The 53,498-nt window shown below is 39.3% G+C and overlaps 2 protein-coding genes across 2 annotated transcripts in view; both read right to left on the bottom strand.

Moving 5' to 3' along the window:
• Positions 1–6,315: 6,315 nt before the first annotated feature.
• On the bottom strand, positions 6,316–35,173 carry PWWP2B (PWWP domain containing 2B). Its single transcript, XM_072424239.1, is given in 3 exon segments — positions 6,316–7,189; positions 25,570–27,250; positions 34,966–35,173. Coding segments are annotated over 2 exon segments (1,812 nt in total). The 5' UTR covers positions 35,109–35,173; the 3' UTR covers positions 6,316–7,189; positions 25,570–25,581.
• Positions 35,174–44,820: 9,647 nt separating this feature from the next.
• LRRC27 (leucine rich repeat containing 27) overlaps positions 44,821–53,498 on the bottom strand; it is a 26,229-nt gene continuing 17,551 nt past the window's right edge. Inside the window, exons 7-9 of the mRNA XM_072424850.1 lie at positions 51,050–51,201; positions 49,697–49,823; positions 44,821–44,892 (exon numbers count right to left, since the gene is read on the bottom strand). Of these exons, the coding sequence (XP_072280951.1) occupies positions 44,821–44,892; positions 49,697–49,823; positions 51,050–51,201 (351 nt within the window). The remainder of the gene's footprint in view (positions 44,893–49,696; positions 49,824–51,049; positions 51,202–53,498) is intronic.

Here is a 53,498-nt window from a genome sequence, read left to right as displayed (position 1 = left end):
AAATGAAATTTTATAAAATAATTGAAAATGTGCTGAAGAGACATACTATTTCTTCTGTCGGTGTACAAATCTCTTTAAAATGCAGCTCAGTGTACCTTTCCGACATCTGCTGGGTGCCAAGATAAATCAACATGAATTAGCTCTCACACATGTGGCGGCTACTTCATCCTCACATGGCAGATCAAAATGATTTAAGTTCCCAAGGGAGCTTATAAGCATTGTATCTTTGGAGGCAAGGTGAATATAGGAATACATCCAGAAGCAGTGGCTTGGTTCCCGTGTTGCAATTTCCTGCTTTCCATGTGACAATCAAATGCTTATAAATCCTAACATTGGTAGGAATAACAAGAATAAGGACTTCCATGGGACTTGTGCATTCACAAATTTGAAGTTTAATTCACAATATTTGTTGCAAACTGAAACACGGCAGATTTGCTCATCCTTAGCTGGAACTCATTGTGCAACCCACTTAATTCCCCTTCTCAATTTAGGTCTGAAACACAACAGACACTAAAGACTGGCATCTTGCTGAGAATGTTACTGATAAGTAGCCCACTTAAAGCAGAACTAAAGCCTGTGTTACTCACCTGTCCCTATTCACAGGGCACTGCCATCTTATTCTTTCATCACTGTCTCCTTGCAATCTTTGGCCATCTTAATTGGCTGGGCCAGGATGACCTTGCGCAGGAGATCATGCATTTTCGAAACATTGCCATTCTATTTCTGCATTAATTATCTGCCTGAATATGTATTCTTTAAATAGGTCCCTACAGCATCTAGCAGTTGCACACTTCTTGAATGATGCAGTGATTTTTAAAGAAAAAAAATATTTTACAACATCATTTATGTTTATCCTATCAAAGTTAGAGAACTGCCAAATGTTCCTGAAAGGCCAAAATTGAAAACATAAACTTTACCTACGCCATAATATGGGTTAGTTTAAACTGGCATTGAAGTTGCATTGCACTGCTTTTTCACACCCCAGAACTATGGCCAAGACGCTACATAGTGTCCCATTTGTGGCTGCCCATAGGGAATGAATAGAGGTGGCAGTGATGGGTTCAGTACTGCCTGCTGCCACTCTCTGTAAAAATGTTCTAATACTGGTTTATTAAGGTGTCAGCACCAACACCTGCACAGGAACCGTTGTTTCTACACCAGTCTGAACAAGCCCTAAAGCAACAGAATAAAATATATACACCTATCTGTGTTTATTCTCCAGTGTAATTTGTGGCAGTAAATATTCAACATCAGACATGAAGAAATGAATATGTATGTCTGTTAACATTTCCTGTTCCTGTCTCAAATATTCTAAACAGGATTTGTCCAGGAAAGCAATAATCATGCATACATTCCTTTCCATCACAGATCAAAGAATATTTTCACTGTCTTAAAGTGTACCATCAAAATCCTATAAACAATAATTTATTACTGTACAAATGCATCCTTTGATATTTTTTATTGATTCGTAAAAGTGAACGTAGACTAGGCATGTTAAACTCAAATTTAATAAGGGGATTTAATATAAGGTTTTAATCTTCCAGGTGGCATCATGTCTACCATGTTGAGGCCCCACCTGCTTATTTCTCGAATTTTTGGCATTTCTAAACCTAACATTACAATATTGAATCCCAGAGAAAGGAACCAAAAAGCATTTTTAGAAGTAGCTGCAATGTGATGGATTGGGGAACAATGTTGGGAGACTGTACTTGTCAGATTTTCACCCGAGACAAGCACAACCGATCGTTTTGGGCGAGTATTATCTGACGTAGAGGGGAATGAGGGGCAATGAAGTGCTATTTCACCATGACTGGCTTGAACGGAACAAGCATGTAAAATACTAGTCCATGACAAGCCCAGGTATGAATAAATTGAAAGCAATTTGGACATTTTCCCCTGACCCTAATTTTTATTGGAATTGGGCAGATGGGATCAGTTTTATTGATTGCACTTCACCACAAAACACACTTTTATAAATCAGACCCTATGTTGTATAACTTATGTTTTTAATTACAGTTTTAGTGTAGCATTGGCTCTGTTTCAAGGACCAAGGGCATGTGTGCATTGATTTATCTCCAAGCAAATATATAATACATCTTTTAGTTCATAAATGCACCACTATACAGTTATATAGCACACTAGGGGGTGGATGGATCACAGAATGATGAGCAGCAAAAATCTATTGGCAGGTACAGCAGTTGCTATATTTGTGCTTCAAATGTGTGTGGAACTGCTCAATTAGAGTTGACCTTTCAGTCTATAGGAACTGAACCCATGTAGTATTGTTTGTTTTCTTGGTTTGCAATTTATTTTTGCCTCATTTAAAATAGAAAAGGAGAGGTGACACAAGTTTTCACACTGCATTTTTTAAATTGTAGGGAAATTTGTACCATGTTTATCCAGAGTGAGAATATTTTTATGAGATCAGTTTGTTTTAGGATGGATGGTTTAGTTCATGATAATTAGGTGTTCATAGGGGGATATTTGTGTAAAAGCCTTATTAGTTCTATTTTCTTAAAGAAGCTCATTCACATCTGTGCCTGTGTGCTTTCCCGAATTGGAGAACCAGCGTTGAATCAATTGAATCAAGGTTTTAGGCAGCCCTTAGGGCTACAATGTAAATGCACAATCTGACCTCCTTCAGGCAACAGGATCAGCCATTCATGAACAGGAATGTTCTACTAAGCACATTGTACATGTGAATGAATGGACAGAGAAGGGTGGAGGAAGAACTGGTTGGGAGAACAGTAATCACTGGGGCAGAATGAAAAACCTTCCATAACATTCCCCTCAAGAGCAGCCAGTATCTGGGTCTCTACATACACAATGGATATGTAATCAAGCCAAAAAACAGTGGAATCAAATGTACAGAATCTTGGCTGACTCTTCTAAGCTTGTATTGCATGGGAAGCTCAAAGACAAAACAGTGGAAGGGAACCAGAGAAAGCAAAATATAAGAAATTTCATTTCATTTGGAAACATATTTGATCATTGGGTCTCTTGCACTTTTTCCAAAAAGCTATTTATAAAACAAGATTACTTACCTGTCAGTGACTTCAAACTTGCTCTTTTGTAGAGCAACAGCTGAGGCTTGATTCCAAAATTACTGGGTGTGTCAGTTACCCTAATCCCTGCTGTGTGCTATGGTTCCATCTGTTAGTTCCTGCAGAACATTGTATTGATATAGCAGTTGGCAGAAGAAACCAGGCATCCAGAACTCAGAGTTGCCAGAGCCAGACACTGATCATATTGGTGCATTGCTTTGATGCATGCATTGAATGTGCATTATCATGATATTTAAGTGTGTGGTGTTAAGATGTCTTATTATTTTGAATGGCCTGCAATGAACAAAATGTTTCTAAAGCAATGCACAGGTTGCTCATATCTGTGCAATGTGGGGCATTACAAACATAGATGCAGTGTGGTGTGTTGTGTTGCTATTCATAATGAACAGTACTACTACACTGCAGTACATGCATTGCTATGCACAGAGAAAAATGTACACTTTATAGTGCGACACTGCAACGCACCAGGGTGAATTGGCTTGAGCTTAGTGAATTACAAATCCGGTACCCTGTAGCCAGTGCCCAAATACCCTCACCAATTCTAAATTCTAAATGTTAAGTACCACTGTTCTACGGTCTAATATGCCACATATACTCTAAGCAAGTTAACAACCAACAGAAACCATTACCATCCTTTAACATTGTTATCTCCACCACCTTAAGTGTGTTCAGTGTTTTTCAATCACTGGATCACCTGGGTGCACCCATAATAGTCTTCTCTAGTTCTGGAAAGCTTTGATAAATCAGACCCAATGACTGCAAGGTGACCAGGTTCAATATCTATAAAACATCCAAATCATCACCCCTCCACCACTGTGCTTGCCAGTTTGGATGAGGTATTAGAGCTGATATGCTGCAGTTTAGTCATGGCTATTCAATGGACTTTGTTCCAGAAATCATGTGGTTTGTTCAGAAGCAGCTTAAGCCGCGCTGCCGTGTTTTTATTTTAGGGATAAAAGGTCTAGAAACAAGCCATACTTGTTCAATCTTTTTCTAATTGTTCTGTCATGAACTTTAACATGCTAACGGAGGTTTGTGGTGACTGCGATGTGGCTCTTGGGTTTTTCACAATTTCTCTGAGCATTGTACTGCCTGACTGTAAATTTACTGGGACGTCCACTCCTGGCAGGATTGACAAACAGCCTTATGGCACGTCCACTTCTAGCAGGATTGACAACAGCATCAAAGATATTCTGCTTGTGAATGATGCTTCCTACTGTAGTATGATGAACTTCAAATTGTTTCCAAACAGCTTTATAATCCTTGCCAAATTGATGGACACCAACAATTGTTGCCGATATCTTACCATTGGTACTGTGTTAACACACCTGACTCCTCCAGGCATGCAAATAACTAAAATTTTTATTTTATAGGTGATAACACTTACTCATGGTCAGTTAAAGTGTATTTGATTAGCAAAATACCTAGCTGCCACTTACCTCCTTAATTCACATGAAATGGTATAGATGTACTTTATTTTTCACACACTACCTCTACATATTGACCAAATCCTTGTTAAATAATAGCACGTGAAATTTGTCACATGGTGTTCATGGGAGGTTGCATTTACCTAAATTTAGGACCTGCTAAGGACCACATGATTTATTAGGTCCAGTTATGTAAAACCTTGGAATTGAAGGAGGGTGTACTTGTGCAATTGTGAATCTTTGTGGTTTTTTAGGATTGTAATAAAAATTTACCATCTGTAAAGATTTTAACAGAGTTAAATACGTGTTGTGGTTTACTTCTACACGTTTTCACATCTGTAGTCAAACTGCAGCACATTCTTTAATACAGTACTGGAGAATACTGATAAACACAAATACAAAGCTAAGTAATTCTTTAAAGTGGATTCTCATCCCAGGGTTAGTCGGTCTGGTTTACTGCTATGTACAGACTTAGCAGTCTTCTTCCTGTCTTCCTTGTGGTCACTGGAACTAAAAAGTGAAGGGAAGCCTCCCCAACAAGGTCACAAACAGCTGGAAATACTGGACAAACGTTCCAACTATTATTAACAATAGATTTCCAATATATTTACTGCTACCTACAGCCAGATACTGGACATTGTAGTAATCCTGTAGCCCTCATATATTTGGAATATATATATATATATATATATATGTATAAATAAAACGACTCATGCAATTGCAATCCCTTTTTGTGACTAATCTCCTGAAGTCCCTTCCTTCTGGTGCTCCATCAGACACTCATTTTATACAATGCAGGGACAAATGTCCTGTATGCCAAGGGGTTGCCCAACCTGGAGCATAAGAAACGTAGACCAACCATTGGGGGAGAAAAAGTAAAGGGTAAATAAAAATGCTTTCGAATCATGGCCCTAGACAAAAAGTGAGCATTTAACCTTCAAAGTGACAGGAGCCCTAATGTAAAGGATTTCTGCTATTTTATCAGGATTCAGCTTTCAAAGGACCCCAAAACGAGGTGGTACTTGAGCATATTGGCTACCTTTGATCGGATTCCAAGGATCATAGGAGAGTCTATAACGGGGTGCCCTACGCATATTTTGCTACATCACACCCAGGTATAAACAGACACTCCTTTCTCATGTTCTAAATAAAGCTAAGCTATTGATCCTTAGATTGTGGAAATCAGGTGCACTCACTGTACAGGATCGGTTGAGGACGTATAATTGTATTGTGGAGAATGGAGGAACCAAATCATTCACTCCAGGATGGTATACTCCTATACACCATACTCTTGCACTCATTAGGAGCACTCACTGAAAGCTGACAGGGGAGTCCCCCTCTACGCCTCTGCAGCAAATGTGTTCTCTGAATAATGGAATGAATGTTCCTTCTGATACCTCCTGTTCTCGATTCCTATTTGTTTGCAGGATTTTTTTTTGGTGATTTCTTGTCCCAGTATTTATGTTTTTTCTTTGTTCACTGTAGCATGCCATTTGCTTGTATTCACATGGTTATTTGGCCCTATCGATATTGTTTTTTTTATGGCCTGCTGAATGTATTTCCAGTTGTTTCAGTTATGCATCCTATTTTTTTGGAACACAAACATATTGGCTACATTGTTCATGACCACTTAGATATTAGCAATATGACCAACTGTAGTGGCTTAGGGACTTGCTATGCAAGATACATGCAAAGATGTGCCCTCAGTCTTGTGAATGTCAAATGCTCATATTGCCTAGCAGTGTTTCTCAACCAGAGTTCCTCCAGAAATCAGCAAACTGTTCCTCTCAGTTCAGTTTAAGTGACAGCAATAAATCTTTGGCTAGGGTGAAATTCTTTTTTTAATGTGGTTTTGCATTAGTAAAAAGTATTGTATATATTTGTATTGTATATAGCAAAAAAGCAGAGGTTCCCTGAAGACTTGAAAGTTATTTCAAGGTTTCCCCATATAAAAAAAAAAAGATTGAGAAACTCTGGCCTAGTGTATCCATTTCATTATTTTTGAATGTAGATACATGGAAACAAAGGCATCACAACTTTTAAAAATAAAATTGTTTTTTTTACTAAGTATGGGATAAAATCAACCAAAGCCTGAAAAAGTTAATGTACACTAGTGAGTACATAAATTTCACATTAGGAATTAAAAACAAACAAAAAAAACCCTAAAACCATTGGTAAATAAATACTAATTAAAACTATTGTTTCCTTTGGTAGAGATTTCTGAAAAAGAACCTTTTGTGCATAAAAGAACAGTATTGGTAAACTGATCTTTTGAAAACTGTAGAATTATACCTGGAAGTCATTTATTGTGAGTTTTCTATATTTTTAGCCTTTGATTAAATACTCCTGTTTTATTATGTTGTTTTCATAGCTTTAGTCTATTACCTGTAAACTAAGCAGCAGCAAGATTTTTAATGTAGTTTAAAAAAAATAAAATTAATAAATTAAGTTTGCATTTCTTTGCCATTCTTCTGTCATTACTACGCAGAGCAGATTTATTTGTGGTTCAAGGTCCTTGAGAATTCCACGTCAGCTCTGTAGCAGACTCCATGTTGAGGTCCAGGTGACTGCCATCCTTCACACATGATAACTCATCTCACTGTCAGAAGTGCAGCCGCTGCAACTATCCATGGGAGTTTGTCAGGATGTTTATAGACGTAGAGAAACTCTAGAACAGCTGTGTTCCAATTCTCTTATCTGAAACAGAAGAAAAAAAAATTATTTGCGACTGAAAGTGACATGGAAAAACAAATCAATATCAAACTTCACATTGCATCAAGTAAAAAATATTTATTTGTAGTTTTGGATAGAGTGGAGGAGGACTAAATCTGTCTTTTTATCCATGGATCCTTTAATTAGTTTACCCCCCAGCACTGGGAAAACCTCAAACACGAAGAGAAATACAAATTTGCAAGGTTTTAGCCTTCCTTTTCTGTACTAAAGAAAATAATTTTCAATGCTATGTAATTTGGAGGTGGTGGGTGAGATATATTTAAAGTGTACCTAACTCAACATTTTTACTTTACATAGAAGGGTAGACAACCCTTCTAAGTAAAGTAAAAATGTTTTGTTAAGTGCAGCACCGCTCCCCTTTAAGCCGCGGCGATCAAGACTTAATGGGAGCGCAGAGGATCTCCGGACACCTCATGCATACCGGGAGGCTCTGGCTGCTCCTTCTGCGCATGCCCGAGTTGGGGCATTTTTCCAACAAGGGGAAAGAGATGCTGATCTCATACGTGTGTAGTAGGAGCAGCTCCCTTTTTTTCTCCCTCTTCCCAGTGGCTAAGTCCCCCAATCTCACACTTGTGCAGTGCAAGATTGGGTGACATAGAAAGAAGAACGAAGAGAAGACAAAAGATGGTGACGCCCTGACGCTTGCCCTGCACCAGGACAAAGAGGAATTCCAGGACGACGCGGGACCAGATCCCGGAAAGGACCACCACCTTTGATAGATCTGCGGCATTAGCAAATTCCGCTTTAAAAAGAGTACTGTAAGGCTAAATTCACACTGGTGGTGAGGTTGTGGTGCATTTACCACTTACTCAAGCCAGGGAACAGCTGCATGTTGTTTCTCCCGGTGGCAGCCTCATAGAAAATAAATAGGGGCAGGCAGATGGCTAGGTGCCAGCTGCAGGGAGCCGCGTAGGATTGTCTACTCCTGAAGCAAGTCTAAATCTGCCCTGAATAATGAAATTGCATGAGCTATGGGTAAGTAATTGCATTAACTACACAGAAAAAAAACAAAATATGCAGACTACAGTTAAAATGCAGCACACGTTTCTCACCCAATCCAGATATTAAAAAGTCCAATTATTAAACATGTAATGTTTAGTTTAGCTTTTCCTGTGCAGACTTTTGCAAGAACAATATGTCCAGTAGGGAAATGTTTGTTACCATGGGATGCTGTATACACTTCTCTACGTTTGACTAAGAAATGTTTAAATAGACATAATGTCCTGTGGTGTTTACAGTTCTTGTATAGCAAGAAAAATCTGGCCATTTCTCACTCAATAGCATATGTTGTATTTTGTAAACTCTGTACACTAGAAGTAAACAACCCAAATGATTCATACACACACACATACATAGAATTGTTAAAAAAATACAAAAACTTTAAGCATTAAAGCCACATAATAAATTCTTTACTTTATTCAGCAACAGACAAAAGAGTAAGGATTTCATGTAAACTATATTGATGGGGATTACAATACTTTGCTTTCCTCCATCACCCATCTGACAGTGACATTTCTGCAGTGTTATCGCTCCTTTTATTATGTGATGCAACTATTCAAAATGAGTCTACAGTCCCTTTATTTTATAGCTGAAGGAAATAGATAAGGCCATCAGAATCTGTGTACACAAACTGTTTTCATGTCCAAAGTAGGCTGGTAATGGATTTAATACATGAGGAATTATTGACTTTATCAACAATGAACTATGAATGCTTATAAATACCTGTTTTGCAGGGAATATTAAAGCTTCATCAGTCTGCAAGTTTTCCTACTGTATGTTGTTCAAACACCACCACCCCATCATGACACATCACACAGACATGCAACTTTCTCACAAGACAATGCTTAGCCAGGAAAAAGATATGACTATTATGTGAAAATAATATAATGCATGAAGTTGTAGTGGTCATCTGCTAAAATCAAGTACATGGAACTACCTTTAGGGCTATGCAAATCTTGACATAAGGCCTATTCTTGTATATCAGCAAAATGCCTATATTTTAGTGTTTCCTCAAACACTAACCAAGATCTACCCAAGCGCCTGCAAGGTCTGAGATCTTTATTTATATCTGCTTGAGCAGATTGGTTTCTGATCATCCCATGGAGTATACATGAGGTTGGTAAATGAATTCATCAATGCCCAAAAAAATACTCACTGAAAATTGTTATTACATTATTAAAGAAGAAATAACCACATGCGTCATTTAATAACTAAAGCTCCTGGGGTAGATTTCTTTTCATTATATTGCTTTTAATGAGATTTGTGACACCAAGATTTACAGTTGCACAGTTGTGTTTGTTCTATGACCATGCAATGCCGAAATTTCCAAAGCAGAGATAATGATTTCTCTTCTCTCATTATCTCTGAAGACTTAAATGAATGTGAGGATTAATTGCCAATATATAATAATTAATGATTATACAATAATATAATTAATGACTTTTTTTCAAGGCTACAGCTGCAAAATGAGCATCTTAAACTGCAGTAATAATCAAATGTATTATAATCTTGGAGGGCCTAAAAAGGTACCTACAGACATACATCATTGTTGGATGCATGCGCACAATCCAGCCACAGTCAGACATCAACTTCACACAACTCATCAGGTTTAACCTTTAGAGTAGTGTTTCTTGACCTTTTTAACAGGGTGGAACCCCTTGAAACAACTTTCAGGTCTTAGGAACCCCTACTATAGGTAATATATCCACAGCTCACACATTAGAGTGGTGGTCAGTGGGAAGAATGTTTCTTACATTGCTGGCCTTTGGGAAGAATGTCACCCTTACAGATAGCCAAATGGACCATTTGTGTCACTTAAACTGACCCGAGAGGCACAAATTGCTCATTGCTTAAGAAACCCCTAGCAACCTGTGGAGGAACCCCAGTTGAGAAACATGCCTTTAGATTGAGGATGTATCACCAGCACTGGCTTATCCAGCAACCAGAACAAGGTTTTCCAACTGGTTGGATTTCCCTTCCCCTTGAAAGGCTAAGTACACACGTTGTCGTTGAAAAGGATCTTGAACGATGCATGAACAAGCGCAAGTGCTCTATGGAGAGGGTAGGGGGAGAACGATGGAGAACGACCACTGCACTCTCTCCCCTTCACTTTCATTATGAGTGTTCTTCCGTTGATCCGCCAACACGGTCATTGGAATGACAGATTACGAACACTGTACACGCCAGATTCTCATCAGATATCAGCCCTGAGGTGATTATCAGACAAAAACTATCTGGCGTGTGTACATAGCCAAATCTCAGATGGCCATGGTTGCTAGCGTCCATGCCGTGGGAGCTTGAAAACGTCATATCGCTGGAGGAGAGCCAAGTATAGCGGACGTTACTTCCACTTACACATAAGCTTGTATGGTGACAGAAGTCAGAAGCAACACTGTTTTGCCACAGTTTAACACAGAAACTTTGGAAGGTTCTAGTAATCCAACACCACAAATTCAGTACCATCTATTTAAGAAACCCCTATATGATCTACAAAGCAACAAAATACTCAGCAATTAGTGCAACTCAGATTGTGATTCAGCAAATTAACAGAGAGGGAGAAAAAAAAAAGTTCATGCATCATTCCTAAGCAACAGCACAAATGATTGATGACAGAGCTATGAAACCACTGGGGACGAAGCGAGGATGCAATCAATATTAAGAAGGAACATAATTAGACATACCAATCAGTAACGCAGAGGCTCTCCCCCATCTTAAAGCAAATGAATGTTCAGTCTAATGGGCCTTAGAGTTAACCATGTATTGAACAGAAACTCTGCTACAATAGAGATAGAAGAAAAATATAATAACAACCACGTCGATGAACAAAAAGTCAGACTTTATGTCTAAAGGAAAATGGACACGGATATTAGAAGCGCTGTTTGTGTGCTTAGTCTAGAATTTTTGGAAAGCATTTTGAGTGGAGCTCTGTGACATAATTCCGGCATTTTCAGGGCATTACTGGCTTTTCAGACAGCCATGTGCTATTTAAGGTAGAGAACACACACGCAGGCTCTATAAAATATATATACACACACATATATATATATATATATATATATATATATATACATACACATACATACACACACACACACACACTGTATGCAAAAAAATGTTTATTTGACCAAATGGGTCAATTCATCACCATTTCCTTTACAAGTGTTGGAGATGGCAGTGTTTTAGGTGCAATTTTTGGGGGGGCTATAGGAAGCATTTAGGGGTGGTTCGCTGCCTCCATTGACTTGAATTGTGCAAGTGTTTTTAAATATTTGCATGTGCTTTCAATACAATAATGCAGCCACTTGCAAATACCTGCAGAGGCTTGAGCAGTCACACAGCTCCTAATGTAGTGCAAGGATAGAGAATGATTTAAACCGCATACACATGGGCAATAATAGTTGTTGGAAAGGATCTTTCACGATCGTTTGTAACGACTAATATTGCACAATGCATGAACGAGTGCTATACATACAGCACCGTTCTGCTCTATGCAGAGGGGAGGGGAAGAGCGACAGAGTTGCACTCTGCTACGCGCTCTTTCCCTTCCCTTGCATTAGGATCATTAGTCGTCCATCGTCCATGGAATGCCAAGACGGTTGTTTAGACCATGGACAACTGGCACTGTACACACGCCAGATTCTTGCCCGATATCAGCCCTGAGCCGATTATTGGGCAAGAACCGTTGGACGTGTGTACCTAGCTTTAGTCTGGCATCTATTGTTTTTCCTACTTTGTGTGTCACATGGTTACACTTGATCCAAATGTGATATATTGCAGTAAGAATAGGGATCTGTAGTTTAGGTCCTATACATAAAAGTTATCAAAATCGGTTCCTTGTTCCACCAAATGACTCCGTGAAGACTTGGAAGTGCAAAATTTGAAGGGAGACCAAACCAGCAATACTTACCTGCCACCGTTCTCTTGCAGGACACTACCATTTTCTTTCTTTTTTCTTGTAGATATTCTTTGACTATTTCAACTGGCTAGGCTGGGATGACATTAACTTCCACGCATCCCCTGCACACACAAGCTGGGATTACTGGGTTTCTTTGGCAACCAAAGCCAATGCCGTGCATGCACAGCTCAGCTTTGTCACCAGAAACCTGGCATGATCAGGCAGGTAAGACAAGAATATTGTGGAAGAAATCAAACATGTGGAACTTTGGTTCCACTTTAAAGCTTCTAAAATAGGATAGTTTTATACTACAGAACATAAACAGCATATACCCTACATAAATAGCATCAACTGGTTCCTTGTTTCTCCAAATGACTCCCTAAGGATTGGGAACTGCAGAATTTAAATATATAAGCTTTATTATTATATATAATTATGTCCGGGGGACAGGGCACATCTAAAACCCAGCCCTGAAATCCTGGGGCCGTTTTTGTCCTTCGAGTCTGAATATATCTATATACACATACTCTGAACATTTACACCCACACATTACCGATTTGCATAATGCACTTATGTCCATTATAATAGAATGCACAGTTCATGCATTTCTGTTTTAACCACATATTAAAAGCAAACCAGAAAGAAAAACTGCTTGTGTCAAATACTTATATACCAGCATGCTGCTTCTAAAGAATCGGCTCGTTAGCTCTGACATATCCAGAATGTGATTACATCTAAAACACAAACCATTACCCATTCACAATGAACCTTGGCTTTCAAAACAGAAATAATGAATGTGGAAACAAGACCGGGTTATCTGTAGTAAGATATTGTGCTTGGATCGGTGATATAAAGCCGCAAAACTGCATCCAAAGAATAAAGTGTTTATGCGTTTTAGGATGGGAAGTGTTCCTGTACCCAATTCAACTTTCTTTTAGCTTTATCCTAATATTAGCAGGTGGAGAACATTCGCTGCCTTGTAAAGAGACTTTATAGTTGCTGCTATTTCTAAAAAAGGGTCATACAGTAAAGCTTTGTTATGATCCCAAGTAACGAACCTTAATAACTCTGCAAGATGATATGGCTGAAAAAGACAACAGAAAGCAATGTACTTCATAAACTCTGCAGGAAATTGCATTTAAGGCTCTAAAGTAATCTGAAACTTTCCAATCTGTTCAGCATGATGAGCATACTAAAGGGCAATATCTATATCTGTGATGAGGTGAGGCTATCCAGTCCTAATAAAGGAGTTACAACCTTTTCTGAAAATACAAACTTTGCATCAAACATCCCTACTACAAGGGTTTTCATCCTTTGATCTGAGTGCAAATTTTTCTTCTGCTCATCATATAGATAAGCCTTAAAGGAGAAAAAAAAATCAGCTCCAGTAATTTCCCCAGAATTATTTTTTAACTGGGTGGGAAGAAGCTATAGGCGGGTGGCAGCACCTGTATTGTGACCCAACTTTTTAGTAACCACCCAAAAACAGCCGGCCAACTAAAAGGGTCTGGGGAGAACATGGGGCTCCCATGATGTATTAGGGTGGGAGCACTAAACAGACAAAAAGGAGCATAGCTATCTAAAAAAAACTTTCCAGACTGCATTTGCAAAAAACCCACAGTATGCTAGTGTGTGACTCCTCAATATCAATGGAACGCCAATGATTAAAAAGGTGTGGGAAGAACTAAAAGGCTGCAAAGGCAAAGCCCAGCTGATTCTTGATGTCTTTTAGTCAGGAAAACAGGTAGGCTCTGACTTGCTGCAGCATTTAATGCAAACAGAGAACTTGCAGTGTGCAGTGAAATCAGAGCAACCAATTTCAGTATTGCAGAGAAATGTACATAACTGTGCAAGGCTGAAGATGAGGGTGCAGAATATTGCTCATTTTTTATGTATTATTTACAACTATATATTATCACAAAACAACATACAATGATCAGGTAAAACATTAAAACCACCTTCCTGATATTGTGTAGCTATCTTGTGCAGCTATCCTGTGCAGCTAAAAGTTCTGACTCATCACAGAAGACCTTCTGCTTGCATTATTTCCCTGGTAAACAATGAACACACACACACACCATCTGCAAAAAGACACACATGATGTTAGACCAGGGCATCTTCTGCATCTTCACTATGAAGGTCTTATGCTCAAATGCCAAATGCAGGCCATTGTGGTGGACAGGGGTCAGCAATGGCACTTGGATTTGTCTGTAGCCCGTATTATTGCTGTGACACACATTACATTTTCAGCAATTTGCTCTCTAATAGCTCTTCTGTGGGATTGGACCTATTGTAGAAATAACGAGTATTATTCTTGATTGATTTATTATAGTCAGACCATATCATATAAAGGATTTCAATGATCAGTTCTTACCAATGAAACACAGGATAACCCACTGAGTAAAAAAAGGAAAAGAATAAGGAGACATTAGCAGTAATGGAGAATGTAGATTATTTGGATAGATGGCACGTAGGGCTATGTACAAACATCAAAAGAATCTCTTTCGATATAAATAGTTGGGCATGTTGCGAGCAAGAATCTGACGTGTACATTGGTCACCTGACGTCCATCAAGACAGATCCATGAACGAGTGATGGGGAACTGTTGCTATACAAGTCAAAGAGGAGACCGCAGCTCTTTCTTCCCCCTCCAAAGAACAGAATGGCACGGTCATGGATATTGTACATGTGTATGCAGCCTTAGGGAGAAAATAGAGGAAACACGTCGACATGGCGAGACCCGTCAACTCCATACCCGATTTGCAATGGTATCATGCAGAATCCTGCTGTCTCTTATTCAAACTCTCTTTACCCCAAAGAAAAAAACAAAAATGTGAGAAAGCAGAATTTTCACCCAAACAATTAAAAGTCACCTACAGCTAAAGATCAGGTAAAGTAAAGATATGAAAACGATCGATAAACCTATTAGAGGTTTGGCCTGGGATCCAACATTCAAGGAACCAGATTCCTTCAATGTAATGTATTCATTTTTGCTGTCAAACATTCCAAAAAGTTTGATCTATTTAATGCATGTATATGGTTGAGTTTAGATGTTGTTAGGATTTGTTTCCCCATGTAACGGATTTTACCTAGCAGTAGTTCTTGATTGTTCCCTTTGAAACAATCCTAGGGGCATCTAAAATCTAGCATATAATACCAGAGGTCAGCACTTCAAGTAACAACAAACCACTGTAGAAATATCCATATAATGAATTCATCTGACTGTCACAATCACATGAATAAACTTGATGGAGTAAAGGAAGTATGAGTACTATGAGTTATTTTTTTGCCCAAGGGACATGGAGGAAAACCATGATACACAGCTTGTCGAGTAATCTTTCTTATAGATCAGTACAATAGAAAAAGGATATCCTGATAATTTGACTCATCATATGCCAACTCCTAAAGAATCATTATTTACAAAGCATACACATTAAGACAGCAGAAAAACGCCTTTAAATAAAAGTAAAACAAAAAAAACTTTCACACCTTCAGCAAACACACAAATGAAAGTTTCATTAGCAAGCTTTGTATTATTGATTTTTCAGACACTATTTCAAGCTCATTTATAAGACATAAAATGTAACAGGATCTGATTGATCCTTGATAACAATGGTTCCAAACCCATTTTTTTCAGTAACTGTCAAATAGCTCAAAGTGTTTGTATAATATTAGTATTACATTGTATAGCCCATGATAAAAGTATTAGTGTAATATTAGCAAAATACATAATTATGTAACTGAATCTCTTACATTTTATCATATGGCAACCCGGCAGCAAGAAGAAGTTTATCTGGGACCTGGAGACCAGAGGCTTTGTAGTGCTTTAGATGTGATGAAGCCTCCTATTTCTAGGTCTACATTTACCTAGCCCGACCTCAGTCTCAGCTCCCGTCTTTTTATTATATATATATATATATATATATATATATATATATATATATATATAAAAAAAAATATTTAGATTTCTCTTTGCTGCATGAAGAAGCTGCAGACGGAACAACCTGAAAGAATTGGCCATTTTGGGAAACCCATTTGGGGCAACCCATTAGTCAGAAACTAATTAGTGGCTCAGATGAGCTGATATTTTGCTTGATTTATTCTCTGGATTTGATGTACACAGGCCCTCCTGCATTTTTCCATGCTGGTATTGGGTGTCCCTGTCTCATGCATGGTTTCCGCTGCACACATTATAAATACTCTCAGAGTCAGCAGGCAATGAATTCAGAGCAAAGGGACTGTTGATGCATATGTAGTGCTTGTTCAGCGGAAATGGAGATGTCAAAGGAACAGATGTAGTGGATTTACGTATGGCCTTCCTTCATAAGGGGGTAGGAGTGGGGTTAATTTGCTCAATGAGTTTCTCTATGCTATAAACCAAAGTGGCAAACTCATGAATGCACTTTAATGATGACATTGGATTGCCTCACTTTGATATTGTTTTTCTTAAAAAAAACAGTGTCCAAACATTTTCAAACAGGGAGCAGAAATGATAATTTCCTCCTCCATGAATTTTCAATGGGTGGCTGCAGGCATAGAAAACTATTTAGGGTGAAAAGAAGCAGCATCAGCACTTTAACCTCACCAGCAGTCCTAACATGGCCAAGGGTCATCACACACCAAATGAATCTATATTGATGGGGACGTCAAGTTAGATTAAGTGTTCCATTTATTCAGTTAGTTTATTTATTTTGTATTAGTGGTGTAAGTTTGAATATTGATTTCTCCCTGGCTAAGGTCCCTAAATATGCATTATTTGATATTTGTGTTCAAGCTAAAAGTGACAGAGCAGCTAGCAGGGTGCAAGCTGTGGGGAGCCCCACACGTTCCCTGACCTCAAAGAAGTTCTAAAGCGGATCCTAAGGCTGGGTACACACGTGCAATATTTGTTGTTGTAAAGGATTTTCATGATCCTTTTCACGACGAGTGGTGTACATACAGTGGTGTTCTGCTCTATGGAGAGGGGATGGGGGAGAATGACAGAGTGGCGCCCTGCTGTGCACGCTTCCCTTCACTTTTATTAGATTGTTCCCTGTTCACCATCTGTGGATTGGCTAGGACGGACAGATTCTTGTCCGATATCAGCCCTGAATCGATTAACAGATGAGAATCATCTGATGTTTGTAGGTAGCCTAAGAGTTTTATATATTTTGTATATCAGTGCAAAAATACATCTATTTTAAAGAGTACCCAGTTTTCACAGAAAAGCAAACTTTTCTTTCAGCTAATATTGTGCACCATCACATAACCAAATATATATGGGAAAGTCAGGGTTGCTGCATTAGAAATGAGATACATTTAAGGAATAGGACGCACAGCTGTGTTCTTTAGTTAAAGAAAAAAAAAGTACTGATGGATCCGGGTCACTGGAGCACAATTCTGAAAGTGTGGATGTGATTAAAGATGGGCAGTAGATAGCATGCATTATAGATGTGTAGTATTATATACGCATGAAATACCCAATACTTCCTGCTAGATCCCAATGTCTCCAAGGACATCTTTACAGTAGTATTGGTGACACAAACAGTCAGATGGAAGGCGGCTTCATCAGTTATCGCTACTGCTTCAGCTGATTCTCATTAGTAGCAGATCTGCTAACAGCTGCCGATGACACACAAGAAATCTGGAGACAAGTGCAGCTACTTCTTGTAACCATTCCCTGAAAGTGATTATTCATAAAATGCACAACTTTTACATATTGCAATTGAAGTAAACCTGTTTGGTTTATAATAGTAAAGCCTTGTTCACAAGGCATACAGAACAGGCCTTTTTGTCACTTTATGTAAACTTTTCAAACAAAATGCAAAGCCAATGCCTGATCTGTACAACAAAAGCTAACAGTTGTGTGATACACCTGTAAACCTTGCATTGTGTCAAATCTACAACATTTTTTCCTCTGTAACAAATATACCTTACAATTGACTCTCGGCAGTCTTATTTAGCATAAAATTAATCTCACTTTGATTTTTGCAAAATTGATCCACTCCATCCATACTATGCACTCACGATCAGTCACTGCCTGTTCAGAGTTTAAAGCAGAACTAAAGTTCCACTTTTAAGAATACATGGTCAGGGAGGTCATTATTGCAGAAAGGGACAAGGGATTTCCCTTCTGCAATAATCCCTCATACCTGCCTGATCGCTCTGAGCATCTCGAAAAAAGCTAAGCCTCACATGTGCAGCTTCAAGCTATGTCGCCAGGATGCTTGGCAATCCTGGCTTCCCTTGGCACATGCTGGCAATGAATAAACGTCAATCAAGATGGCCGAAGATTGTCTACAGGAAGAGAAGAAAGAATAATATGTCAGCTCTCTGCGAGGGAATAGGGACTAGTGAGTATCTGGGATTTAGATTTACGTTAAACAAATGAAGAAATATTGATATGTGCAAGGCCTGTCTGCTTTTGCAGTTCATAGCTGAAGCCTATTGAATTCCAATAGCAATCAGGCCAATAAGTAAACACAAAGTGCTGGACCAAATGTGCTTGTATACTGCATTTGCTTTCATTTCTGAATTCAGCTGGTGGGAGGATCAAATAAATGTGAAGCCCGAAGAAGAAAGTTGATGCCAGACTTTTTCCCAGCACCCCTCCATTCCAGTGGTTTATGAGGATACCATAGCTATATAATTTATGATATCCAAGTTCCGGATGACAAGGTCAGGAACATGATTTTTTGAATGCAGCATTTTGCTGTGCACATAAGTACATATTTCTGAAAGAAACGATAAATATTAATGACGCATATTTTAAAAAATGATTTGTAGGCATTACAAAATGCAGACAAAGAGCACTTTAGAGAATAGAGCCCAATATGAGCCAAGCCAAAAGTAAATGAAACACTGCATAGGAGTTATTTCCATTTAAAAGGTCAGATATATTTGTATGTAAGAATTAACTGAAATATCAACTGAATACATACTCACCGCTCCTCTTCATGCATCTCTTTGCAGTTCTCTTCATTGGCTTCCATTTCACCTGAGAAATCATATTCAAGCTCCTGTGCTTTGCCTTCAAATCCCTCCACAGTTCTTGTCCCACTTACCTTTCTGATCTGGTAGAAAAATACTCCCCTAGCCGCTCTCTTCGCTCCTCCAATGACCTACTAATGACTTCCTCACTAATAACCTCATCACACGCATTGCGTTAAGACTTTTCAAGAGCTGCCCCAAGTCTCTGTAATGGTCTTCCTCATCTTATTCTGCTTGCTTCTACTATCTCCTCATTTAAAAGAGCCCTCAAAAACCAAATTTTCAAACTTTGCCTACCTGTGTCTTCCGTCTCTTAAACTCCTCCATATCTCCCTCCTAGTGTGTGCTGCTTCCCCTACATCTTAGATTTTAAGCTCACAGGGTGCTCCTCTGTCACTGTCTGTATCCGTCTGTCATTTGCAACCCCTATTTAATGTACAGTGCTGCATAATATGTTGGCGCTATATAAATCCTGTTTAATAGTTATGTTAAAGCAACAGGAGCATTCAATGTTACAACTCTACAGATTTAGCTACATATGTGACCTATTCATTTGGCCTCCCTTATTGCTGTAGATATGTCAAAAACCTTGGGACTAAGATTGATTCCAAATAATTTCTTAACATGATAGAATGTAAGAGGGAAACAGGTGAAAATGCACTGGCTTGCAATTATTTTCAAGTACAGAAAGGAAAAGGCCATCATACGAGGAAGAACAAGGACAACTGAGATCTTTCAAATCTTTCTTTCGAGGTCCAATACCTAACTAACCACATTGTTGGGGGTCACTTTTTTCCCACTTTGGATTTCCAAACAAATTCCTGGTTTAGAGCCCCATACATGTGCCCAATTCTTGTCATCTCAAACTATAATTAGTGATCATTTAATATGAAGGTAGGAATGAGAAAGTGCCCCACAAACAGGCTGAAGGCCACATTCTCCCCAACAAAAAACAAAAGCTATTCTTCCTGTTGGTCATTTAGAGATCTGGCAAATTGTACACAGATTGCTGTACGATACCAGGAGCTCGTGCTAAGAGCCAGGTTGAATAAACTTTGGTGAACTTTCTGGCCGAGCCAACCAATGTCTCTAGATCACGAAAGCCAAAAAGATGGATATTCCAGCGTGGCAAGAGACCAGAAGCTGCAGGTTTAGAGAGGGACAGTTTACAAAGTAAATGTAAGAAAAGTTCCTAAGGGCAGAATAGTTATTGCCCTTTAAATATTTTTACAAAGTTACATTTATCAAATTATCCTCTGCAGCAAATAGAATGACACAATTTTTGAAGATATTAACGGAAAATTATAAAATCACAACTTCTAGCGAAACATCTCCCACAGGAGCTTAAAAGAGTACAGGTCCTTTAAAACAGTTTAGGATAATTTTTTCCACTTCCTAGATACTATCTATGTTTTACAAATAAAAATAACTGCATGTCAAACAATTCCCTGAGCATTATAGGATGGCTATAGATAGCACAACAGAATAGAATGGTTTGCAGCTCTCATAGGAACCTCAGACTAAGCCCTCTGATAAGAGAGGAATCACTGCTCAGATCTCTCAAATCTTGCAGAAGGGACATCTCCTGTCCCTTTCTGCAAAACAAATTTGAGCTTTAGTTCAAATAAATACCAATTGGAGTACCAAGGAAAGCCAACGTGGCAATACTGAAGGCAGAACTCAACTCCGCTATACTCCCCTGTCCCCAATCCGTCGCATTGTGCTGCTATCTTCTTCCTTCTCTTTACTGGGGATGATGCAAGTTCCAGAGTAAGGGTATGTACACTCATGCCATCATTTTCGTTGGAAAGGGTCTTTCATGATCCTTTCCAACGACTAACGACTGCTTGATGCATGAACGAGTGCTGAACATACAGCACAGTTCTGCTCTATAGAGAGGAGAGGGGGAGAACGACAGAGCCGCACCCCGCTGCCCTCTCCCCCTTCACTCCCATTAGGATCGTTTGTCGTCCATCGTCTGGATCCGCCAGAGCACTGTACACACATAAGATTATCGCCTGATATGGGCCCTGAGCCGATTATCGAGCGAGAACAATTGCACATGTGTACGTAGCCTAGGAATGCTTATCATGCAAGGGAAATCACCTGACCCTCTCCACAATAAAATCCTGACCGATGATGCAAAAGGTATCTAACATACCTTTCAAAGCAATAACACTCCAACAATCTGATGAGGACCAACAGGAGTTCCCCACTCTTGGAAGCGTTCGTTATCACACCACTAAATTCCCTTACTTCACCAACAATCTATATGTAACCAGAACCAATATTTTCCTTTCTCCTATAAGAGGGAAGTTATTCATTTTGCATGTCTTTTTAAGACATCTGCCAGTATTGCTACGCCCATAGAGTCAACCTCTTTTATCCCCCACAAGGGAGAGAAAAAAAACACTTTGATAGGCAGAAGCCACTTTGATATTTTTCTTCTCAGCAGGGGTGTCAGCCGAGGTCTGTAATTACTGACACATTTAAATTACATACATTCTGTGGCTAATTAACACCAAGAGACAATTATCTAGCTGTAATTAAAAGGAATAGGATGGGGACTCCTCCATTTTATGTGTTCATAATGGACCTCCAGATGGCCTAAGATTGTAAGGAGGAAATAGAAAAGAAGGAAGATGGCGGCAATCTGTGATGGAAAGAGGATGAGAGGGTAGCACAGGTTTAATTCCTCTTTAAATGAAATATTTTGTATAACATTTTTTTGTCAGTACTTAGACAAAAAGATGGTATACGATATAATGCGATGAGAAAAAGAAAATGCAACACATTTTACATCTACCCTGTATTTCAAACCTTCCTTATAATAATGCTGCGTATATGATCAGTGTACATAGAAGGTGGTGTTCTGCAATTCAGAACGGTGAACTAGGCAGTGCCGATTGAGATTTAAATGTAAGGTCATCATCTCATTACAGGAAGTTAGTAATTCAATGGAAAACGTAGTAATACTTTTGAAAGGAAAAAAAAATGGTGAAAGAGCTATGTTGTTATAGTGAAATGATAAATCCTGATTGGCTGGACCAGGGTGCCATAACTCCTAAAGGAGAGTTCAAATATCGACATGCACAAGGGAAGCCGGGATTTCCAGGTACCACTTGCAACAAAGCATGCTCACTGAGCATGTGCTGCTTAGCAAACTTTGACAGCTGGCCCGCAATAAGGCAAGTAAGAATAGTTATTGTAGAAAGAACATGAACCTGCCCCTTTTTGCAATAAATTCCTGTCTGAATCGCTAATTTTCAAAGTGGGACTTTAGTTCCCAAAGCAGGTCTGCACATACCCTTACATCGTAATGCAGAGCTTGATAAATAGTAATTAGAATTCTGGCCTGAACTGTTCTGAAAAAGATCTGAAGGCAAGATCCCATGTTAGCCTTTTGTTGAAAAGTAACTTAAACCAAAAGCTGTAAATAAGTACGTCTGCCAATTTATTTTTCTAATCCATACAGCCGTGACACTCTTTCCCTTTAGAACACCTTACAATCTGCTGTCACTCTCAGGCAAACATAATAAGGCCTGCTTGGGTAGAATCCAATATACCTACTCATTTATGTTTGGATTGTGGGAGGAATTAATGTACCCAGAGGAAACGAACACAAATATTGATGTAGCATAGAAAGTGCATGCAGACAGTGAATACATACAAACTATGTTCGTTCTGTAATAATATATACTTGCCTGCCTGTTCACAATCTTTTCTAATAAAACAGAACTAAAAGTTACACTTTTGAAAATGCAGGCAGGCCATTATTGCAGAAAGGTAAAAGGCAATGAGCCTTCTGCAATATTCCCTCTTACCTGCCTGATTGCTCTGGATTTCTGGCGAAAGAGCTGAGATGCGCATGTGCAGCAAGAACTTTAGTTGCTAGCATACCCGTCATTCCATGCATGTGCAGAGAATGAGTAAATTCCCGTGCGCCAGTGGAAAACATGTCATCCGGGCCCAGCCAATCCAATGGTCGAAGATTGCAAGAAGGGAATTGAAAAAAGAAGATGGCAGCACCCTGCAGGGGAACGTTAACAGGCGAGTAACGCAGGGGTTAAGTTCTGCTTCAAAGGTGATCTTTATTTCTTATACATTATTATGTACAGCAAGCTTTCAATGGGTTTTGCACAAAATTAATCCACGCATTTGAGGGAACCATCAGCTCCCTGTTGAAGATCAGAAACAGGCTGTAAAACAATTTTCAAGCTCAGTCCAGCATAAGTCAGACTGATTCATTTGTAGAGTTGGCATTCTTAGGATCGCGGCATTCCAGGATTTGATAATCGGGAAGATTTTGGGCGAGGCTGTATAGTCCCAGCTGTGAGGTCAGTCCCAGCTGTGAGGTTTACCCCAGAAAATTTTTAAAGCTGGGTGGAAAGAAATTGTAGGTGGGTGACAGCCGCTGTATTGTGACCCAACCCTTCAGCAACCACTTAAAACAACCGGGTGGTAGCTGAGAATTGCCGGATGGTGAGCCCAGCTAAAAAAGCGTAGGAAAACACCAAAACGATGTGGACTATATTCCTCCCACTGACCACCACAGGTCATATATTATGTCGGGGCCTTTAATACTCCTAGAGTATTTTTTTTTAGTAGTACTGAATCCTGATGCTGCAGCATTTTTCCTAACTGGACAAATTAGAGGTGTTTTGAAAACTGATTGTAAAAAAGAACACATTTTATTTTAGATGTATGAATGATTAGGAGAATCTAAATATTATAAATGAGTATGTCCGTTAAGCACAAAACTGCCAGTGGATTTGCTGATGTGTTTTAGGCCGTGCACATCTTAAAACGATTATAATTGGTACTGAACCATTATACCAAGACTGACAAAACATTTTCACCCCATCCCCCCCAGATACATAGCTGGCTAATCTCCCAAGACATGATTGTGATCAGTTAGCTGGGACAGGGTATTGTCTTGTCATCAGCCATTAAAGTATCAGTAAGGCTTCCTGCTGTTCTGTTGATTAAACAATGCCTTGAGCCCCAATGTCTATGACTCTAAAACAAAAGAAAATCAAAATGCCCATTCATTAGGTATATCAAAAGATCTTTGACTTTAGCCCCTACATTTTTACTTACCAATGCAATTACATTTCACAAAAAAACCCTTAATGTTGGTAGAAATGTCAAATCTATTTACGTTAAAACATTTTATCATGTTTCCAGGTCACCATGGATAAGCACATAGACACAAACATCTGCTATTAAAGCAACAAAAATCCCTTTTACAAAATGTGAGAACTTTATTGGTCCTTGTCACCACACATGGCCATGAAGCATAAGATCTAGAGCAGTGTTTCTCAACTAGGGTTTCTCAAGAACAGACTTTCCCAACTTTTTAAAATAGGGGAACCCTTGAAATAACTTTCAGGTCACATGGGGAACCCCTGCCAAAATTTAGGATATGATGATATAATACTCAATTAATGCTTAAAGTGGACCTAAACTAAAATTTTTATCTTACATAAAATGGTAGGCAACAACTTTTTTTTGGGGGGAAGGAAATTTAAAACCCTTTTTTAAATAAAAAGGTAAAGCCCCTAAGCTTTTTTGTCTTGATGAAAAGAATGGAAGGGCACAGCCCCCAGGATACATATGTCACCGATCCCGGGAGGCTTCTGGCTGCTCCTTCTGCACATCCGCAATGAGATCGGCACCCTTTTTCACCCATCTACGTCAGCCAATCTCAGGCCTGCGCAGTGTGAGATCAGGTGAGATAGGAGATAGGAAGAAGATGGCTGAACCCAGCACTTCCTTGAGCTATGTTCTATTTGTACCACCAGATCAGTAACCAGCAATGAATTATTTATGCATTTGTAAGGTGACATTTTTCTCACTGACCACCAGACTTATGCACTGTAAGCTGTTGATGAAGTAGTAAATACGTTGTCCACAACATTTCCAGCTGCCATTAACCCATGCAAATTACAAGTAGCCAAAACATGTCCACCCAGTATCCTTGTGATATAGGTGCTTGAAAAGTGCTTGTTTAATGTCAGGTCGAAACCTCTGAATTGCAGGGTAGGTAAAATAATTTGCATGGTGGCTGTCCATATCCAAGGAAGTGGTTAGTTGTAACTAGCTCCCTCACCAACACGGGTTTTGAATGTACAGGACAGTCAGGTGCTACATATATATGGACCAGTTACTTGCATGTTAGGGAAAAAAAGACTGTAAATAGCCAAATCTATGTAAAGCTAAAAAAAAAAAAAAAAAAAAACGAAAGCAGACACAATGGCAGTGAACATGGACATTTTTATCATACATGAGCCCACCCAGCCATTCTCTTTCCAGCTGTCTAGAAATGATTTGACATCATATTTGGTATACAGAAAAGTTCCTACACACAGAACATTAAAACAAAGTAAACCAGTTAAAATAAACCATGAGGGAACCAGACATTGTCTCATAGGATTTTTCGAGGTACCATACAACCTGAAAAAAAATTATTTTAACTTACCTCTAAAACAAATTACGTTTCACATTGCATTAAGAGTTCCCTAATTTCTGGAGTCAGGTGATTAGTAGCCTTGGCAGCTTCAGTAATAGCTTTACGGTACAATCCTTTTTTCTTTTTATTGAATCTTAGTTTAAAAAATTCTGAAAAGGAAGAAAGTTTTGAAACCGACAAACTTGAAGTTGTTGGAGAACCAAACCAGGAAACTGTTGCTTCTTGCCATGAAGGGTCACCGTTTTCCTTTTGGTTAACGTTAATACTCAGTACACGGGCAGGCCACCAAGGAAAGCCATGGACCTTCCCCCATACAATATCTCCTACTGAAATAGTCTTTCCATCTACAGTGATACAATTTGATACGCTTTTAGAGTGAAGTCTAACCATTAGAGGTGGGACAGTTTTCTGTTCATCTTTAGAAGATGACACCGAAACATCGTCACCAGGCATGAGGTCACAAAAATCCATCCTATTTAATTCCAGTCAAGACGACTTTGATTCATCCAGGCTGTCATTGCTGCACAAAGATGCGCTAGAGGAATCTGCTTTCCTTTTCCGAAAATTCACAAGTAAATTCAGGTTATGTCCATCTTTGCCGTGTGGAAATTCTTTGAAGTCATCATCTTCCCCAGAGCTTCCCAAAGACACATCATAACTTCTGTCTGCAGAACTGTCCATGTAATAGGCAGAGGAATCCGTTTCCGACTCTTGACTGCCCTGCAGTCTCTGCATTCTGGTCTCTGCATTTAGCTGGTCAACTAACTCAGATTTATATACCGAAACATTTTGTCCATCATTAACCCTTTGAGGCCTAATCCTGATTTTGGGTGGTGGAATATCTACATTGGAATGTATTGGCTTAGATAACTTTATTTTCGGAAGAGAAGCCACCTGACTTTCTCTTGATCTGGAAGCTCGACAGCGTTCAGAGTCTTTGGATAGCTCTTGGTCCCTGCTTTTATTTTCTTGGGTTTGGTTTAAACAAAATGGCTCAACAGATCCATGTACACGTGATGGAATCTTAACCACTTCCCCTTTGCCTTGCGGTGTACTATATGAGATCTTTATGACAGGACTCCTATGTATTAAATCTTTGGAGGGAGTCCTTTGTAATAAGTCTATACTAGAACTATTCTCCTGCCTCCTCTCCTTTGTCATTTTTCTCTCTTCAGGATCAGACTCTACTTTCTGTTTTTCCTTATCTTCACTTTGTATTCTTTTGCCACCTCTAGTGTTTTGCTGCTCTTTGTTTTTATCCTTAGGAGACTCCTCTGAATTTAACGTGTTTTTACATTTCTCACAAAGGACCTGCCTAGGCCGCAGCCTTATCGTGCTCATTGTTAACCTTCCAGAATCTCTGTTCCTTGAAACTCGCCTTTTCGTCCTTTTAATACTGCGTGGGGGCGGTTGAGGTACCCACTGATTGTATGAGTGTCTTAGCCACAGAGGAGGGGGAAAAGGGGCACCTTCAAAGTATGGAGGATAGGAAGAAACAGTACCCGGGGGTGGAAGAAGAAGTGGAGAATCTTGATCAGTGTTACTTTTCACGGGAAGTCCAGTGTCTTGAACAGGGGTTTCTGACAACGGATGGGAGAAATTGGCATCTGTAGGAATACTGTTACAGGAGCTATTAGGAGAGTCATCATTTTTCGGAAAAGAAGGTGATGGCATGCAGAATAATCCAGACCTAGTGAAATACAAAACAAAATGTTAGAAAAAGCTCTTTCTGTATTCCCAGATATTTCAACCAAATACACATGAGTCACAAGATCTGTTACAGGTAAACTTTTTATCCAGAAAGTAATTCCCAGCAGGAGCAAGAAGAGTTTTGCCAATTAATTGCACTTACTTGCAGTGTTTCTCAACCAGGGTTCGTGAGGTTCCTTGAGGAATTTTTACCTTTCGGGTAACTGTGACACCAATTACCTTTTAGGCTATCTGTAAGGGTTACATTCTTCTCATTGGCAATGTAATTCTTATTTCAAGGTTTCCCCCATTTCAAATAGTTAAACACTGGTCCTGATTTTAGACTTTATGGCCATGTGTGGTGACAAGAACCAATAGAGATCCCCCACAGTGAAAAAGCATTTTTTCTGCTTTGGTAGCAGATGTTTGTGTCAATGTTCTTGTTATTTCAAGGGTCCCCCATGTTCAGAAGATCATGAAAGGCTGACCTAAAGCATCCCAAATAGGTCTATTGCCTAGAAATGAAAAACTCGTTGCTAAAGGTAAGACCGGTTCCATCACTGCTCTCCTCAGACTGTCCAAGCTGTTTGCAGGTTTATGATTAGGTTTATCAAGCACCTAGTTGTTCCTCAAAAACAGAAGTCAAACTTTCACCGTAGAATGGCTTGGAATTGGTCACTGATGTGCATACATTGACATGAAGGGGTAGTATTCAACTAACTGACATAACCTGTGCCGTGCTTAGCGGCATGCTTGTTTCATGTGTGCTCTCCACTCCACTGAAACAAAGAGCAGCTATACATCCAAGCAATTAGCATTCTTTAAACAGGGTCAAGCACAGGCAGCTTAATCTCACTTTAAAGCTGAACAAAACCTCACCTATCCCCACTCCATCAAAAGGTGTGCCCGGCTTCTTTTTCTTTTTTCTAGAGATAATCTTCTGCCATCTTGAATTGCCAGGTCCAAGGCTATCAGGCAGGTGGGATGGATTATTACAGCGGGGATATGACCTGTCCCCGTCTGCAATACCCACCTACCCGATCATGGATTTTGTAAAGTGCGACTTAAGTTCTGCTTTAAAGATAATTCCCAGATATTCTTACAACCCAGACAGACAATATTGAATGTACAGTCCACAGCAACCAATCAGAAGTCATCATTCACCAATCTGACCAGCAAACTGAACCCCGATTGTCTGCATTGACTTACTGTGAGAATAATTATCCACAAGCACTCATTTCAAATACAAATATGTTTAAATAATAATCAATTTGCAGCATAACAGCTAATCAAATGCTAATCTGTATTTGAAAGGCAAACAGCATTTGACAGAAGCTCAAGCACTACTCATTAGGAACTGTTTACAATGAAATGTTGTATAATGCAAAGCAGGTGAAATGCAACCTGCAGTGAGCACCCAGTAAAAGTTCATGGGACTTTAACGACCTGCACTTGAGGGTGTTCCAAATACAAATGAGGAAACAATGCCCATGGTAACTTACTTATTTTTTGTTAATAATCTTGGCTGTCTTTTATTCAATAAAGATGTCCACAGACACAAGATGAGTTATTAACAGTTTTTTGTCTGAATAGAAGGCAATATTACTGTTTTGTTAATATTGGTAGCTACCAACATTTGGCTAACAGGTTTTGGGTTCTACAAATGAGCAGGACAATCCCCAAGCCTTCAAATATTCTCTAATATCTACAGTCAATTCAGTAAGGATTACGTTTTCCACCTATCATTCCACTGACTCCTTTGGTTATTTTGGTAAGAGTAAAGCTTCGTACATAGCTCAGATGATTGTCGCTCAAGGTGAGCAAGACTGTTCATTTTGGGTGAAAATCTGACATGTTCAGCGGTCCCAACATTGTTCATTAATCTGCCACAAATTTGGAATGACTGCTGTACACTTCTATAGAGGAGAGCATAAGAGGGTGCTGCTCGCTTGTCTTACCCACTCCTTTACAATGAACAGACCAGTATTCCCCCCAGAAATGTCTTAAGGTCAGTGGCAGCCCCTGTATTGTGACCCCAGTTTTCATTAACAACACAAAAACAGCCGGGTGTTTAGTGAAATGTGCTGGGTGGTGCGCCCAGCTAAAAGGGGCTGGGGAGAAGACTGACAGAACGATGCTGTGCATACAATGTACATCTGTTCATCCATCACTAGAAACAATAAGAAAAGATTGTGTCTAGTGATGTCCATATAGGACTTGAAGCAAACAAACGCTCTACATTTAGTAATCCACGATCAAGCAGGTGATCGTGGATTATTGCAGAAAAAGACAGGCGGTGTCCTTTCTGCAATAATCCCTCATGCCTGCCAGATCACCCTGGGTATCAGGAAAAAAACTTGAGCTGCGCATATGAAGCGTCAGCTTTGCTTGTCAGAATAGCCAACTTCCCCTGCGTGTGTCAAGAATGAATGAACTCAAGCGCCTGCATGGATCTGCTTCCATGGCATCAAGATGGCCGAAGATCATCTGCAGTAAGTGAAGAAAGAAGAAAATAGCAGCACCACAGATGAATATTGGGGGTTTAGTTCCACTTTAAAGCTCAGTGTCCTCCCCGGCCCCTTTGAGCTGGGCACACAAGCCAACACTTTTCAGTAACCACCCGGCTGTTTTTTGGTGGTTACTGAAGAGTTGGGTCACAATACCGGGGCTGCCACCCCCCTACAGCTTCTTCCACCCAGCTTGGGAGAATCCTGAAGCTGTAAAATATAGTTCTTGTCATTCCAAATAACAGATACCATGCCTCGGAAGAGAACTTGTATTTATGTTTTATTTACAGCGACCTCCCACCACCAATTTGCTGATCGTTACAGTATAAAGTAGAAGAGGAAGGGATTTCCTCACCATCAAAACAATTGCAGTAAATTCAAACTACAATCATAAAAGACAGTGACTATGGGAAAGCTTGACACCTTCTTTTACTTTACATTTATATTAAAAGAACCACAAGGCTCCTTGGCAGCTGCAATGCTCTTCTGTACATTGACTTCTTTTTTCCCAGCACTGAAGGAAAATTAAGTCAACACCAGAGAAAGGCAGCAGCAGATCACTTAAAAGAAGCATGCTCTCCCCTCCCCCACTTCACACTGCAAGGCTTATATTCATTAAAGCTGATTATAGCCAAGGCCCTGCAAGCTGCCCTTTCATGTTCCTTATCTGCCCTAAGCACCTCTGTTTTTTTACAATGCCAACCTAAAGATTTATGCCAGAAAGCAACTCTGATGATTATCTATATTAAATGGAAGGATCATGAAATGGATAGTGATCCATCTAATTCTAAGGTAAAGACCATCTGACAAGTGTCTCCGGCCATTCCTCTATTGTCCTTGACTATTCTTTACCACCCGATATGGGAAAAGCAAAGCTTATCAATACTCAGGAGAATCAATCCTCCAGATATATGAAATTTCTCATTATCACGTCATACAGCGTCCATGCTGCTGCAAGAGTGCGAGCCTGTCCTGCTAATCAGAGGTGCAACTAAAAGGTTGCTGCACCATAATGAGAGCCTACGGTGTTCCGATTCTGTACATTTATGTGTTTTTAAATCCTAAATGCTAATTCTAGCTTCTCATGGTTTTTATAATGCCCAAACTTTGCAGTTTGTAAATAAAATAGATGTAAACACAATTATCTTTAATTCTGCAGATCCCTCAATTGCACTGGACCTTTACTTGATCGGATCCTGCGTCCTGGAGTTTTCTTTGTCTTGGTGTGAAGGAAGCTCCAGGCGCCGCCATCTTCACTTGTCTTTTTCCGACAACGTCACGCGATCTCACACTGCGCAGGTACCGGATCGGGTGAAGTAGCCTGCTGTAAAGGGGGAAAAAAGCCGATCTCACTACGCATGCGCAAGATCGGCGTCTCTTTACCCTCAGTGTAAGAAAGCGGCGTCTCTTTACCCTCAGTGTAAGAAAGTGCCCCTGGAGATCGGGCATGCGCAGAAGGAGCAGTCAGGAGCCTCCGGGATGCGTGATGTGGTATCTCAGCGATAAGACAGAAAGGCAATAGGCTTCACCTTTTTTTTTTCCCAAAAAAAGAATGTGGCATTTAAAAACAAAAAAATGAATACCTTTACTTTATATGAAAGGGTTTGTCTACCCTTTTATGTAAAGTAAAAACTTTTAGTTTAGGTCTGGTTTAAATATCCTCAAGAATTGGATGACATTCACCACCTTAGGAGACCAATGGCAGCACCTGGTGTAGGAGCGCTGATCAGACTGGTCATGAAACCTATTCCAAGCCCCACAGCTCTTAAATTTATCTACCTAGAATGATTTATTTTTCTTCCCTACAGTGGCATAAACATGGAAGGTCAGCAGAGCCGGCAATGTGAGTTTATGGAGTTCTCCATATAACTGGATGGATTTATGTTCTTCAGGGTGGCAAGATCCTGCCTGATGTCGGCCCAGCAGCCCCTTCCATTGTTCACCATGCTCAGTGCAAGGCTACCAGTCACATCTGACTGAGAACAATACACTCTGCACAGCCGACTCAATCTTAGTAGCTGTTGATTCATGGGGCTGGATGACTACCCTACCAAACCCTACAGGGATCATTTAGGTAATGCAATGAGAAATAGCACATTTAAACCAGCCTTTTTTAACATGGAGGAACCCTTGAAATAACTTTCAGGTTTTCAGGGAACCCCTGCTATGATTACTATATCCCCCGCTCACAGTGCATTAGGATGGTGGTCCTTGGGAAAAATGCCTCTAACAATACCGGCCATTAGGAAAAGTGTCACCCCCAAGGCTAAGTACACACATCTCAGGGCTGATATCGGACAAGAATCTGTCATGTGTACAGCGATCGTTGTTCATGGATACGTTCTGGCGAATTCACAGACGATCGTAATGTAAGTGAAGGGGAGCGAGCGCAGCTGGGTGCCGCTCCATCATTCTCCGCCTCCATACAGCAGAACAGTACTGTATGTACAGAACTAGTTTATGCATCGTGCAGCCTTTGGAAAAGATTGTGAAAGCTATGACAATTAATGAACGTGTGTATGCAGGCTTACAGATAGCCAAAAAGACCATTGGTAACAGTGGTATCTAACCTGAGAAGCACAAATTGCTCAAGGAACCCCTAACAACCTCTGGAGGAACCCTAGGATTCCATGGAACCCAGGTTGAAGAATCTCATTCACAATATGCACATGAAGAAAATAAAATCCAGCTTAATTCTGCCCCGGTGTGTAATTTGAATGAGCACACAGCCGTGCATTCACAAAGCAGAGCTTCTATCGGGCCCCCTAGGATCTTAGCAGTACTTCCATCCTCCCCTACCCCTTTCAGTTACACCCTAATGATCGACAATCATGTAGTCATTTACAGTACAGGACACAAAGACACTCTGTGTTATGTAATGTACACTGAGAGCACACGGCATACGTTTCTAGAAAGTGGAAGAGGGGTCTATGACCAGCAATGACCTGCTAACACAACTTAGAACTTCAAAGCAAGGTGAAATATTTACTTTCCAGATGATCGGAGAGAAAATATCTTATTTCATCGGGGGTAGAAGCTGAGCTGCTTTATTCTGTAGCTTGGAAGAGGAGAACACACACACAGGCCTAGGACTTTTGGTCAAATATAGGCCAAGTAAATCGAGGAATTCATATAATGTCCCTTTCACTGGTCTCTAATAAATGTATTTAAGGGACGTGTATGTAAAAGCCCTGATCCTATGGCCTGTCTATAGACCGGTGGAAAAGGGAGATTAAATCATGACTGTTGTATGCACTAAAAACACTAATGTGCTAGTGTTCTATATATACACACACACAATATTATATATATATATATATAGGATTATTATACAGTACATGTCAAAGTTGGCCATTCACTATCTAGTATGACTGCATGGGTCTGGTGGTTGTACATTATTCAACGTTCTTTAATAAGTTAGATGACTGATTTGGAGGGCATTTTTGATCAATATATCGGTCACACTTGGATTGGAAAGGCCTGGTCGGGAGCATGAAGGAATGAGCAGGAAGACAGCCACATTTCCTAGGCTGGGTACACACGTCAGATGATTCTCATCCGATAATCGGCTCAGGGATGAGAATCTGGTGTATGTATAGCGCTCGACATCCAAACAACCGTCCTGGTGGATCCACCAAACGATTGTAATGAAATGGAAGGGGAGAAAGCACAGCGGGGTGTCGCTCTTCCCCTCCCCTCTCTATAGAGCAGAATGGTGATGTAAGTACAGCACTCGTTCATGCACTGTGCAGTCTTTTGGCGTTGGAAACGATCAACAATTATTGCTTGTGAATGCATCCTTTATATGAAGCGATGATATTCAATCAGATTTCTGCTATTGATTGGCCTGGATCATCCATTATCAGAATGGTATTTTCCGGGATGGGCGATCAGCTTTGTATTTTGGATCAAGTGACACAATGATGGCCGCCTTCTGAACAATAGTCAGGTTTGCATGGAGTATAAAGTTTGAGGTGGAAGCCTTTTAATCAATATTTGATCAGATTTCTGCTATTGGCCTGGATCGTCCTGGTAATTGATCAATATCAGCAGAGATATTTCTGGGGTTGGCGATTGATAGCCACATACTGCACTAAGTGATACAAAGCTAGCAATGGCAGCCTTCTGGACAATAATCAGATTTGTATGGAGTACAAAGCTGGAGGTGGAAGCATTCCAATCAATATTTGATCAGATTTGCGCTATTGATTACCAGAACGATCCAAGCAAATGAATAGCAGAAATCTGAAATATTTATTGAAATGCTTCCACACATAGCTTTGTATGCCGTGCATTAGACTGAATATTGTTCAGATTTCCATTTCTTTTACTCCAATAAAAGCAATGAAGTTCTTGATCGACCACCACATAAATAGCCCAGCTGATATCAATCCACTACTAAAATGATTCAGGCCAATTGAAATCTGAATATCGATTGGGCCGTTTCCACCATTAGCTTTATGCAATCTGATTGAATATCGTCTAGCAGGCTGCCATTGCTAGCTTCATGCCACATGATCTGATACAAATCTATTGATCGCCCATGCCAAAATGGATCCAGGCGAATCGATCGATATTAGCCGGGCTGTTTCTGGGGTAAATGATCAATAGCAGCATTGCTTTGTATTATGCCACAAACCTTCAAATCAATATTGATCAGATTTTTGCTGATTATTACCAGGATGATTGATATCAGCAGGGCCGTATCTGGGGTGGGCGATCAATAGCTTTGTATTGGATCATGTGACACAAAGCCTGCCATGGCAGCTTTCTGAATCAGATTTGCATGGAGTACAAAGCTTGTGGTGGAAGAGTTCCAATCAATAATCGATCAGATTTCGCCTGTGGGTTATACAGATTGGGAAGCGATATCAGCCAAGTCCAGTCATGGCCGGTGCAAACAATGGCGCCATATTGCTATCCCCGGGATCAGATTTTGCGTTTCCATGCTAATATAGAGGGGCTCAGCTGCTTTATTATACCAGAATAGGGGGCGCAGGTACCAAATCAGCACCCCCAACCCAAAACGTCCCAGATCACTGATAGTTTACCAAGCTAGCCAGCACAAAGAGTTCTATGGGAAGCTTTGCCCTTGCAGAGTTTTGATAAAGCTTGGCCAGTTTGAAAGTTGCTAAAGCTGGGAAGCTGTAACCAAGGCAACCAAGTGTGAGGAAGTAATGTGAAGGGTTAATAGGTGCCCGGTACTCACTTCTTGCTGCAGTCCAGTAAGATACCGCTGTAGTTCTTTTCGCCGCACTTCAGGCTCACCAGCAGCGTATCATTCACCACCTGCTCCACCAGGACCGGCACCAGTGAGCCGACCCGCAGCTCCTGCCCGTCCTCGGCCTCCATGCTCGCCCTGGCTTCCGGATGCCAGCCCTCCCCGGCCTATACAGTGCACCCCCTCCGCCTCCTCTCCCTTCACTCTTCCGTCTGACCTCCGGCAACACCGCCTCCCCCCCCCCTCCGCCGCTGCCCTGGGATTGGAATGACGTCACAACAGGGTTTCCCCGCCCCCTCCCCTTATTCTCCCCCCTCCCTCCTTCCTATGGCCTTTGTGACGCCATTGGAGGACAGCTGGCATTGTGACGTCACAGATGGGAATCCTATCATTACCTGCAAAGCTAGGAATATTGCATTTCTGTTATCAGGCATTTGTCTGCATTCTTGTGTTCCACTATTATTAAAATAAAGAGAACCTATGGATTGTTCGGAACACAGACGTACCAAATGTTCCAACCATCAGACCGACCAATCAGAACTATCGCATTGAGAATTATATTTCTGTTTGTTAGACTGCTTACACACGTGCAATAATTCCACGAGAGATCGTTCGATAATCCTTGACAAAAAAAGTGCACAACGACTAGTCAATGACGCCAAAGAACGAGAAATCCCGCTGGAAACGAACGACCGACCTGGCTGAACTGATTGAGCGACAATCATTAGCTGTCTATTGTGTGTACTGTCGTTCAGTGATGGTGGATTGTTCTGTGATACACTTTCTCCTGTACATGTCACTAACCGGCATCGTTTGAACGATAGTATCTAGCGTGTGTACATTATTGGTGGATTATATTTGAACGATCGTATTGTTACAGCATGTACAGAATTATGCACAACACAATCGTTCAAAATATTCGGCAATAATCGTTGATCGTTTGTTTTCGATAATTATTGCACGTGTATACCTAGCCTTAGGTGATTGAATATTGATTGGGCAAAGCGTTTTTCTTTTTTTTATTTATTAGTTATTCATCATGTTAAAAATGCACTTTTTAGGCTTTTATAAAGCAGGGGAAATCAGATATTCCCTCAAACATTCATTGATGGGAATCTTCCAGGTCCATGTGTTTTCATGGAAGGTCGAACAAAAGGCCGGTCCATTAAATGCTTGTAGACATCGGTAAAAATGGACGTTGAGCATAATCAACATTGTAATATCTATCGATTTGGAGAGACAATCTCATAGTGTATTCCTATCATTTAGGTAAACTATTTTACATAAACTATGGGGTCTGTTTATAAAGCAGTGAATCTGACATTCACTGAAACATTCCTGGAACCAGGATGATTCTCCACCAAGGAATGTTTCAGTGAATGTCAGATTCACAGCTTTATTAACAGACCCAATTCTAACCAACATTTCATAAAATTACAGCATTCTGGTTCCATGCTGAAATATCAGTCATGGCCATAATATGATCATAATAATATCCCAATAAATAAAGTTCTCCAAGACTGAAGAGGCTACACTTTCATCAATGAACCTGGGCGATCCAGCTAACCTGGAAAGAATGTGGTCGAGGATTGAAAACATTTGCTAGCAAAAAGCAAATGACTTTGAAGAAATCCATTCCAGGTTTGCTGGATTACCCAGGGTTACAGATGTGAAGTGTATCTTCTCCCGCCTTAGAGAGCTTTCATAAATCAGGCCCTTGTTCTAGAAGTGGCAGTTTTGGTAAATCTCTTTATAGATGGAATATATATTTATGACACAGAGGAACTGTAGGTTGATGTATAAAAAAAATACACTAAAATGCAAGAAAATGTATGTTTATGTAGTTCAGTTTCCAGATGACATTTCTGTCATTCAGATGTAAAACTTACGGAATGATTCTGATTGGTAGGAAACAGCAATGTAATAATCGTATAGAGTACAGTGTATAGGTTTGGCTTCAATTGAAACAGCTACAGATTAGATTGCAAGCTCCATTGACCAGCGTCCTCCTCCCGTGTCATTGTTTGTACTTGATATGTATGCAGATGTGTCATCTTCAGTTCCTATTTATTGTACAACACTGTCTAATATGTTGGTGCTTTATAAATAAAGGTAATACTTATCTCTTAGATTGTAAGCTCTTCGGGGCAGGGTCCTCTCCTCCTGTGTCATTGTCTATATCTGTCTGTCATTTGCAACTCCTATTTAATGTACAGCGCTGTGTAATATGTTGGTGCTATATAAATACTGTTTAATATTAATAATAATAATCTGGCAGGAGTTATACTATGATTACGAAAGTTCTCCCAGGGAGATGACCACAAGTGCAGGAAACTCCACTGTGTATTTGTGCTTCTCCCTACAATAAAAAATAATAAAGATTATATATATAAGAAGAACATTCAGATTAGATTAGGTTGGATTGGGGAGGACTCAAATTAGCACAACAATGCTTTTTCATGGGTTTCCAATTACTGTACTAAAATAACATTGCATTCACTACCAAGAGAATTTCATGCTTCTGCAGATGTCATCCAGATCATCCAACAATATGGTTGTGTCATGAAAATACAATTTTTATTTGTATTTTATATAATTTTTTCATTTTTGTACACTTTTTTCTTTTATACAACCAGGGATAGCCTACATGCAACTTTGTAACAAGGTAAACATTGGCTAAAATTTCATATTCTGGATCTGAATTCGCCTCAGTTTGGCTGAACATATCTTGAATTAAGAATTAAGTAAAATCTGCTGCTACCTCTACTAACAGAATGCTTTAAAGCATTACAGCATTGCAAGCTTGCAGGATTTTTATGATTACGATGTTTCTTCTGAAATAAAACATTCTTATGCCTGCATGCACAGCTCAGTGGAGAATGCTGGGATTTGCCAGGTAACCCGGCATCCTCTGGGGCTGCCGATACCGAATGAACTCACACATATATGCGCAAGAGTTATGTCATCCCAACTTGGCCAATCAAGATAACCAAAGATCTGACCCCTGGAAGAGGATCGGATGAAGATGGCAGCGCCCACATTGCATCAAGGACAGGTAAAAAAAAAATTGCAATCGGGAAGGTGTGTCTATTTTATTGCAGAAGGGAAATCGCCAGTCACTTCTACATTTAAAGACCTGCTTGTCAACAATTTTGATTTTTTTTTACATTTTCCTCCACCTTAAATCGGAACTTAACCCTGTTATACTCACCTGTCCGTTTCCTGTCTCGGACACCACCATTTCTTTCTTTCTTCTATCCTTGTTGCAATTCTCAGCCATCTTGATTAGCTGGGTCAGAATGACATAACTTCCACACAGGTGCATGGGAGTTCATTCAGCCTTGGCAGCTGCAGGGGAAGCCATGATGTGCTTGGATATCCCATCAACCAATGCTAATCCTAACAGCTTGAGTGTGCAATACGGCAGATAAGAAGAAGGGACATCATCTATTTTTATTGAGTGCTCATACATATACACACACACATACATGAAGCCTAAGCAGACACACATAAAGTTAGGGCAGTCACACATACATTTGCTGCCCCCCTCCTCTTAGATTGTAAGCTCTTCTGAGCAGAGTCAGGGAGCAAATGTTGGTGCTTTATAAATAATATGAAATAATAGTAATAGCAGATACCTGTACATAGAACACACAGCACACAGACAGATTACACCAGCACAGCACACACAGTGACAAAACCGACATTCAACACAACACAGGGCACACAGTCAGAGCACACAAATACATTACAAGAATGGTGTGGTAACTACTCTAAGAAGACCATGGTGACCATATAGTACAATTTCTATTAATGCTTAAAACAGTAAAAAAGGGCTGATTTTCTGATGTGCATTACAGTAAATGACATGCCTTACCACATTGCAACACCATTCATTATGAGGCAAAACACAGCTCTACCACAATACATCATAGTCTGGTATGCTGTGTTCTGAAAATGATTTGTCTGTTTTCTTGGATACATCGCTATCTATCTCATTATTTGATTAGGATGCCTTAAAGAAATGTGCAAACACAGAGCAATGTTTAATACTTACTTTTTATACTTTAATACTTTTTCTACATTGGTAAGAAATATTTAGTTTTCCTGTTCAATGGTTTAACATCACTACGGCCATAGTACTTTATGCTGGAAAAGATCATGTTTATAGCCTACTGCCAGTTGGCTGAATTTGGGCACAGGCATGATACTGTTTCAAAGTTCAAATATTATTACTGATAGGAAAACAAAGTGCTCCAATTAAAAAAAAAAGTGTAAACCATAATCCACCCTAGTTTGACAATTGAATGCATTGTCAACACCATTTCGTGTACTTTACAACATAACCTAAAATAACTCATCATACAAATATAGTTATGTGGAGCAGGGTAACACCCAGGAAACATTATTGTAACTGTAAAACAAAAGTTCTAAAGTCTAACAATATATGAGGAATGTAATAAACTCTCATGCAAAAGCCAGTTTTATATCATAAACAATTTTATTTACAACCAGCCAGATGTGCTGAGTTACCATTTACAACATCTAATAAAGGCATTGCTTGATAGAAATGTACATCTCCTAGAAGATGTCTTGGCAATGGAGGTGGAAGAAGTTGCCAGAAGTAGGCGTTATCCTGCTATGAAAAGCTCAAGGAAGTCTTAGGGTCCGTTTGCAGTGAAGGATTGGTTCTAAGAGGATCATGTATGGATCCATACACCAGGGCTGCCCAAATTCTGGAAAGACTTAAAGCAGAGCAAGAGGTCCAGCACTCCAAAATGCAGAAATAATAAAAACACCTAACATAACAGGTGGGATCCACCTAGGCATTGCATCCAAGAGTGTAGACTTCTGTATTGTTTTTTGCTTGTTATTTTTTCCATTATATCTATGTAACTGAAAATGAATCTTCTCTCCTTATAGCACTCGATAGTTTTTTCATTGCATCTGGTGGCCATCCACTACATGGATACAGGGGATTTTTATCAATATGATATCTATATGAGTATAAATGTATATAAGATAGGACATCACTCCACTCCAACAAAACACATCAAACACACCTATATTCATTATACTTATATATGAAAAACAATATAAATAGCATTTAAAACACACATTAGGTAAATTGTATTATATAAATAAACTCAAAGGTCTTGATTTATTAAAGCTCTCCAAGGCTGGAGAGGATACACTGTCATCAGTGCACCCGGGTGATCCAGCAAACCCGTAATGGATTTCTTTCTTTGCTATTTGCTAGCAAATGCTTTTATCATAGACCAGATCCATTCCAGATTTTTGGATCACCCAGCTTCACTAATAAAAATGTGTCCTCTCCAGTCTTGGACAGCTTTAATAAATCAGGACCAAAGTCTCTAGTGCACAATCATACATAAAGAGGTATTAGGTCTAACATCCTAAATCTCATGGTGGCTAGGGCAGATTATTCACACAGGCACTGTAATTCCACATTGACTTGTAGGTATGTATTAGCGGCACACAGGGACATGTAAATAAATTTCCATGTATCTATAGTAACTGCAATTTTCTATAATCAGATATTTCCCACAATGAATATGAAACCCATGTACATGGAAAATCAATACTGATTGCTTAGTCTGAAAGCTCCCTATATGTGTATTACTGGGATAGTGATGATACATAGGTTGCATGATAGGTCTCCTGAGTTTAGGAGCTGCCAAACATGACCCAAGTTTATAATCTTAACAGTTGAAAATTCTTCTAAAAGTTTCAGATATTAAAAGTCCATAATGCATATCTGCTGATATTTTACATTTTCTTTGTATCACCTATCCCAAGTTTGTTTTAATTTTCTTCTTCTTCCTAATAATATTATTATTATTAACCACCTGAGCGTTACACTGAGGTCTAGATTTCTGTACCAAAAGTGATCCACTGTTTTTCATGTTTTGTATTGGATTGGATACAGGAGTTTGTATTCAATCCAATACAAAATGACAGTTTGAATTTACCAATTACAAACTTTGTATTCATTTGAATTATTTTGTATTGAATTGAATACAGGAGTTTGTATTGAATCCAATAGAAAATGAATGAATGAGTTTCTATTTGAATTTCCCGCACACGCGCCGACATCATCACGCACGCAGGGAGGAGCCGTCCGGTTTTTTTTCTCTGCCGGACGGCTTCTCGCTTCAGAGATCATCCGGCGCTGGAACGAGAAGGACGTGGACGATCAGCGGGATCAGGTAAGATGCCGGCCGGTATCTTGTGTTCAGCCGGCCGGGCGGCGGCATCTTACCGGTCCCGCTGGCACCCGACGCTGGAGAGGGAGATCGACGGACGACGATGGACGGAGGACGACGCTGGAATAGGAAAACGACTTAAAATTGTCATAATTTTCTTCTTCTTCCTAATAATATTATTATTAATAATAATAATAATAATAATAATAAAAACAGTATTTCTATAGCACATACACAGCACTCTACATTATGAATGACCATAGTTCATTGCTAGCTCACAATATTTTCACATATTGTATAAAAACTCTACTTTGCTACCTAATGTAAAGCAGATTGGACAGCCATACCCTCCTTTCTTTGGCTGGATTTCCTTTGTGTGCTTCAATGGGACATTAAGGGAACCCCTTATGGCCACAAATCTTTGTGACACACAGTTCCATGCATTCTGTGTAAAACAAACATATGTTATTTCCATACTGCTTACAGCTCATATAGTTTTTCCTAAATGTTGCTGTGTACCTTTGCATGTATTTTGTTGCATTTATATACAAGACCAGGTAAACAAGTAAAGCCGCCTACGCACTTGTAATGAAAGTCGTTAGAAAGGATCTTTCACGATCCTTTCCAACGACTATGCACTGCACAATGCATGAACGAGTGCTATACATACAACACTGTTCTGCTCTATGGAGAGGGGAGAGGGAGAACGACGGAGCAGATCCCCGCTGCACGCTGGCCCCCTTCCTTTGGACTACAATCGCTTGTCTTTCATTGTCCGTGGATCCGCCAGGACGGTCGTTCGGACCATGAAGGATGCCTGCTGTACACACTTCAGATTCTGGTCCGATATCGGCCCTGCGCTGATTATCGAGCGGGAACCACTGGAAATGTGTACGTAGCTTTAGTCAGTGACAGGCTGGGTAGCACGTTGCTTTGCATTTACTGTATATTTGATGGTTTTGGCCAAGTCTTGTGTGTCTTTTGCATGATTTAGTTCACAAAGATTTAGGATCAATTTATTGTGGCCATAGCTAAGCACTAAGAAATATAGAAGATTGTGTATTTCACCTATAATCTATTTTACACTAAACACTGAGCAGAAGAAACCAGGCTTTATACAATTAGTGACATGACCGCTGATGTCTTTTTCTGCTATCCTTCACAGCGAAGCCATTGCACATTCCTCTCAGTTTCATTTAGCTAAGTGGGGATTCTATTAATAGTTTGTGGCAGTGGTTTTGGCTGAAAATTCAGTTATTTCCATAAACAGGAGATAAAATAATAAACAGCATGTAATCTGAACCTCTTTATTTAAGCCTGGTTGTATGGATTATATACATTATGCCCTGACAAGATGGAACAAATGGCACTGACAATGCTAGCCCTTAAAGTAAAATATCAAATTTTAATTTAGCCCCTGTAACCAGCAATATAATTTGTATTTTGTAGAGAAATAACTAAAAACCACAGGATCCAATGCAAATAAACAGAGACTTTTACAGTACTGTTCAGGCTTTTGATAAAATCGGCATATATTTTTAAATAGCCCAGAAGGTGTGCAAAAAGTAGATAAACGACAAGAAAAATGGGTTGTAGAGACAGAATTGCTTTGCTGCATAGGTCAAACCTATCCTAAAATATAGGGGGAGTCAGGGTAGGTCGGTCCACTGGCCCCCAGGGCCTGGTTAGGCTGTGGCCTGAGGATTGAACTACTGAGGGCCTGAGCTAGGTTCTTGGTGGTCTACCTTTTTACCATGGGGTAACCCTTGAAATAATTTTCAGGTTTTAAGGGAACTGTATTACAGTATATTAGTGTGGTGCTCATTTGGAAGAATGCCACCTTCATTGCTTTCCATTGGGAAGAATGTTACCCTTACAAATAACCAAAAAGATCATTGGTAGCAATTAAATTTTTCCCTGGCCCCCAAGGCCTGGCTAGCCTTAGGCCTGAGGATTGAACCATTGAGGGCATGAACAATGTGATGATGAACGATAAGAATACCTCTTTCATTGCTGACCTATGGGAAGAAGGTTATCCTTACAGATAGCCAAAAAGACCATTGGTGTCAACTTAGCTTCAGTAGGGTGAAGCTAAAAGAGAAGTGAGGTGCTCAAGGGCTGGATCCTGTTGGTGCTGAATTTGGGACTATCACTTAAAGGGGAGATTCAGTTCAGAAGAGAGATGCTTCCCTTACAGTTTGCTATGGGCTTAAAAATCCAACAAGCATGGTCAGCTGTTAGTATTGACTGTATGTATTGCTTTTGGATGTGATCTGATCCGGCATGACATTCTGCTCCCCTAACCTTCTCTCCATAGGTGTTGAGCTACAATAAATCCTTTACAATTGAGATGCACAAGCCTCTGTGGATTTCTTCTGTCACACTAAAAGGAGGAACCTAGGCCTATGGAGGGGAGCACCACACATGTTTTGTTGTTTTCCTTATATTAATAATAATGCTTTTCTGAAGTGACTTAAATAAGTTCCCTAGATAAGGTTTCCCCGTAGTCTTGTGAGCATGTCCACAAAATATGTAGTTGGTAAAGCATGTGGACAGGTTTGAGAACCTGTGCTTCACTCTTTACAGAATGACAGCTGAACATACCAATGCTAAATAGTTGTATCAGTAGTTGTGTGAGGGCTCAGTGACCTTGGGGGTCCTAAAGCAGCAGTGCTCTCTACAACCCTCGTAGTTATAAACTACCTCTGTACTAATAACTTGTTTGTTCCTGTCTGTTGGTTTCTAGTAAACCTGTCACAAAGTAAGGTACGTCAAACTGAGCATGTGAAGAAAAACAGATAAGCAGAGCAAACCTTCAGGGAACATACCATGTCAAAATGAATATTTCATCCATTATTATAGATTGTCATATGGAAATCTTGACATTTCATGTAAAGTGCAATTTGGCCATGAATCCATATATCGTGAGATTTTCTATTAGTCTATATAGCAGCCTTTTTGACCTTTTTACCATGGGGGAATCCTTGAAAAAACATTTAGGTCTTAAAGAACAGTTGCTATAATTATTATATCTGCAGCTCACAATATATTGGTGTGCTGGTCATTAGGAAGAATGTCACCATTACAGATAGCCAAAAAGATTGTTGGTTTCTAATAAACTGAACCCCTAGCAACCTCTGGATGATCATTAGGGTTCCCTGGAGCTCTGGTTGAAAAACACTGGTATAGTGATAAAGATGATTAATATTTGGGTAATTCAGGATCACCCCTACATCTTCCAAAGATGCAAAAATGCAAATTGGTTTGCTGGATCGACCAGGTTCAACCACAATAGTCTTTGTAAAGCTTTAGTAAACCAGGCCTAGCCTTTCAGATACAAACAGGTTTTCAGATCTTCATGTGAGGAATTCTACTTTGCATTAAGTTGTTTAAAATAAATTCCAAATTGCTATCCACATGCTTGACCACCAAAAGGTTCTTTGCTTAAGGTAACTCAAAGCCAGTTTTTTATTCCAGCAGCATAAAACGCTGTAAAACCATATAGATCACTGCCATTTATAATTTTCTTTCTGTAAGATTAACCAAACCTGAACTACATCTTTGTTTTGCTGCCTGAGAACTTTTTATAAAAATCAAAAGGAACTTTTTATAAGAATCACTCTGAACAGCCTAAATCTATGACATGTTGGGTGACGTTACCAGAAGCTGCACATTTTGATTTGGGAGTCTAATTAGAGATGAGACATTTTAAAAGCTAGAATTTAGGAATAAGAGTCCCTATATTTCAACACTTGGATTGCAAAAATTTGTATACTTCCTTTTGTGAGAACAAAACATTACTGTTTATCTTGCAACATTAGCGGCAGCTTCTGGCAAGAAGTCTTTAAAAAGATAATCTAAAAGTCAGCAGTTCAATATTAGACAAAACAGGCAACAATTGTTAATAAAACATAATATTATAATTCTTTGGAGGAAGTGGTAACTTCCTTTTGGACAAAGCATGTAGGAAGGGTGACATCCCCATGAATCATATCAATGTCTGGGATAGGTTTCACAAGCATATTAGCAAGTATTTTCACTTATGGAGATTTATTTTCCTGCACATGTCACATAGATATTGTATTATCTATGAGAAAAGGCCAGAAAAAAAAATATAAATTTATAAATAATTTTTAAATATTATTATTAAACAGGATTAATATAGCGTCAACATATTACGCATCGCTGTACATTAAATATGGGTTTCAAATGACAGACAGGCCCAGACAGTGACAGTGAGGAGGAGAGTACCCTGTCCAAAAGAGCTTACAATCTAAGAGGTGGGGGAAGTAACACTACTCCCAAATTTGTTCACTAGAAGAAACCTGTATGTTCTGTTAAGGTCCCCAAAGAAAACAAATATAATTTAATCTGGTGTTCCTTTTAGGCTGGGGACACATAGATGAGAGATTATTGCACACAATCATGTAGATTTGATCGATCACACAAATTTGAAGCATTGTACTACAGTTAGCAATGCATTGCTGCTACATGAGATTAAGGCTTTTAATTCTGCCACAGAAACTTTATTGTTTATCTATTCATCTTGTGAATTTAAAGCCTGTGAAAATGAAGGCCAGTAAGATCCAATCCCTACTATTCTCTGAGAGGTAGATTTCATAGCAAAGAATCACATGACAAGAGGCTACAGACCTGTCAATAACCTCTAAGAAAAAAACATTTGCTGAATTTGACTGTGATCCATAGTATTAACTGAGAGATGACTTGCCTACACTTTCTAAATTAAGAACGGTTGCAGTATTTCCTAGACAGAATTAGAAGCTTGCAGAATGCCTTTACTTGTTGCCTGGAGATACTTGTCAGGTTATGCATTATACCAGGCTCTCAGGAGCCAGGGGTATATGTTTTCTTCATTACAGAACACACTTATATTTAGTTGTTACAGGTTGTAGGAACTTTTCAGGATTCTTTTTTGCAATTACTTACTGGGGACTCTTAGTACCATATTGCTGATGACCTCTATAACCTCTGGCTCTAATGCTTTACATACATTATAATAATAATAGGTGTCAACACAATTTAAAAGGTTTTTTTTTTATTAATAATAATAAACCTTACTTAGAAAGTGACAACATATTACACAGCAATGTACGTTATGCATTAAAGAGGCTCTCTTGCCAGACCATGACAATCCCTATTTCGCTTTTTGGACTAAGAAAAGATTGGGAAAATTGAGTAAAACTTGACTATGGGCTCTACTTATAAAATCAAGAATGAGACATTTCCTCAAACATTGCCTCGTGGGAATCTTTCAAGTCTATGTGTTTCAATGGCAGTAATTGATTCCCATCAGGTAATGTTAGAGGGAATGTGAGATTCACTGTCCTATATGTTATTGTTTTCCCACCAGGACTAAAGGATCCACAGACATTTCTCTTTTCTGCTGCGACTATACAGATACCACAGGCTATACCAGAGAAAAGGTGGTATACTGTGCATATTGTAATATTTCTGAGACTTATTTTTAGAATAGAAAGTTATCTAACACAAATCACATATTTTCAGCAACATCTTCATGTGTGATAATACAGAACACTCACTGATTTTAGTGGATTAGGAATTTATTATGTTGTGTCCTCAATATTCAATATGGAAAATTGGCAATCATCAAAACACAGGAAACTTTGGAAAGACTTATTACTGGATGTCATAACATCATGTAGGGAACTTCAATAACAGGATATGCTTAGGAATGTGAGTTATCATAGATGTATCTGGATGTGTCATTGCATGCATGTCATCACATTCTATGGTCAAATTTAAAATCATTTGTGTACCTAGATAACTGTATCTGTGGGATATTGACAAAGTGATGTTAGGTTGATAATGTTTACTGCAATGTAGACATTGGGCCCGATTTTTCAAAGCTAGCCAAGGCTGAAGGGATACACTTTCATCAGTGAACCTGAGTAATCACGCAAACCTGCAATGGATCTGGTCCAGGATTCAAAACATTGGCTAGCAAATGACTAGAAACCCATTCCAGGTTTGGTGGATCATCCATCTTCACTGATGAAGTGTATCCTTTCCAGCCTTGGAGAACTTTAATAAGTTAGGGCCTTTAACCTAAATTTCACATTTAAACTTAAAGCTAGAGTGAATATTTCATGTATGTCAGGAAATTCAAAATTTTCATTCTAAAGTCTGTGTTTTGGAATCCATATAAGGTGCTTTATCTGTTTACCTGGTCTTGTATCACAATTTTGGATTAGTGAGTTGTTACTTCATTTGGCTTTTTTTGTCCATTCAGATGTATTGACTGCCCATTATGCTGTATAGGTTGCCTTAACACAATGCACTTTAACACAACACTTCACAATGCCAAAGTGTGAATAAGCACTTAAAGTGTATGTTTGGGAAACAGAAAAAGCAGTAAATATCTGCAAAACAAACATAAATCCCTAAGTTTTTCCTCTTTAAGACCCTGGACAAATAAAAAAATATCCTTTGCTTTGCAGAATTGCTCTCTTTTTTGTGAAATGACACCACATGCATCTCTGTGGACTGAATTAGCAAGACATGCAAAAGGCATATTTTAAAGAAGTGGCAAATTGATAACAAATCAGAACCTCTTTGTCTTTGTTTCTTGTTATTATTTTTGTAAATTTTTATGTCATTTATATGAGGTGAATGATTTTTTGAGTGTGGTATTCAGTAACTTACCACAATACTGTAATTAACCTAAATTGGTGATCAGAAGTTTGATTCATTTGAATGGAATATTGTCAAAGCCTTAAACTGAGAATACAATTGCCTGTTTAAAAAAAAGCCAAAAACATTCATTGCAAAAGTGGCGATTAAGATGTTTGGACCAAACACCACTGGTTTTCATTGTGGTCTGTGGAGTTCCTTACTTTCTAAGTGGTGATTCTGCTGAACAGTGCCAATTTTTTCAGCTGACCACAATTTTTATAAATAGAGTTGAAAAATGGTGTAAAAATGTTTTCTTGAAAATAGCCTGTTCACCCTTTAGAATCAGTCCTGCCAAGTTGTCTGTTATTTAATGAATTCTGCCCATTCTCCTCATCTCTGCGCTCATTGGCATCAATAGTTTTTGTGGTTCAACATAAGAAGTTAAACTCTTTAACAGAAAACAGAGGAAGAGTGCACATGACAGCTCTGATTTTCACACGATGGGCCTGATTTATTAAAGCTCTCCAAGGCAGAAGAAGAGACACTTTCATCAGGGAACCTGGGTGATCCAGCAAACCTGGAATGGATCTGATTCAGGATTCAAAACATTTGCTAACAAACAGCAAATGACTTAAGAAATCCATTCCAGGTTTACCTAATCACCAGGTTCACTGATGAAAGTGTATCTTCTCAAGCCTGGGAAAGCTTTAATAAATCAGGCCCAATCAATGGGTATATTTTACACTTAAAAAGGAAAAGAAAAAAATTCACTTACTTGCCCAGCAAATCCCACTCCGATTCCTTCTTTCTTATGGGTCTCGCCGTTACATCCCACGTCACCATCCTGTGTCTTCAGGGTTCTAGCTGATGTCTCCCGATTTTGCACCGCACAAGCGCATTATAGATGATGTGTCTTCCTCTAAATGTATTAAAAAAAAAAAAAAAAAGAGCACCGATCTCACTGCGCACAATCCCCCCCACCCCCGCAGGCCGTAGCAGAATTTTTTCCATGTTACCGGGCCCTGCTGTCAAAAAGTTGGTAACCACTGTGTTAGACCATTGTGGTGAACTGTGTTAAAGCAGCCCATTCAGAGAAAAAAACAGACTTACTGCATTTTAAACCACCTTGCTGGGTAGTGCATTGCAGTGTGCTGCAATACAGGTGCTTTGAGGTGTTATAATGGCGGCACACAAACACACTTAGTCTACATTACTGCAGCTCAATGGTGTGAATGGGCCCTAAAAAATAATTACCTATATAGGTTTTAAAGAAGACTCAAATAAACAGGATTAAAAGTAGAGTGTCTTAAGCAGGCCATCCTTCTGAACCAAGCTAAATACATAAGGTCTAAATAAAGAACAATGTTTATTCTTTCTTGAAACTTGATGTTGTTTCTGTATTTTAGATATTCAATAATTCACCATAAAACAACTTCGGCACTTGACCTCTATGGAGGCAGCCTGAATTGGTAATGGTTGGGGATAATGGGGGCTGCTGAGTCCCTCTAACATTTTAGACCTTGCACTGTTCTGTGATATCACCCTCATTTTTATAACGTACTATATGGGTTTCCAAAGGAATTTACTGCACACAAAATATTTTTCAATCTTTTGTGGCTATTAAGAAAAAATCTTCTATTTACCTCTTCTTCAGAAATGTGTACAAAACATTTATTCATATAAAGGGAAAAAACAAATCACAAGTAAAAGTTAAAAGAATATTTCTATATTTATAAATAAACCCAAAAACAATGTACAATATGGAGTGAAATTCAATGAGATAAACCAAAGACTTATAAGTATATTCCAGTAAGTGTTGTCACCTAAGGGTAACTTACCATCTCTAAATCCTTCCTGGCTGCCTCCATCTCTTCTTGTGCTGAATGCTTGGGGTTTCTTTTTCTCTCCTGCATGGACTGGATATGCTCTCTGATGCGCTGTTCCAGTCTGTGGTCTCTGGATGCTCTATTCATAATAAATAGGAACATTTGTTAACTTATGACACAAGATCCTTTTGTCCCTGCTGACCGGATATTTTAAGGGTAAGAATACCAGTCTGTTGGAAAATGTATAATAAATCGGGATGGTAGAGGGAAGGAAAGGCTTTTGAGGCGTGGTAAAAGCTTATGTTGTATTTATTATATATAGAAGTTAGGTAGTCCTATTGCTAACATAGTACTCCTAGTCTATAAATACATGTACAATATATCCAACAGCAGAAGTAACATCACAAACGAGTTTTTGGTACATATGAAAATAATGAACTCATCTCAAGTCCTGACGCATTACGCCAAAAAGGCTATCTCAGGGGATTATTGAGATCAAGGTAATGGATATGTTTTGTAATTAACAATGTTTTGTGATGCTTGGAAACACAATTCAGGGTAATTAAATAGGGAAAATTTTAATAACAATCAGGTTGAAAAGTGAATAAAAACAGTTCAAGGATGTGACGGGGTGGAAAGATTATCTATATCCACAGCTATAGAATAATTGCCAGAATACAATTTTCAGCATCCCTGTGTTACAGTGGAAACCATGGGTCTATTTTATTAAAGTTCTCCAAGACTGGAGAACAGACTATCAAAGGCTTGATGTTTGATCATTCTTTAAAATTTATACTAATCTATCAGTCAATCAAGTATTGGTTTAAAAATTCATTTTATTTAATTTTAGGTATAGTTGGGCTTAAGGTACACACACATACCTTTGTCTATTTAGTGTTTCCTGTTTACCAGGACCTAGGAGTACAACCTTTTCCAGCCATTGAAGGCCGACTGTATTATAATACTTTGGCAATACTCCAGTGTTAATCTGTAGTAAAAAGCAAAGTATCACCTCCTTACTAGATCAAGAGTTCATGATTTTAATTTGACACTTAAGCTTTCAAAAATATTGATGCTAATGATAATTTAAGTATCCTTTGTATAAGCTTTTTTGTGAAGTATGTAAACTGATCCGTAACATCTTTCTATTTAATTATAAAGTAATACTGCAAGCCCAGCATATTGCAGCAATATAAATACTGCAAATACTAGCTAGTCACTAGCAACAGCAAGAAACTTTCCATTTGCTATTTGTGCCTTTGATAATGAGCCAGGTTGAGCATGTGTTTGGGTTTACCACAGGGCATCTAATGACACAGTTTACATTTTAGCACAGTGAATATGGCCACTGTTTATGAGACAAACCTTGCTTTCTCTGTTTCCTGCAATGATTTCACTGACATGATCCTTGGCATCATCTCATCGGTTTTAACTCCAAAAGGCTTTTGCTTTTCCCAGTCGTTCTTGTTTAGGGAAGGATCCAGATCTATGGCATATGGAGGAACAGCAATGGGCACCTAGGCATGTAAAATGACATGGTGATTAGTAAAAAAGCAACTGTGTGAAGGGCAGTGGCATCCAGCACTTACAATCACTACATTATACCAGGCGTACAAGACTCATGACACCTACTCTTTAGGACATCAAGAAATACTGGCAAATTGTGAAGGAAGCCATATTTGGGATTCAATCGCTATAAATAATCCTTTTATTTTGATAGCACCATTAAATTTCAAAGCACTTAACACTTAGGCAGTGTCTCCTGATGCCATTTTCAATACTTAGAACAATGGATTAAAAACAAAAGTGTCCACATACAAGTTCCAAAAGAGTCTTCTTTATTCAGAATTTTTTCCTCTTTGTCACCCAAGGATAAGAAGTGTTAGGACTTAAGAACAAATTGGCCTCTCCATATCATAAGGAGTAAGTGTTCTATAGTTCTAACACACTTCTGATTACTTTGAGACATTATTGCAAGAAGGGCACAGTATTAGATTTCTTTTTTGCTTTCTTAGGCTTAATGCTAGTTACAGTTATATAAATCCAGGAATCAGAATGACTGTTACCACTCTGCCCGCAGATCATCTACTCAGCAAACTGCAGCATCACCTGCATCCCTGTAGCTGTGAATTTTCCACCATTCTTGGCATCCCCTGCACAGAAATTGAGGCTGTGCACAGCTGAAGGGGATTCTGGAGTAGGTGCTGCATCCAATGAACAAATTGTTCAGTCCTGTCCTGCCATTGACTGTTGGGCCTTTTAAAACCTCTCCAGTTCCAGACTCAGGTTGCTGGATCCTCAGTGCACTTCTTGCCACTCCGCCAGCTAATTGTCTATTTGGATTTTCTGTATTTGACCTCCATCTGTTACCTGACTCTGCCTTGTTTGCTGCCTGTCCTGACTGCGGCCTGTTACATAACCTTGCCTTGCCTGCCGCCTTCCCTGACCTCAGCCTGTTACCTGACTTCACCTTGTCTGCCGCATGCCCTGACCACGGCCAGTCCAACTACCTCATCATGACTCGTTGTGTTCTAGCCTTATTGCTTTTCCCATCCTGAATGTCACTGTCATCTCCTGACTTCCCTGTAGCAAAGAAGCCCAGTGGCCACTAGGGACACCGGCCCACTACTGCTTGCGGTGTGCGCTGGTGAAAACTCAGGGGTCACTTAGATTTTGCTCCTCCTGTAATCCTGTGTCATCTGCCAAGTGGAGGCAACCCGTAACAAGAAGTAGAATAATGTTCTGCTTTCAAATTGCTGCATTATTGCAGAATTAGACAGGCAATATCTATTCTGCAATTATCCCTCCTACCTGCCTGATCACTCTGGGAAACTTTCAAAAATGCTAAGCTGCCAATGTACAGTTTAGCTTTGGTTGCCAGGATATCCAGCAATCCCAGCTTTCCCTGAGCTTGCTGGGAATAATTGAACTTTGTGTGGGTAAGTCCTCCTGGCCTGGTCAATCAAGATGGATGAAGAATAAACCAAGGAAAAAAAGAAGGAAGATGGCGGTGCCCTGCAATGAAAGGGGGAGAGGCAGGTATAGCGAGTTTAGTTTAGCTTGAAGGGGAAGGATATTGGGAAGTTTTTTAAGGATAAGATAAGCATCAGATGCACAGCAAGATGTATACTTTTTGGTGTTTTCCTGTAATACCCCAATTGTTAACAATTTTCACACATTAAAAAGCTTTTTAAAAAGTTGAAGTAGAAAGGGTATAATCCTTTTGTGACAAAGTTTCCTCCCATGTAAAGATGATGTATGGGCAGATTTTAAACACTAGATAAACAATGAGTCACTGATTAGAATTCACATTTAAAGATAAACAGCTTTTCTCTGACATGTCTTGTGCTAAACAAGTAGCTGGAACAACAGGTTCTTGAAATTATATATATATATTTACAAGGAAGAGAAGATTTTCTTAAAAGGAAACTATATTGGCTAGGGACAATTTTATAAAAAAAACAAAACATTCTTTGAATGTGTAGAAATTTTTTTATAAAAAGTTGTTTATTGGTACTGTGTTTGTAGGGAATGTTGTGTTTTAAATAAGAAAGCCCAGTACGGTCTACTCATTTGTTTAACAAAACCCCAGAGAATTAGGAAGGTAATATCTGGGTTCACTTAACAGTGTGTGTTCTGAGGTTGCTGTGGGGAAATTGCTTGTAGCAACAGACTGTCTTAGCAGGCAGCACACAGTAGTTTGGGTCCTGCCTAGGTTCTTTATTTTAGCATAAACGGATGCTAAGTAACACAGCAAAATACAAACAGCAAAACAAATATTAGCCTAGCTAGGCAAGTAACTGCTTCTTTGGGA

This window comes from Pyxicephalus adspersus, chromosome 10, assembly GCF_032062135.1.
Source record: "Pyxicephalus adspersus chromosome 10, UCB_Pads_2.0, whole genome shotgun sequence".
Lineage (NCBI taxonomy): Eukaryota > Metazoa > Chordata > Amphibia > Anura > Pyxicephalidae > Pyxicephalus > Pyxicephalus adspersus.
This window is presented reverse-complemented; position numbering and strand designations above follow the sequence as displayed.